We start from the raw sequence: 69,972 nt of genomic DNA, 5'->3' as shown, positions 1-69,972 counted from the left end.
TTATTTTATTTTTGATATTTTATTTTATTATTTTATTTACGAGGGTCTCGCTAAGTTACCATGCCTGGCATCAAACCCGCAATCCTCCTGCCTCAGCTTCACAAGCACAGGGATTACAGGCATGAGCCACCGTACCCAGCTGATCTCAGTTTTTTAAAAAGGCCTGCAACCTTCTTAGCTGGTGTTTGAGACCTGCTGGAGACAATCCCTGGGGCCTCTCCTGCCTCATTCCCACTCAAAACCCCCTAGTCACCCTAGAAAGCCCAGGAGGCCATGCCCTGGCCTCACCGGGCATCACAGTATCACCGGGCATCTCCTGGCACGAGGGTGGGTGGCCCCTGACTGCCTCTGGCTCTCCCACACCATCGTGAGCCCCATTAAGTCAGGAGCCAGACTGGCTACTCCTGAGTCCACCACCCACAAGGAACCCCATCGAGCAGACGTCGGAGAAGGATCGGGGAGGGACAAATGAGGAATGAAAGACGGATAGACAGATGAATGCACGGATGGATGTGTGGAGGATGGATGGGTGGATGCATGGGGATGGGTGGGTGGATGGTAGATGGGTGGAAGATAGATGGGTGGGTGGGTGGGTGGGTGATGGATGGAGGGACAGGTAAATGAGTGAGTGGATGGATGGATGGGTGGATGGATGGGCAAGTGGATATATGGGTGGGTGGGTGGGATGGATGAGTGGGTGGAGAGATGAATGGATGGGTGGGTGGATGTATAGGTGGATGAATTCATGGATAGATGTGATAGGTGAGTGGATGGGTAGATGGGTGGATGGATAGATGGGTGGATAGATGAATGGACAAGTGGATAGATGATGGATGGATGAATGGGGTGGATGGGTGGTGGTGGATGGATGGATGGATGGATGGATGAATAGATGAGTGGATGGATGGATGAGTGGATAGGTAAATTGATAAGTAGATAGATAGGTTGATGAGTGGATGGATGGATGGATGGATGGATGGATGGATGGATGGATAGATGGATGGATGGATGGATTTTATACCCAGAAAGTCATCCAGTGCCCTCCTGGGGCTGGGGAATGATCGCCATTCTCTCCCGTGTCTTCCCTTTGCCTACTGACTCCACGCTGACCGAAACTGTGGCAGTGATCAGGCCCAATGTGCCGAGTTGGAGGCCGAGTCAGGGCGGCTCTTTGCCCCGGATTTCACGGGCCAGCCTCCCCTGTTGCAGGCCCTGGCAGTGAGGGCACGGCCCAGGGGACGCTTCAGAACGCACAGGCCAACCCTGCCCTAAGCCAAGTGGCGCCAAGGTCCCCAGCAGAGAAGGATGGAGGAGGGCAGACCAGGCCTCTGCTACGCCACAGCAGACAGGGACTCAGAGAAGTGCGGGCAGCAAGAGAGAAGACGGACACAGCCCACACGCTGGCTGAGGCCAACAGTACGCCACACCCCTCTGCGTGTGCACACATGCACCTACACGCACGCACACACGCACTGGGACAGGCTGCCTTGTTCTGCAGCCATCACCCTGCTCTCACAGTAGACCCACCGCCACCGTGAGAGGCAGGTGAGAAGGGCTCACTGTGCCCATTTCACAAACAGGCACACTGAGGGGCTCTTGGTGGAGCCCGAGTCCCTGGACCAGGAGTCCCGCTCACTCCTACAAGCACCCAGGGTCCCTTCCAAGGGAGCTCTGCCGGTGTCGCCATCCCTCCCTCCTGGGTGCACCTTACACCCCTTGAGGGGTCAAGGCCACTGCTTCAGTTGCTCCCACGCTCATCCCACAGGGGTACCTGAGCACGGGAGCACGATGGGGAGTACAATGGGGATCATAATAGGGAGCACGGGAGCACAATGGGAGCTCTATGGGGAGCAGAGGAGCATGGGAGCATGACAGGGAGCACGAGAGCTCAATGGGGAGCATGGGAACACAGTGGGGAACATGGGAGCACAATGGGGAGCACAGGAGCATGGAAGCACGACGGGGAGCATGAGAGCTCAATGGGGAGCACGGAGACACAATGGGGAGCACGGGAGCATGACAGGGAGCCAGAGCCAGGGAATGAGACAGATACCACACAGCCAATGTGGCAAAATTCACCCCTTCCCCTAAGTTCCCAGTAAATTACCACCACCTGAGTTGACTAAAAGGGCCTTAGGCGATCACGCAGTGAGATCTCAGAGGCCAGTTCTAAGGCCTTGCCCTTCTTTCCCGACCCAAGATCCAAAAGCTTAGCAGGGGGGTGGGGTGTCTTAACAGGCCAGCCCAGAGCCATCTCTTTACTCAAGATTCAGCCTGCTGCATCCAAGGTGACCTTCCCATTCTCCCATTCCTAGCCATACCAGAGATGTCAGCTCTTCTCCTAATAAGTTTTTTTTTTCCTTTTGCTGGCTGCACTAAAATTATTGCTCAAAGATTATTTTGATCTCAATCAGCCTTAGTTAACCTGATAACTTCAGAAAAATTGTCCAATTAGACTCCTGTGATATGTGGTTAAATAAAGTTATTTTCTTTAACAAAATCAATGTTTTAAGACACTAGAGATGTTTTTATGATGTCAGCAATCTAGAGACACGTGTCCAGGTGAAGACTGGCAGCTTGGTTTCACTCATGCCAAGGGAAGCTTTTAGGTCTTTTCTGACTGGGACATAGTCCTAGATACCAATGTCACCCTATTGTCAGCTACCAGCAAGTCTTAAGTAAACTTCAAACAGTGCCAGAGGAAAAGGGTAAATTCTGTTTTGTCCAGGTGACCTGGCACTCATCAAATCATCTAAAATCTTTATTCCAAAGCCTATTTCAGGTTTCCATAGCACTAATTTCTGGATTCTCGTGGTGCAAAATAAACTTAATACCTCCCACTTTTTTGTGTTTCAGTCTAAGTCAACAAACCAGTTTTAATTTCTCATTTAAGTGCTATGTTTAGGTTTTCATGGTTAACCTGTATTGTGAGTATTGTCTCATAGGGTCAAAGCTTTCTGACAGACAGAACCTGACAGACATCTATCGAGGCCTTTGGATCGTCATAGACGCACACGACACGGACCCATCTGATCTCCCCATGCCAATTACATACATATGTACCCTAAGCCGGGGCCCCCTTACGTCGCCCCTGTTCAGCTTCGAAGCAGCTTGATGAGTCGTCGCCCTGATTCCTTTGCTAGGGGTACATGTATGTATGTAATAGTAATGGGATGACATTGATGTAAAATTGGCTCGTGTTAAATGTTTGTAAAATTGTAAATGTCAAAATGTATTTTCTATATCTACCTTTGGCCTGACAGGTGTCAGGAAGTTACTAGACAAAGGGGGGAATGTGCCAGTATTGAGAATGGCCTAGGAAGATTTGAGAAAGCTGTGATTATTAATATATTTCAAAAATTGGATGAAGGGCAAATCTGCAAGGACTTGGTTTCTGCCTAAAAGCAGGCAACTATTCCAATGTAAATTAACCTAGCTAAAAGCAATTAACCAGTCAATAGGAGAAGAGAACTAGGCCTGTCTCTATCTAAAGACATCTTAGTTGAGGAGAACTAGGCCTTTATCTAAAGACAGATCTACATGATTGGATAAGCTAGCTGAGATGGTAGGAGAGGTCGACCTTCATGAAAGGAGACACCTTGCCACACCTTACTGGGGGAGGTACCTTACAGGGTAAGGGGAGGTACCTTACAGGGACGTTTACTACTTCAGAATTACGTAAACAAGATGGAGGTCATGGGTATAAAAGTCCGGTCCACGTGCGATCCCTTTGGTGTATTCATTTCGAGTCGTCCCCCCATGCCATTTTGACATGGGGCTGTATTTCTATTTTCTGTATTTCTATCTTTCTAATAAACTTCTTTAAATCTTCAACAACAAAATCCACCCCTTCCCACTGAGGAGGCAGGGAGGGCCTGGGGAGGACTTCCTGGAAGAGGTGGTTTTGAACCCAGAACCAGAAAGACAAGGAGGCATCTGGGTAAGGAGAGAGAGAGATGTGACCAGAAGAAAGGGGAAAGACTGCACTCGCATGTCCAGAAGCTTAGAGTACATGAGCAAAAGAAAGAGGACAGCTGGGACCAAGTCCACAGTCGGGCGAGGAAGCTGTGGCCAGCTGGGCGGGGCTATGCGTCTAAAAATGAGACGAAATCTCTATGCAACTTTGGGAGGGCACTGGGGATTGTACCCCTGAGCTACGGCTTCAGCGCTTTTAGTTGCTGAGGCTGTCTTGGCCATGCAATCGTCCTGTCTCAGCCTCCCAAGTAATGGGACTATGGGAAGGTGCCCCGTGCCCTGCTCTGCACACCCAGTAGAACAGCCCAAACCCAGAACACCGACACCATCAAGTGCTGGCCAGGGCTTGGAGCAACAGGAACGCTGCTTATCTGCTGCTGGTGAAGGCGCCACGGCGCGGCCACCTTGGGAGAGGCTCTGCCAGCTTCTTGCAAAGCCCAACACTCTCACCATAAGAACCAGCAATCACCAACCTTGATATCTACCCAAAGGAGTCAAAAACGAGTCCACACAGAAGCAACTAAGATGTCCCTGAGTAGACAAACATCCAGACCATGGGCTATTATTCAGGACAGAAAAGAAATGAACCACCGGGCTGTAGAACGCGAGCAGGAAGCTTAAGGGGATATTACAGAGAAAGCCGATTTGAAAAGGCCTCATACTTAAGGCTCCGGCCACATGTCATTCTGGAAGAGAGGAAATAGGGGCCATGGTTGGAGGGTGCTGGGGAGCATGACGGCGCAGCTGGAGCCCGAAGACCTTCAGAGCAGCGGGGCTGTCCTGGTTGATAGCACGGTGGTGGGCACAGCCCCTCACACATCTGTCCATGGACTTGGGGTGGCAGCAACGTATCAGCAGGAGTCCGTCTGCCTGTGACGATGCAACTCTGGCAGGCTGTGGATGATGGGCGGGGCCAGGCAGCGGGGCAGGCGTCCATGGGTAATCTCCGTACCTTTCATTCAGTTATGCTGTGAAACACTAAAAATGCTCTAAAAAGCCAGGCGTGGTGGCACACGCTTGTAATCCCCGCGCTTGGGAGGCTGAGACAGGAGGATCGTACGGGATCGAAGCCAGCCTCAGCTACTTAGTGAGGCTCTCAGCAACTTAGTGAAACCCCGTTTCCAAATAAAATATAAAAAAGGTCTGGGAATATAGCTCGGAGGTAGAAAGCCTCTGGGTTCCACCTCCAGTACCACCAAAAAATAATAATAATAAAAATAAAAATAAAAATGCTCTAAAAAATAACAAAAGTCCTAGCCCACCGTGGTGGTGCATGCTCATAATTCCAGCATTCAGGAGGCTGAGACCAGAGGATCACGGGTCATGGACAGTCTCAGCTGCTTATAGAGGCCCTTCACAACTCAGGAAGACCCTGTTTCAAAAATAAAAAAGACTAAAAGATAGGGTTGGGGTGTGGCTTGGAGGTAGAATGCCCCTGGGTTCCGTCCCCAGTACAGCAAAAAAATAATAATAAAAATAAATAAAAAATAATAATGTCTTTTTTATAAGTTTTTATTGGTGCATTGTACTCATACATCTCAATGGGATAAAAACTTGTGGAGATACACATGCACACATCACCCAATCAGCCCCTACCCAATCCCTCCCCCCTTCCCTCCCCCCTCCCTCCTACCCAGGCTTGGCTTCTGATTGACTTTGATGTGTTTACGTTCATCATGTGCTTTACAGAGTTTCCCTTATCCTCCCTCTTATCCCCTCAGATATGTCACCTTCATTGCTCCTCCGTAGGGTCCCTTCTTCATCTAGAGTTCCTCCTGTAACCCATTTCTCCCTAATATTTTGCACATTAAGAAAAGCATCTGATTTCTTATTTTTTGAGACAGTTCACTGTAAATGCCATAATTTTGTTCTCCCTTATGGCTGGGCAAATTCCATTGTGTACATATCCCAGAGCTTTGTAATCCACTCATCCGTTGAAGGGCATCTTGGCTGGTTCCACGGTTTGGCGATGGTGAACTGTGCAGGTGTGAACATGGTTGCTCACGCATTCGTTTGGTGTTTTGGTTTTCATTCTTTCTGGTAGACACCCAGAGGTGGTATGGCCGGGTCATGTAAGTTCGTTTTCCTTCTTCTGAGGATCTTCTATACTGTTCTCCAAGTGGTTGCACCAACTTGCAATCCCACCAACAATGTATGAGAGCTTCTATTTCTCCACACTTATTCCCACTTACTGAAATCCTGAAAGCCAGAAGGTGAGTAACTTTGACAGGATGATCCACTCACAACCAATTTTTTTTCTAATAGAGCTCACTTGGATCTTGGAATCTGCTGAGAGATTAGGTGAGGCAGCGGCAGCTTCTAGTGTTTCCTGACCACACAGCTGAAGAAACCTGCTGGTTGGCCGGGCGTGGTGGCGCACGCTTGTAATCCCTGCGCTTGGGAGGCGGAGACAGGAGGATCGTGCAGGTTCGAAGCCAGCCCTGCTGGCGTAAGAGACCCTGTTTCAAAAATATAAAATAGGTCTGGGAGTGTAGCCCGGAGGAAGAGGGGCTTCCAGGAACCCCAGTACCACCAAAAAAAAAAAAAAAGAAAGAAAGAAAGAAACCTGCTGGTCCTTTGCTGCACAGCAGGCCCCAGTTCCAGGCCTGCCGTGCAACAGGCTCCGGGCCCGGCCTCGCTGGCTCCAGACCCGGCCTCGCTGGCTCCAGACCCAGCCTCGCCGCATGGCAGGCTCCGATTCCCATCACTGTGGGCAGAACGTTTACAGAGGTTCCTATTTTTCCCTCCATATATATTTTTTTAAGTAGGAGAAAACAGCATGTGTCTTTTGCAGAAGCTGGGAGTCCAACTCCCTAGCAGCAATGGATTTTTATCTCCTCTCTTAAAGCGAAGGCTCACAACCTCACCATGGAGAGCGGGATCTGTTGCTCCAAGCACACCCTGGCCCCCAGCACAGTGCAGAGGAGTGTGGCGGCCATGAGCTGAGACCTTCTGGGACACCCGGCGCAGCGAGCCAGCCCAGCAATATGAGCGGGGCTCCCTCCGACTTGTCCCAGACGTTTTTCTTACATAATATGTTGTCCAGAATTCCTGCACAGGTGCGGCAGAAGCAGTCTCCTTTGGGGGAGATTTCTTCAAAAATTCAAGGTGGATTGGATTGGATCTGTCTGCCTCTCCCGAATATTGGCCGCCACCACTGCCTCCATCTTGGTCTGTCTCCACGAAACTTTTTCTTACGTAGTCTGTTGTCCAGAGTTCCTGAGCCTGTGGGGCAGGAACAGTCTACTTTTGGGGAGATTTCTTCATAAATTCAAGGTGGATTTGGTTGGATATGTCTGCCTCTCATGAATACTGGCCACAGCGCCTTCGTGGTCTCTCGTAGAGAATGTTAAGTATTCCTGTGCATGTGTGGCAGGAGCTGTCTGCTTTCTGATCTCTTCTGGGATATCCCTCCAAAAGTCACTTTTCTTGCAGTGGCGGGCGCCACGCTGCAGTCTTGCCTCTAATTCCACCATTTTCCACTCTCTCCTATATTTCTGTGTGTTGTCCCAATCAGCTATCAAATCAAAATCTGTTGTCCAGGGTTTCTTAGGGGGATGCATGTCCTATTCGGCCATTGCTAACCATCACCGCTGTGGCTGTGGTCACCGCTGTAGAGGGCTATTTATTTATTTATTTATTTATTTATTTGGAGGTACTGGGGGTAGAACCCAGAGGCTTTCTACCTCCGGGCTATACTCCCAGGCCTTTTTTTATATTTTATTTGGAAACAGGGTCTCACTAAGTTGCTGAGAGTCTAAGTAGCTGAGGCTGGCTTCGAACCCGTGTGATTCTCCTGTCTCCGCCTCCCAAGCGCGGGGATTACAAGCCACCACGCCCGGCTCTAGGCAAGGCTTGAAGGGTGTTGTTTTTAAGATTCAGTGAGACCAGGACTTAAAAGAAAAATAGAAACAACGATTGCAATATAATTATTAGCGACTGGCACATCGTTCCCGTCCCAGACGCCCGAGGCAGCTTCTCCACGTCCTTCTTGGCCAGAGTCTGTGAACTGAGATCACAGAGAGACGGAGAGAAGCTGGGGGAGACTGGGGGAGTCCTGGCGGAGCCGAGCAGATGGGGGACCCCAGGGACCAGACGGGTGGGTGGGGTGTTCAGGAGCTGAACAAGGGGACGGAAGAGTCCCAGGGCTCCAGCCTGGGGCAGACACGAACCCTGCGCAGGAGGAATTCATTTTCTAGGCTCAGCTGTGGTTTGGAGTGTCCATCCACACCAGGAGCCCTGCACAAGAGCCCGCAGCAGGGCCTGGACTCGGCTCCCGGTTGTTTGGGGTCTGGCACAGAGGATCCTCTTTATGGTTCTTTGACTGGAGGGTCATTTTGTTTGATGTGCGGCGGCTCTTGGTCCATGAGGCAAATGTACTTATACCGTGTTCTTCCACGGCTAAATAGAACGCATTTGTTCCTGGAGATCTGGAAAATGCTAACTTAGAAAACTCAAAAGACCAGAAAACTTTCCACTTGCAGCGATCCCAAGCTGGTCACTGAGGGGCTGAGCACACAGCTTTGTGATTGTAGCCTCCGTGTTGTGCGGCATTCTGACCGTGTGCCATATGATATTTTGAATCTCAGTTGAGATCTTTTATGTTATTGTTGTTGTTTGGGGTTTTTTTGTATTGGGGATTGAACCTGGGGCATTCTACCTCTGATATATAACCCCAACCCTCTTGGTTGTAACTTTGAAACAGGGTCTAAGTTACTGAGGCTGACCTCAAACCTGCACTTTTCTTGTCCCAGCCTCCTGAGTACTGGGATTACAGGTATGCATCCCCACGCCCGGCAATGTTTGCTTTTCTTTTGCTATTTAACATGATTGCAGAGGCAGTTTTTCACATTTCTCACACCAGTTGTAAGGCTCCTCCTAATGTATATATCACACCCCAGAGCGCTAATGTCGAGAAGTCTGCTACCGCCACGATCCACTCTTTTTAGACACGTTCTATGTCACTGTCGCCAATACTTGGCAAGCAATGTGGACCTTTTCCTAAATTGCAGAAAACTCCTTTAGTCTGGGTTTCCAGAAGCCAAATCGAGTCATCTCAGTTCCTGGAAAGTTTAGCCAAGTCAGCCTCCAGAATGTGTAGGAGTCACGTTCGAAGCCCCGGGTCCCACCTGGGCCCGCGGGTACTGCACAGAAACAGGTTCATGAACTTCTCCACCTGCGACATCACTGACCTGAAATGGGAGGCATCTCTCTGAGGCCGCAGGATGAGCGGCGTTCCCGGCGTCTGGGGGCCAGCGCTCCTGCCGCCTCTGGGAATGCCCACCTCTGCACAGGCCTCCGTGGCGTGGACTCTGATTTGAGGAAGCCACAGACGCAGCTCCTGGCCTTTGGCCAGCAGCTTCCGGGTCTATAAATGGGGACACAGGAATAATCACGAGATCTGACCGTGGACAGCGGGCACCGTGTGTGGCTGACCGCTGCAGCCTGTGTGCCTGGCCGGCTGTGGCAGGACACGCCAGGAGGACATGCCATCCCCTGGGCCCAAACACCCCTGCCTCTTCCCAGAAACGCAGACGATCAAAGGCTCCGAGCTTCTGGACTACATTAACAGCTCATTTCTTCCTCTTTGCCCAGCAGAAGTTTCCATTTAAGCAGGAAAACCTTTTTCAAATTAAACAGCCCTTCTAACAGTCTTGCGGTTGGGAAGCCGAGCTGCGATGGGGCCTGGGTTACGTCGAGGTCCGCGTGTCTTGGACTCTCTCCCCACTCTGGAGGCCCAGGGCCTCATCAGGACACAGCTCTGCTTCCAGATGGACCTAGACACTGCTTGGGAGGAGGGCAAGGGCCAGCGGGGACTCCGGGCCTCCGGAAAGCTCTGGGGCCAAGAACTCCCGCCAGCCTGGCCAGGGAGCAGGGCCGGCCTGCGGGAACGCATTTGTTCATTCCCTGACTCACTGCTTGCTCCCATCCCTACATGTTGAGGACCAGGCTGGGCCCGAGGACAGAGAAATCAATAACACGGCTCCCCCTCGCCAAGTTCCTGTCAAGCTCCAGGGAGAGAGACAGCACCGGAACATGTCAGCACACTCCCACTGCCGGGAAACAGATTCTCTGAGCTTTCGTTATGGGTCACAAACTGTGCTGCGAAATTCATATTAAGAAAGTTTTAACAGGTACAGTGGTACTTGGGAGGCTGAGACCAGAGAATAGCAGGTTCAAGGCCAGCCTCAGCCACATAGCAAGACTTTTAACAACTTAGTGAGACCCTATTTCAAACTAAGAAATAATGCCAGATGTGGTGGCGCACACTTGTAATCCTATCATTTGCGAGGCTGAGACGGGAGGATCGTGGTTCAAGGACAGCCTCAGCTACTTAGTGAGGCCCTTTGCAACTCAGTGAGACCCTGTTTCAAAATAAAGAATAAAAAAAATAGGGCTGGGGGTGTCGCTCGGAGGTAGAATGGCCCTGGGTTCCATCCCCAGTACCGCAAAAAAAAAAAGAAATAAAAATATAAATAATAAATAATAAAGAACTGGGAGGATGTAGCTAAGTGGTAGAATGCCCCTGGGTTCAATTCCTAGTACCACAAAATAAATAAATAAATAAATTTGGGCCCAGTGCCAGAGGCGTGTAACCGCAGTACTTGGGAAGCTGAGACAGGAGGACCATAGGTTTGAGGCCAGGGCACAGTAACAGTGCAATCCTGCTTCAACCTAAAAAATAATAAAGGCCTGGGGAGTATAGCTCAGTGGTGGAGTGCCCACTGGTTCAATCCCCAGTGCCACAAAATATATAAAATAACAGTTCTCTGAGCAGGGAAAGAATCTGGCCCGGGCCATTGCTAGCCAAGGCAAACAAAACCTCAGCAAGGGCCGGGGCCACCCAGCGTCACACTGGAGCCCCCAGCAGGGGCAGAGCCGGGCCTGTGCCCAGCCCAGCTGGCTCTCCCAGCACCTCATGAAGCCTGGATGAGGCCCCTTGTCCCTGAACTGGGTGCAACTGGGGATGCTGGGGAAAGGGGCAGGGGGTCAATTTCCTCCACACCATCTCCTTGTAAAAGCCAGAGCAGGGTCCTGGCCTCTCTGTGGAGTGGCCACATGGACTCTGCTCCAGAGACTCAAGATTGGAGAACAGTGCTCCCGGCCAGCAAAACAAGGGCCCGGGGGATGTCTCCCCGGAAACCGGGCAACTCTACCACCTGCCCCCCCAGGGGCCTGGGGTCAACACCGGTGATGGCCAGCAGGTGAACGGTCAGGAGCGAGGCCCAGGCCACGCCTGTGGGTTATGGTTACGCCTTGCATAACTGTTCCAACCCCAGGGCGGTGACGTGGCGGCACATAGACCCAGACTATGCTCATGGCCCCAGAGGGCGGGAGGGAGACTTCTAGACAGAAGGGGGCGCTGTGCAATGCCACCCTGCCTGGAAATACTGCGGCCAGCTGTCAGAGAAAATGGGGTCCACTACCAGGGTTTCTTCTCTAACCAAGGCCTGTGCTGGGGCCGGGACCTGCTGCTCCGTGCAGCCGACTCGACCCTCAGTCCACATTAAGGCATCGAGTGCCCACTGGTACCAGCCACTACAGCCACTGCTCCATGACAAATGTTCAGAGCAGATAACAATAGCTTATTTTATGTAGAAGAAGCTCAGAGAGGCAGGTCTACAGCCAGGGGGTAGCCATGCAGATAAAATGGGGAAAGAAGGAAGGAAGGATGGACCTACCTGACACGCTCTCAAAAGAATACTAGGCATTTGACCACATCAGCTGAGTCTATGGGTGTTGATGCTTTGGGGGGGGGGGAGACTGGGTATTGAACCCTGGGGCATTCTACCTCTGAGCTATAGCTTCAGCCTCCCCACCCCTTTTATTTTGAAACAGGGTCTAAGTTGCTGCGGCTGGCCTCAAACCTGCAATCCTCTTGTCTCAGCCTCCCAAGTGTTGGGATTACAGACGTGTGTCTCTGTGTCTGGCTGTTTATGATTTTTATTACCTTTGAGCAGCTTTACAACTCTGTAAATTACGGAAAACTTGCTACCTGGCAAAGGTGCTTCTCAAGGTGCAAACCGACCTTCTGAGGCCGAGGTGTGCGGCTCCTGCTCCCCAGCCTGTGAAGTCTAACAAGGCCCCAGGTGAGGCAGCCGCTCCCCAGAGCCATCTCCGGCCTGGGGTCCCACCGGCCTTGTCCTCCCCTCCCCTCTGTGGGACACTCCCCTCACCACCCCAAGAGGTCTTCAGAGGAGACTGTGACTCCCCTACACCCAGGGGCCCTCTGGTGGGTTTGTCCAAGCCCGTCCACGCCCACTGCCCAGCCCCATTCAAGGATTCACTCAGCCTCAGAACTGGAGGCTGGAGCTGGGCGTGGTGGTGCACGCTTGTAATCCCAGCATTCAGGAGGCTGAGACAGGAGGATCCCGGTTCGCGGACAGCCTCAGCTACTTAGTGAGGCCTTTCCAACTCAGTGAGACCCTGTTTCAAAATCAAGAATAAAAAGTAGGACTGGGGGTGTCGCTCAGAGTCTTTCGCCTGGCCCAGCCTCAGCTGCGGGAGGGAAGTAGGGAGGAGCCATTCTCGAGGGGGCAGGCGGACAGGGCCTGGCTGGGACACAGCGTGTCCTGGGAGGACAGTCGCAGCTTAGAGGCCGGTCAGTGCCTCCTGGCACACCGTGGCAATCAGCCCAGCCTCCTGCTGCACGCCCGCCCCAAACTCTCCTGAATGGAGACCCTCCTGCTGGTCAAGAGGAGACCCACCTGAGCCGCTTCCCGCTGACACTGCGGCTGCTGCTCTGAACACAGGGGTCCCGACATCCAGACATCCAGCCTCAGGAGGCAGCCTCGGGGCGAGGCTGGGTGGCTCGGTGGGCATCTCAGGCCACCTTCTGGGTCTCCACTCCCTCACCCAGTCTTCCTTGTATTCTGGGAAGGAAATCACGCCCTCCACTGGGCCCACAGAGAACAGCTGGTCCACAAGAAATGGAGCGCAGGTGTCCTGGCTTCTTCTGGGCTTGACACAGCTGCTGGCCTTTGGAGTAAGCAGTGGGCCCCGCTTGAGAGCAGGAATGTCAGGTGAGTCCTCGGCTCATGAGCTCAGGATCTGCAGGGCCTCAGCTCACGTGGAGGAAAAGCACCTGCCAGTCAGAGACAGGGATAGAGCGCCAGGCGTGGTGGGCACGCTTGTCATCCCCGCGCTTGGGAGGCGGAGACAGGAGGATCGCACGAGTTCGAAGCCAGCCTCAGCTACTTAGTGAGGCTCTCAGCAACTTAATGAGACCCTGTTTCCAAATAAAATATAAAATAGGTCTGGGAGTATAGCCCAGAGGTAGAAGGGCTTCCAGGAACCCCAGTACCACCAAAAATAAAATAAAATAAATAAAAAATAGGTCTGGGAGTATAGCCCAGAGGTAGAAAAGACCCTGGGTTCCACCCCCAGTACCACAAAAAAAAAAAAAAAAAGAGACAGGGACAGAGGTTTGTTTGGGGAAAAGGGAAGAAATATACATTCAAGAGAGAATCCAGGCCACCTTAAGAAGGGGAAGGCATTTTGGGGCGGGTAGGGCTCTCTTCTTAGAGCAGACCGTCATGAGGGGTGGGCTAGAGGAGGTGTGTGGGGAGGATCTTAGTTGTCGTGGCAGTTTATGGTGGTCTGGTGGTCTGTCAGCTTCAGGGTGGACGTTCCCAGTCCTGTAGCCCTGAGGCGCTTCCTGATGGTCTGGTGGTCTTTAGGTCCTCAGGCTGATTGGGGTCCTCATTAGCTGGTTGACAGATAAGCTGGCGTGTCCTAAATTATAGGTTTATCAAAATATTGTATCTCAGGCGGGCACAGTAGCACACACTTGTAATCCCAGCATTTGGGAGGCTGAGACAGGAGGATCGAGCAGGTTTGAAGCCGGCCTCAGCTACTTAGAGAGGCCCTTTGCAACTCAGTGAGACCCTGTTTCAAAATAAAGAATAAAAAAATAGGGCAGGGGGTGTAGTTCAGGGGTAGAATGCCCCTGGGTTTCATCCCCAATATTGCAAAAAAAAAAAACCTTCTGCCTTTATCTCTGACTGGCAAATGTTGAAATTATTTTCGTCACAGAAGTGAAACCCACAGAAGTTATTGTTTTCCCATAACAATAGGAAAAATAAAAATACTAGGTAAAAAGGAGGCAAACTAGAAAGAAAGGGGAAAATATAGTTTTAAAATCTAGAAGCCGGGCATGGTGGCGCACGCTTGTAATCCCAGTACTTGGGAGGCTGAGACAGGAGGATCCCAGGTTTAAAGACAGCCTCTGAGGGTGTATTCATTTCGAGTCACCCCCTCATGCCATTTTGGCATGGGGCTGTATTTCTATTTCTAATAAACTTCTTTAAATCTTCAAAAAAATAAAAAATAAAGACAGCCTCTGAAAGTAGTGAGATTCTCATCAACCTAGTGAGACCCTGTTTAGAAATAAAAATAAAATGGGGCCGGGGTATGGTTTGGAAGTAGAATGCCCCTGGGTTCAATTTCCAGGGCCAAAATAAAATAAAATAAAATCTAGAAACTCCATTATTTTCACTTTCCGGGGTCTGCTGATGCTTAGGCAGAGCCCTTGACAGCCGCGCTCTTCCTCAGAGTGGCCTGTCCGGCCTGTCCTCTCTCAGGTCCCCTGCTGGCCCGTACTTTTTAATCATAATGGCCAAACTTCCCACGTAAAATTCCTGGATGCTTGGTAAACAAAGGATCCCCAAAACCAGTCTGACCATAGATCAAACCCAGGCATCACCCAGCACCCACCAATGGAATGGTGGACACCTGAAGATTAAAAAAAAGGGGGGGCCTGGCCCCCATCCCTGCTGTGCACCCCCTACCCACCCCTCACAGGTTCTCCTATAAGCAGGACCCCAAAGCGGCCCCTCCCCTGGAGATGGCCACGGCCTCCCTTGGCCCCGCCCACTGCTCCTAAAGGAACCTCTGTCTTGGCCTCTGACTGGCCTGTGCTGAAATGCTTTTCTGGCCTGGAGCCAAGGACCGATCCTGAGTTCCCAAGGTGAGGAAGGGACCCGTTACCCCCGCCAGGACCACCCAGAAGGAAGGAAGGAGAGAAGGAAGAAAGGAAGGGATGGGACCAAAGATAAAGTCTTGAAATCACCAAGGAGAAATGGCTTATATTAAACTGGAGGGTAGTAACAAAATCCCACTACTCTGTCCATCAGAAGTGAGAGGATCCCGAAGACAGTGGCCTGTTGTCTTTAAGGTGCTGGAGGCGGGGGCAGGGAGGCCGAGGACTGAGATTCGAGGCCCAGAGGCGGCTCCAGACTCCCCACGTCCACTCAGCCTTGCCCAGGAGTCCTGACCAGTCCCAGTGCCAACAACCCAATTGTCCCTGTAGAAGACCCAAGAGAACCCAGAGGCTCCACCAGGCCTAGCCCCAGGGGGCCCTCGAGGTGGTGGGGTGGGGTCCCAGGGATGCGGCGTGGGGGAGGGGCGCCCAGGACTTCTGCCCAATGGCCTCGGAGGATGCCCAGTTATTTGAAGGCAAATTGGGCCTGGGTTTTCCAGGCCAGCTTGTTCTGGTTGGGAAACCCAAAAGCAGCGATTGAAGACAGATTGCTGGTTGGTGACACCCCCCCACCCCCCCACCCCCCACCCCCCACTGCCATCCATCCCTTGGCTGGGGATCTGGGCCGAGCGGGAGCTGCCTGCCAGGTTCTAAGAGCGACATGGCGGGGTGCTGGCTGCCAGCGAAAGGCTTCATGTCCTTTTGTCCCCAAGTCATGCCCGGGCTGGGGGAGGGCCCGCTGCACAAGGAGCTGTTCCCACGGGGAGGGGTGGTGGCTGCACCCCCCCCCCCAGGCAAGGGCCTAGGGAGCTCAAGGACGGGTCCTGCTAGCTTGCCTGTCAAGCCCCATACCTTGGCTCAGGCCTGGACCTGAGACCAAGGTCCTCCCAGGCCCTCAGCACTTGGCCGTGGACGGAGGCTCTGGCGTGGAGGGCTTGGAGCTGGGGACGAGCACTGCTGGGGGAGTCCATGCCTGGGGTCTGCTGAACCCCCAGGACGATGTGGGCAGGGACCCTCGCTGGTCTTCTATGCCACAGTCTTTATCACACCAATGGCAGAGCCGGCTCCCAGGCCGGGTTCTCTGGCCCCCATCCGTAGCCCAGCCCTGAACTCAGATTCGTGGAGCAGATGAGGCCTGCAGTCAATGCTCCCCAGGTTGCACCAAAACAACTCAGTCCCCATGAGCAGCAGGACATGGCCTGGGCCGGCTCTGAAGAGTGGAGGATGGAGGGGCCTCCGCCGGGGTGTGTGCTATGAGCAGATGTGTCGGTACTGGAGCCAGAGCAGGACTGGGGTGGGAGCAGGCGGCTCTCTGCCACAGCCCCTAACTCTCCAGCCGGCCTGGCAAAGCTGCCCACGGGGGCCGCCCTGCCCCCAATGCCAACTGGCAGCTGGCTGGCACCACGATCAGCCAGGCCAAGCCTTCACCCTTCTCTCTCCCTCTCAGTCTGAGTCTGATGGAGAAGGCTGCTGCCCATGGCTGGGGCATCCCTGGGGACCCGGGGCAGCTGGGCTCATTGTTGGCTGCAGAGAGCGGTGGTGAGGGGGAGCCGGGGGCGTCAGTGTGGGTAGGACCTGCCTTAGGGCTGGGCATTGGGGAAGGCTCAAAGTCGGGGCTATGCTCTGGCGTGGGTGCCATGGAGGCAGGACGATGCCCCGATGGGCTCCTAACACCCTTGTCAGCTGGGCATTGCGACCCACACCTGTAATCCCAGGTGGGGGGCTGAGACAGGAAGATCACAGGTTAGAGGTCAGCCTCAACAATAGAGCAAAATTCTCAGCAACCTAGTGAGACCCTGCTTCAGAAAAAAAAAAAATTTAAAGGGAGTCTGGGAGTGTGGCTCAGCGGTAGAATGCCCCTGGATTCCCTCCCTGTATCACCATCATCCTCACCATCATCATCACCTGAGCCGGCATGGCGCACGCTTGTAATCCCTGCGCTTGGGAGGCTGAGACAGGAGGACCGCGGTTTGTGGCCAGCCTCAGCTACTTAGGGAGGCCCTCTGCAATTTAATGAGACCCTGTTTCAAAATAAAGAAAAAAAATAGGGCTGGGGTGTAGCTTGAAGGTCAAATGCCCCTGGGTTCCATCCCCAGACCCACACACAAAAAATTTTTAATTAAAAATAATAGTAATAAGCCGTGCGTGGTGGCGCACGCTTGTAATCCCTGCGCTTGGGAGGCTGAGAGAGGAGGATCGCACGGGTTCGAAGCCAGCCTCAGCTACTTAGTGAGGCTCTCAGCAACTTAGTGAGACCCTGTTTCCAAATAAAATATTAAAAAAAGGTTTGGGAGTATAGCCCGGAGGTAGAAAGCCCCTGGGTTCTACCCCCAGTACCACAAAATAATAATAATGATAATAATAATAATAATAATAATAATAAAATTTGCCTGTGGGGCAGAAGCCCAGGGCGAGGCTGGAGCTGTGACTGCTGGGGTAGCTGTGGTCCCTCCTGTTGGCCCAGCTGCAGGAGAGGCGGGACGATGCCCGTCGTGCCCGCGCCGTTGTCGGTGGGCACACAGGACTTTGGAGGGCTCTGGTCTGGTCCTGACCCATCGAGGTAGGAGCCTTTCTGAGGTTGGGCAAGAGGAGGACAGGCTGCTTTGGGGGAGCCCCCGAGGCAGAGGGCTGTGTGGGGCATAGTGAGGTCCTCTCGGTTACAGTTTGAAATGGTGGGGTTCTTTTTCTTATTCAACTAAGGTTGGTTGAATAGAAAAACTAACAGGCAGCTCAGTGCAGCTTTAACAGATCTTTATTACAACATCAGTAGGAAATAGAGAAGAGAAGGAGAAAGCAGCGTGCTGGCCGCGTGCGGGGAGCCCGACAGTGGAGCTCCGGCCCCTTTTGGGAACCCCAGCCCTTAAATAGATTTTGTATTGGTATCCTTCTCATCAGCGTTACCAGGGCAAGGGGCTAGTTACTTATTCCTTAGCCGGGCGGTGCCTCTTTGTCTCCGGACAGCGCACTTACTAAGTGCCGGGTCAGGAATCCACCCGGCCCTCGGCTCTGTTGTACTGGGCAGTACTGGTTGCTCATCAGCTAGGGCGCTTTGAAGCCGCACACAAAGTTTACCTTCCCTATGCCCGGGCCGGATCCAGAGGAGGTAAACAGGGGCACCGGCTGCCTCTGTTGTAGTTTTAGGGCTAAAGGCTTCAGTGGACCCTACGGCTTTTACTATAGGTTACTGATTAGAATGAAGGCAAAGACAGCGAGGACCTCTGCGCCGTCATCGCGGCAGCCCCTCCCTGCCTGAGCGCCTGCGCGGCCCTAGGCTCTCACTAGATTTTACACTTTGGAAATTAGCAAAGCATTTTCCAATACCGGCACAGTAATACATTCTGATGCCTCTTCCCAATACTGGCACACTCCCCACGACGGCCCCTCAAAGGTTTAGGAAAATCACCTGTCACGCCACGTGCCTGAGCGGTGTGGGGCAGGGCCCGGCTCTGCACTGAGGTCCCAGAAGTCTGGTATCCCATGGACACAGCACAGGGGGATTCACGCTACACAAGACAGTGTCCTCCTTTCCAGGACTCCCCACTTCAGACGAGAGGGGGAGATGAGGGCGGCAGCCCAGCTCCTCCTGTTCACCGCCCCATCACAAGTGTGGTGCCAGCCAGGGTGAGGGGGCCTCCCACCCCAGCCTCCCACCCCAGCCTCCGCAGTGGTGCCGGCAAACCAAGTGCTGGCAACAGGGGTCAAATCTGAGAAGCCAAAATGCAGGACTTGAGTGTGGGGCTGCACACCTGTAATTCCAGTACTTGGGAGGCGCACACACACACACACTTTTATACTATATGTACACATCATAGTGAGGTTCATTGTATACAAATGTGCACACAGCACTCGGTGTACTTCCCTTTCTATCCTACTCCATTCTCCCCACATCACCCCGGCTATCTGATGGCACCAGGCCAACCGTGACATGCGTGCTGGCCATGCCTGCTCATCCAGAAAGGGAGGGAAGAGACTGGAAGTTCCACCATCGCCATGGCAGGACAGGGGCCTGAGGCCTCCCCACGGCCTCCCGCAGCCAGGGCGACGGGGAGCAGCTCTGAGTGACAGCTGGACCTGACGCACACGCTGCTTTCTCCTATGGTAGAGAGAAAGAGGCAGAGGGGTAAGCCGGGTGTGGAAGCACACGCTTGTAATCCCAGGTGAGACAGGAGGATCGCAGGTTCATGGCCAGCCTCAGCAATTTAGTGAGGCCCTCTGCAACTCAGTGAGACCCTGTTTCAAAATAAAGAATAAAAAATAGGGATGGGGGTGTAGCTTAGAGGTAGAATGCCTCTGTGCTCAATCCCCAATACTGCAAAATCATAATAATGAATCCAATTAAAATGATTTCACAGCCAGGCGTGGTGGCTCACACTTGTAATCCCAGTACTTGGGAGGCTGAAACAGGAGGATCACAGTTCACAGCCAGCCTCAGCTACTTGGTGAGGCCCCTTGCAACTCAGTGAGACCCTGTTTCAAAATAAAGAATAAAATATAGGGCTAGGGTTGTAGCTCGAAGGTAGAATGCTCTGGGTTCAATCCCCAGCGCGCGCGCACACGCGCGTGCACACACACACACACACACACACACACACACACACACACACGAATGAATTGGCCAGGCACAGTAGCACACACCTGTAATCCCAGCTACTCAAAAGGCTTGGGCAGGAGGATTGAAAGTTCAAGGATAGCTTGAACAACCCGGTGAGATTCTGTCCCTTATAAAAAGCCCTCTGAGCCGGGCGTGGTGGCACACACTTGTAATCCCCGCTCTTGGGAGGCTGAGACAGGAGGATCGCACAGGTTCAAAGCCAGTCTCAGCTACTTAGTGAGGCGCTCAGCAACTTAGTGAGACCCTGTTTCCAAATAAAATATAAAAAAGGTCTGGGAGTATAGCCCAGAGGTAGAAAGCCTCTGGGTTCCACCCCCGGTACCACCAAAAATAAATAAATAAATAAATAGCCCTCTGAGTAGGGGTGCAGCTCAAAGGTAGAATGTTCCTGGGTTCAGTCCTCTGTAACAACAATAACAAAAGACTGTGCTCTGCCCAGGACCCATTTGCAGGATGAGAAGACAAGCCGTAGACATAAGAAAACATTTGCAAGCCCCGTATCCAGCAGAGGACTGGCATTTAGAATTATATAAAGGGCCCTTGAGAGTCAACATACTTAAAAAAACAATCCAATTAGAAAATGGGCAAAATACATGAACAGACATTTCAGGGAAAGACATTTAAAGTCTGCTCCCGAGACCTCTTCAGATCTCTGACGTCGCGGGCCACAGACTCGTGGCGTTACTGCGCTCCATCGGAACGGCAGAAATAAACCAGGGTGACAGGGACCGGGGTTGGTGAGGACACAGGAACAGGGTCGCTCCTACTTCCTGAAGGGGATGGAGACAGGCAACACCTCTCTGGAAACCAACATGGCAGTTTCTTTTTTTTTTATTTTTTTTGGTGGTACTGGGGTTCCTGGAAGCCCTTCTACCTCCGGGCTACACTCCCAGACCTATTTTTACATTTTTATTTGGAAACAGGGTCTCCTAAGCCAGCGCGCGTGGCTGGCTCCTAACCTGTGCGATCCTCCTGTCTCTGCCTCCCAAGCCCAGGGATTACAAGCGTGCTCACCACGCCCGGCAACATGGCAGTTTCTTAAAAATCTAAACAAACGACTACCAGGCGACCCAGCAATTACGCTTCTGGGCATCTTTCCCAGACAAACAAAAACTTATGTTCACACACAAACCTATACACAAATGTTTATAGCAGCTAACTGAAAACAACCCAGATGTCCTTCAACAAGAGAATGGCTGAACAAACTGACACATCCATACCATGGGCAGACCCTGCAAAGAAATGACTGGAGCCGGCCTGTGGCCTGCACAGGCAGTCCCAGTTCTTGGCAGGCTGAGACTGGAGGACTGCAGTCTTAGCAACTATTTAGCCCCTGTTTCCAAATAAAAAGTAAAATAAGACTGGGGGTATAGCTCAAAGGTAGAATGCCCCTAGATTCAATCCCTAGCACCACAAAGAAAGAGAAAAAGAAAAACAAGGACCAAGCTAAGGCAGGCAGGGTGGCACACACCTGGCATCCCAGTACTTGGAAGGCTGAGTCAGGTAGATCACAGGCTGGTGACCAGCCTGAGAAGTTTAGTGAGGCCCTCCACAACTTAGTGAGACCCTGTTTCAAAATAAAAATGACAAAAAAAATAGGGCCGGGTGTGTAGCTCGGAGGTACAATGCCCCTGGGTTTCATCCCCAGTATGACAATAATAATAATAATAATAATAATAATAATAATAATAATAATATAAAAAATAAGCCAGGGATGGTGGTGCATACTTGTAATCCCAGTACTTGGGAGGCTGAGATAGGAGGATCATGCAGGTTTGAGTCCAGACTCAGCAGCTTAGTGAGGCTCTCAGTAACTTAATAAGACCTTGTTTTATTTTATTTTTTTTATTTTTATTTTATTTTATTTCTTTATTTTTATTTTTATTTTTATTTATTTTTTTTTTTTGCAGGTCTGGGGATGGAACCCAGAGGTATTTGACTTCCGAGCTACACCCCCTGCCCAAATTTTTTTTTTTTTTTTTTTTTTTTTTTGCGGGTCTGGGGATGGAACCCAGGGGCATTTGACCTCCGGGCTACACCCCCTGCCCTATTTTTTATTCTTTATTTTGAAACCGGGTCTCACTGAGTTGCAGAGGACCTCACTAAGTAGCTGAGGCTGTCCGCGAACCGCGATCCTCCAGGTCTCAGCCTCCCGAATGCTGGGATTACAAGCGTGCGCCACCACGCCCGGCTAAGACCTTGTTTTAAAACAAAATATAAAATAGGCTGGGTGTGGTGGTACACACTTGTAATCCCAGCACTTGGGAGGCTGAGACAGGAGGATCGCACAGGTTCAAAACCAGCCTCAGCTACTTAGTGAGGCTCTCAGCAACTTAGTGAGACCCTGTTTCCAAATAAAGTATAAAATAGGTCAGGGAGTATAGCCCAGAGGTAGAAAGCCCCTGGGTTCCGTCCCTAAGTAACACACACACACACACACACACACACACACACACACACACACATATAATAGGTCTGGGAGTGTAGCCTGGAGGTAGAAAGCGCCTGGGTTTCCAGTACCACTAAATAAATAAATAGATAAATAAAATTTAAACATAAAAAAGAATAGAGTAGAGGACCCCGGGCCCCCGACCCTGGGCGGGTGGGCAGGTGCCGGCGGGGCGCCCCTAGGCTACCCCCCTCTCTACCTGGTAGGACCCTGTAAAAAGGGAAAAGAAAAAGAAAAAAGGAAAATATCAGAGAGGGGTCAAGGAGGTGGCGGATGCCAGGACATTGGAGATGCAGACAAAACTTATCCAAATGCACTGGAATTATTGGAAAAATTCCCTGCTAAGGAGGACTGCTTCTTCTCTACAGTGTTAAGAATCTTGGACATCACCTGTAAGGAGAGAGACTTTAGCGGAGACCAAGGAGAAAGGTGGTGCTGAAAGCTGTCTCCGCATTGGCGGTGGAGACTTGTATTCAGGAGAAGCAGAAATCGGAGCCTACCAACCTTATTATTATTTATTTATTTATTTATTTATTTATTTATTTTGGAGAAATTACACCAAAGGTTGAATGCTACCATCGTGCATGCTTAGGAAGACTGGACAACATTCAGAGTGGAAAAAGAGCTTGGGAAAGATTGGAAATGGTGGAGGCAGTGGCAGTGGCAGTGGCCAGTACTCAGGGGAGGCAGAGATCTGATACATTACACCTGGAACTTTTGAAGTAATGACCCCAGAGGCAGAATGCTACTTACCACCACACACCCTCAAGAACGTGGGACAAATAGTTGGGCGAAGAGGGTGCTCAGATTAGAGCCTGCCGAGAGGTGAGGCCGGTGACGGACACAGCAAAGCTGAGATTGGAGCCTGCCGTGAGGCAAGGCCAGTGCCGGGGCCTCCGAGACTGGGATCGGAGCCTGCCAAGGTGTTAGGCCAGTGCTGGGGCCAGCAAGGCCAGGATCAGAGCCTGCTGAGGGGTTAGGCCGGTGCCAGGGCCACTGGCCGGCATCGGAGCCTTCCGATGAGGCAAAGCCGCTATTGAGGCCTCTGAGGCCGGGATCGGAGCCTGCCAAGGGGTTAGGCCAGTGCCGGGACCAACGAGGCCGGGATCGGAGCCTGCCGTAAGGCATGGCCGGTGCTGGGGCCTCCGAGGCCGGGATCAGAGCCTGCCTAGGGGTCAGGCCGGTGCCAGGGCCAGTGTGGCCCGGGATTGGAGCCTGCCGTGAGGCAAGGACGGTGCTGGGGCCTCCAAGGCCGGGATCGGAGCCTGCTGAGAGGTTAGGCCGGAGCTGGGGCCAATGGCCGGCATCAGAGCCTTTCGAGAGGCAAGGCCATTATTGAGGCCTCCAAGGCTGGGATCGGAGCCTGCCGTGAGGCATGGCCATTATTGAGGCCTCCGAGGCCGGGATCGGAGCCTGCTGCAAGGCAAGGCCGGTGTTGGGGCCTCCGAGGCCGGGATTGGAGCTTGCCGAGGGGTCAGGCCGGAGCCGGGCCAGCGTGGCCGGGATCAGAGCCTGCCGTGAGGCAAGGCCGGTGCTGGGGCCTCCGAGGCCGGGATCGGAGCCTGCCGCAAGGAAAGCCGATGCTGGGGCCTCCGAGGCCAGGATCAGAGCCTGCTGAGGAGTTAGGCCGATGCCGGGGCCACTGGCCGGCATTGGAGCCTGCCGTGAGGCAAGACCAGTGCTGGGGCCTCCAAGGCCAGGATCGGAGCCAGCTGAGGGGTTAGGCCAGTGTCGGGGCCAGCGAGGCCAGAACCGGGGCCTCCCATGAGGCAAGGCTGCTGCTTGAGCCAGCGAGGTCTGATCAGTCCACTGGGTAGCCAGGCCACAACTGGGGCCATCAAGAGTGGGATCGGTATTTGCAACGCGGCATGCACTGAGAAATATCACAGAAAATTAAAACCAGATGCTTCCCCTAATCAGCAATAACTAGGAGGAAAGGGGCAACAGGAAGTGGTCAAGCTATAGAAAGGGCCCTATAGTGAAGCAATTAAGGTGACCAATCAGAGGGTATGGAATAGGGGAGGATGGAGCCTCTTTAAAAAGCAGGAGGTACATAAACACATGTATCAAAGTTAATCACCAAACAAGCATGGGATGAGGGAGGGGGAGGGAATGGGATGGAGACTGGATGAGGGCTAATTGGATGATGTGTGCTTGTATATCCTCTCAAGTCTTGTATTCCAATGTGATATATGATTACAATGCACCAATAAAAATAAATAAAAAAAAGAATAGAGTACCTCAGAGGCAGAGTGCCCCTGGGTTCAATCTCACCAGTAAATAAATAAATAGGGCTGGGGATGTAGTTCAGGAGAATGCCTCTGGGTTCAATCCCTATTATCACAAGGAGAAGGAAGAAAGGGAGAAAGACCAAACTTTTTTTTTTTTTTTTTTTGGTACTAGGGATGGAACCCAGGGCCATTCTACCTCTGAGCTACACCCCCAGCCCTATTTTTATTATTTATTTTGAGACAGGGTCTTACTGAGTTGCAAAGGGCCTCACTAAGTAGTTGAGGCTGGCTGTGAACCGCGATCCTCCTTTCTCAGCCTCCCAAATGCTGGGATTACAAGCATGTGCCACCATGCCCAGCAAGCCAAACTTTTGATACACCAAATTACTTGGAAGTATTTGCAGGAAAAATGATGCTTAGTGAAAGAAAAGCAACCTCAAAAGATAACGCGCTGAGCCGGGCGTGGTGGCGCACATCTGCCTGTAATCCCAGTACGTGGGAAGCCGAGACAGGAGGACTGAGGTTCCCAGCCAGTCTCAGCAATTTAGCAAAACCCTGTTTCAAGATAAAAATAAAAGGGCTAGGAGTTATAAGTTGGGGGTAGAATGCCTCTGGGTTCAATCTTCAACACCAACACACACACACACACACACACACACACACACACACACACACACACGACTGCATGGTTACATTTATATAACATTATCAAAATGACAAGATTATAGAAATGAAAGATAGAAGAGTGGGTACTAGGAGGTGGCAGACAGTACCAGGAGGCGGTGATAGAATCTCTACATCATAGCTGGGCACAGTGGCATATGCCTGTCATCCCAGTTCTTGAGAGGCTCAGACAGGAGGATCACAGGTTCAAAGACAGCCTCAGCAACATAGTGAGACCCTTAGCAATTTAGCAAGACTCTATTTTTTTTTTTTTTTTGGTGGTACTGAGGTCCCTGGAAGCCCTTCTACCTCCGGGCTACACTCCCAGACCTATTTTTTATTTGGAAACAGGGTCTCCTAAGCCAGCGCGCGGCTGGCTTCAAACCTGCGCGATCCTCCTGTCTCTGCCTCCCAAGCGCGGGGATTACAAGCGTGCGCCACCACGCCCGGCTGCAAGACTCTATTTCAAAAGCAAGACTCTATTTCAAAACAACAATAAAAAGGCTGGGAGCGAGCCAGGCATGGTGACGCAAACTTGAAATCCCAGCATTTCAGAGGCTGAGGCAGGAGGATTGTGGTTTGCAGACAGCCTCAGCTACTTAATGAGGCCATTTGCAACTCAGTGAGACCCTGTTTCAAAATAAAGAATAAAAAATAGGGCAGGGAGTGTAGCTCGGAGGTCGAATGCCCTGGGTTCCATCCCCAGACCCGCAAAAATAAATAAATAAATAAATAAATAAATAAATAAATAAATAAATAAATAATAGAGCTGGGGATGTAGCTCGGAGGTAGAATGCCCCCGGGGTTACATTCCCAGTACTGCATAAAAAAAAAATTTTAAGTCTGGGAGTGTAGCTCAAAGGTAGAATGCCCTGTGTTCAATCCCAGTGACACACGCACGCACGCACGCACACACACACGCATGCACACACACACACACACACACACACACACAGAAGAAATATTCTACATCTTGAAAATACCCTGGTTGTGATATTAAACCATAGTTTTGCAAGACATTACCACCGGGGGTAACTGGTCTGTGAGAGCTCTCTCTCCATGTATTTCTCATGGCTTATGCAAGCCTGCAATGATCTCAAAGCAGGAAAGATTAATTCAAGAAAGAATGAACCTCAGCGGTGTGGTCACAGGCTGAGGCTGGGTGGGTGGCCTCGGGGGTCCCTGGAAGGCAGGACACCCCTTTGTAGCACACAGCCTGGAAGAGCACCCACATGCCTCCACTCAGGAGCCCCAGGCCCGCCCCAGCACCTCCCCAGGCTCCATCAGCCCCCACTGGCCCCCCAGTACTGTACACCCCAGCGTTTGCCCAGCCAGCCCTCTGTCCAGATGGCCTCTCCTCTCTCAGGGACACCCTGGCCTGCAGGCCAGGTGGACTGCTCACTCCCGGGCCCCGGGGCCTCACCAGGGCACCTCTACCTTCAAATAAACACAATAATGGGGTAGAACTGAATACAAACAAAGAATTGCACACTTGCTTTCTAAAACTAAAACAATCCCTACACTTGAAAACGGTAACCATCACCGCTGAATGTCCCCGCCGGGTCGGTGCTTCCAGGGATTCCTGGCCCAGGGGCAGCACCTGCTCCTGCCCCAGCCCAGAACATGGGAGAGGGAGCCTGAATGAATGAGGAGCGGAGAGACCCTTTCTGAGACCCCAGGGGTGGGTAGGGCGTGGGGTGCTGGGTAAGAGGAGCACCTTGAGTGGTGTCTATGTTTCCACCCGGCACTTCTCAAACCCCAGAATTTCCTAGACCCCAAGCCCTGGGCCACTGATCCTGGGGGTTTGATTCAGCGGTCCAGGCCGGGGTGGAGCCCGAGGTAGCCTCACTGAGAACCACTGCCCTGGGCTATTTTCAGGTGGGGATCCCTTCGTGGACCCCATTCCCGGACCCGGGGACCCAGGACCGGACGCAGTTCAATTGCCTCATTCCCCCCACGACTGCAGCTCCTGGCGCCCCTCTAAGGCCCGGCTTGGGGAGCGGCGCTGGGGGGCCTCTGAAGACCAGTTGTGCCCTCCCTGGGCCTAGGGCAGCTCCCTGCAGCCAGCTGACCCCGACGCCCCCTGTCCGCCAGGCGCGGCACAGGGCGGGGGCCGCTGAGAGTGCGGGTGGGTGGGCGTGCCCAAGGCCCCAGCTGGTCTCCGGAGCGCGGTGGGGGGGGCACCCTGCCTTGGGGCGGCGCGGGGCCTGGGGCGGGGCCTGGTCTGGGCGTGGCCCTGGGGCGTGGCCTCGGCCGCATCGGGGGCGTGGCCTCCGCGGGATTGCTGGGCGGCGCTTGCTGGGGGCGTGGCCTCTGCGGCGGGGCGGGGCCGCGGCGGCCCTCTCGGCCCGGCTCCGGCTCCGGCTCCGGCTCCGGCTCTGCGCGGCGGCGGCGGCGGCGTGGGGACCGAGGTGAGCGGCGGGGGGCTGCGGCCGGCGCGGGAGGGACCCGGGGGGGCAGCGCGCCCTGCGGAAGGCGAGGCCCGGCGGAGCGCGTGCGTGCGCGCGTGCGTGTGTGTGTCGCGCCGGGCCGGCCGTGGGGTGGGGCGGGGGTCGGAGGGATCTGCGGGCGGCGCGGCCCCTGGAGGGGTCCGGCCCCTCCCCGCGAGTCCGCTGGGACCTGCGCGCTCCTCTCCCCAGAGGCCCCGCCCCGCCCCTCCGCCGCCTCGGAGTTTCTCCGGGTCTCTGTGGGTGGGTCCCTGGGGCCGGTCCAGACCTCTGTCCAGCAGCCTTGTCATCCCGTCCCCCTGCCCACACCGCCCCCTCCCACCGCGGCTTTCTGCGCCCTCTCCATTGCCCCTAACAGAGCAAACAAAGAGGGTCGAGAATGGGGGTCCCTTCCTTTAGCGCTTTAGCCTGGCACAGGCTGCAGCCCCCACCCCTCTGACCTCTGGCCTGGGCCCCCAGCCACCTTGCTGGCGGGGAGGGGAGCTGGCCCTGCAGAGGGGGTGGGGGCAGGTCTGAGGCAGCAGGCAGATCCCAGGACTCAAGCACTTAGGGATCCGTGTGGTCAGAACCTGGGGAGACCCCTCCCATCCCTGACAGGTGGGGCACTGGGCAGATCTGCCTGGCTCCTGGCCACAGACTGTCGGTCAGTCACTAGATTCTGTTCCCAAGAGCAGGCCTGACGCTTTCTAAGATTTTTCCCCACTAGAGAGGCAAGGTGAGAGAGGGACTGGGCAGGGGGAGGGTCTCTTGGTCCGAGGCCTGGCTATTGGGCCAAGTCCTAAAGGAGGCCTCAGCTCCCCATCTGTGGCGAAGCTGGGAGCGATGTCTGAGGACAGCCTCGTGGGTCTGGCGGTGCTCCCAACCAGAGCGAAGCTATGCCCCAGGGCCCAGGATGGATCTGGAGGGGCAGACGCCTCCCTGTGGTCCCCTGCACGGGGCCCAGCCTAGACAGTCCTTCCTGCCGGTGCACTAGGGACTCTCCAAGACCATCCAGTTATCCGCCTTAATGACATTGCTTGGAGAAATGTGGATTCCTGGGCCGTGCCCCAGGAATCTGCGTCTTGTGAGCCCCTCCCCCACTCTGATGTGCGTTCAGGTGAGCACCACTGGGCGTAGCATTGAATGAGAGGGACAAGGTCATCTACGTCCCCGTGGCCGGCAGGCCCCAGGAGGACCCATGCTAGGGGCCGAGGTACTGCTGTGTACCTGGTTAAGCGCTGCCCCCTCTGAGCCTGGCCCCACCAGGCAGAGGAGGTCAAGACCTCCCAAGAGGCCATCCCTGCCAACTGGCCTGGCTTCCCAAGCCCTTTGTTTTAACTGTGGGCACTGGGGGTTCTGTGGAGCCGGGCCAGCTGGAGTCCGCATCCTGGGTCCACCCCAGGTTGGCTGGTGGCCCTGGGCAAGCCACTTTGTTGGTCCTCCATCCCATCTGAGACCCAGGCACCAGGAATTAGCCCCGCACTGGGGAGTTGGGCGGGTCCAGTGGTGGACCACGCCTGGCACATCGGGGGCACGTATGGTGTGGATGTGAGGGCCATTAGACAGAGGGCACCTGGTGTGGGCGACTATTTAACGGTCTGGTGATGGGGACAGCCGGGGACTTAATTCCTCCTAGCAGGGGAGTGTGTATGCAGCAGCGCTCTCAGGCTAATGGCTTTTCTTGTTTCTAATGGATGGCTTAAAAGGCCCCGGGACTGGACCAGCGGGCAGCGGGAGGCAGAGCGGTGGCATGTCGTGGTGCCAGCCTTCCTGCGGGACCCAGGGACCCAGAAAGGCGCTCGGCGGCCCCTCCCTCACAGAGACCTCCAGGCCTGGAGGGTGGCAAGGAGGTCCCTGGAGACAGGCCTCTCGAGAGGGAGCCAGCGCCGGACACCCAGGGGTGCAGAGCAGTACGGGTCAGATGGTGGTGACAGAGGTCAGGGGTGCTGACCTGAGGCCGGGTGGCCCGCGGGCTGTGGGCTGAGCGAGGCCCGCCGAGTCCTTCCCTAGTGGGTGGAAGATGGGGCACAGAGCTTGGGGAGCAGAGGGCTTCCTGGAGACAATACAGAACTCCTTCCCCCCCCTTCCTTTCTTTCTCCCCGCTCCCAGCACTGGGGATTGAACCCAGAGACATTTCACCTCCAGCGTCAACCCCCAGCCTTTTGTATTTTGTATTTCAAAACAGGCTCCCACTAAGTAGCTGAGGGTCCCACTAAGTAGCTGAGGCTGGCCTCCTGTCTCGGCCTCTCAAGTGCTGGGATTGCAGGCCTGTGCCATCCTACCCAGCTCCTTGTTTCCTTCTTCTTTACTCACATCTCTCTTTTACGGCTTAAAATTGAATCTTGGTGGGGAAGCACTTAGCACCTAGTAGGAGCGGAAGGGAAATTTTTTATTTTTTTGCAGTGGGGTCTTGCTGTGTGGTCCTGTCTGGCCGCTCACTCCTGGGCTCAGTGAGGCTGAAGGGAACCTCCCACCTCGGCCTCCCAGGCAGCTCAGTGTATAGAAGCACCACTTCACTGCCATCTGGGGGGTGTGGGGGGGCTTTGGACCTCCGGGAGGCGTATTTCTCTATGACTTCCAAAGTCCTAAGGATGGTGCTGCTCTCCGTCCATAGGTGGCCTGGGGGAGGAGCTGCAGGAGCCAGGCAGAGCAGGGTGCTGCCCCAGAGCCAGGCCCTGTGCTGGGGGGAGCTGCCGGCCCCTCTGAGCCCTGGGTCTCCCGTGCAGAGCTTGGGTTCGGGTTGGGACAGAGCTCTGGCAATTCAGGGCACAGGTCCCACACCCAGCTGCCCAGCGCCAGGCCCCCCGCCTCTCACCACTGGGCTCCTCAGCTTCTGCCTGCCAAGCTCCGTCACCTCTAAAATGACAATAGTGAAGCCGGGTGTGGTGGTACACGCTTGTAATCCTCGCGCTTGGGAGGCAGAGACAGGAGGATCCCACAGGTTCAAAGCCAGCCTCAGCTACTTAGTGAGGCTCTCAGCAACTTAGGGAGACCCTGTTTCCAAACAAAATATAAAACAGGTCAGGGAGTATAGCCCGGAGGTAGAAAGTCCCTGGGTTCCACCCCCAGTACCAATTAATAAATAAACAAACAAAACGACAATAGTGGCCTACCTCCTTAAGAGGGCCGTCATGACAACTAACCAACTATGTTGGTGCCGGGATGGCCGGGCCAGCACCAGGAGCGCGCTGTCGGTAAACAGTGAGCCACACTGTGGGCGTGTGATCTGGTGGCCACAGCCTGGGTGACACTGTTGGCAATAGTGACATCTTTTGTGGGGCGCAGTGGCGCATTCTTGTCATCCCAGCTACTCAGGGGGCTGAGGCAGGAAGATTGCAATTTTGAGACCAGCCTGGGCAACTCAGCTAGACCTTGTCTCTAAAAGGCTGGGGGTAGAGCCGGGCATGGTGGCACATGCTTGTAATCCCCGCGCTTGGGAGGTGGAGACAGGAGGATCGCGCAGGTTCGAAGCCAGCCGCGGGTGCTGGCTTAGGAGACCCTGTTTCCAAATAAAAATGTAAAAATAGGTCTGGGAGTGTAGCCCGGAGGTAAAAGGGCTTCCAGGAACCCCAGTACCACCAAAAAAATAAAATAAAATAAAATAAAAGGCTGGGGGTAGCCGGGCGTGGTGGGCACGCTTGTCATCCCAGCATTCCAGAGGCTGAGACAGGAGGATCGCGGTTCACAGACAGCCTCAGCTACTTAGTGAGGCCCTTTGCAACTCAGTGAGACCCTATTTCAAAATAAAGAATAAAAAATAGGGCTGGAGGTGTAGCTCGAAGGTAGAATGCCTCTGGGTTCCATCCCCAGGACCGCAAAAACAAGTAAATAAATAAATAAATAAATAAGCCGGGTGTAGTGGTGCACGCGTGTAATCCCAGCATTTGGGAGGCTGAGACAGGAGGATCCAGGTTTGCGGCCAGCCTCCGCTACAGAGTGAGTCCCTCCACAACTTAGTGAGACCCAGTTTTCAAATAAATAATTTAAAAATAGGGCTGGGGGTGTAGCTTGAAGGAAGAATGCTGCTGGGTTCCATCCCCAGTACTGCCAATAAATAAATAAATAAATAAATAAATAAATAAATAAATAAATGGCTGGGGGTGTAGCCCAGAGGCGGAGCCCCTGCGTGTGACCCCGTACGGGGTTGGGGAGGATGACATTTGCAGGGGCATGCTCTCGCAGTCCTGTGGTCTCACAGTGGCCGCTGTGGTCTTGTTCCACAGTGCCCAGTGCGTGGTGTTGCTCTGAGTGACAGCGTCAAGGTCTAGGGGGTGAGGGACGCGGGCCTCACGTGAGCGGTGCGCCCACCCAGGCCCCCAGGGAGCCTTCCACTGCCTGGGCTCTGCCTGCCCCGTGGAGTGGGGACAGAGCTGGGGTTTGCCTGTGTCCGTGCTGATCTCTACGTGCTGGGCTAGATGCGGAGGGGGCAGGGCCAGGCCCTTTTATAAAAGGCTGTAAGAAGCCCGTGCAAGCTTGAAATCCCAGTACTGGGAGGCGGAGACAGGGGAACCACAGATTCAAGGACAGCCTCAGCAAGTAGTGAGACTCAGTGAGACCCTGTTTCAAAAACAAAAAATAAGCTGGGCGTCATGGTGCACACTTGTAATCCTAGTACTTGTGAGGCTAAGAAAGGAGGATCGCAGGTTCTCAGCCATCCTCGACTACTTAGAGAGGCCCTTTACAACTTAGTGAGGCCCTTTGCAACTCAGTGAGACCCTGTTTCAAAATAAAGGCTAAAAAATAGGGCTGGGCGTGTAGCTCAGAGGTAGAATGCCCCTGAGTTCCATCCCCAGTGCAGTAAAAAATAAATAAATAAATAAGAAAAGGCTGGGAGTGTAACTCAGAAGTTGAATGCTCTTGGATTCAATCCCCAGTACAGCAAATAATAATAATAATAATAATAATAATAATAATAATAATTTAATAAATAAATAATAAAAGGCTGTCAGTAAAGGTCACACATTCCTTTAGTGCAGAGGGTCCCTGGGCCTGACCAAGCCCCCTGTGTCCTGAGCCCCACCCCACGCGGGCCCTGCAGGAGCCCCCAGCCCATTCCAGTCCTACCAGGGGCACGAGGTGCACAGACAGCCACTTTCTACCTGTGGAGGCGAGAATACCTCTCCAAAGAGCCTCCACCCGGGCACTGCAGTCGGCCGCCCAGACCCCAGCGGAAGTCCTGCTCGTTTTCTGGAAGGTTCTTAAGGCTGGGCCTGTAGCGTCCTCAGCTGAGCTGGCTAAAGGCCGTCTTTAGGTCGCAGAATCATTTCTGTAGCAAAACCAGTGCACCCGCTCTGTGCACAGTAGAGAAGCCAGGCAGGCCGTGAGCCCATCGTACAGGTGGAGAAGGTGAGGCACAGAGATGTCAGGGCTTTGTGCGGAGTCCCACAGCCTTCGGGTGGACTGATAGCTGCCCACTGTGGCTTCTTCTTGGTAGATAGATGTGTGGCCCCCTCCTTGATTACTCCTAGTGACGGGGAGCTCACTGCCTTCTGAGCCCCTGAGATCGGTAGCCTAGGGCTTGAGTTAGTGTTGGTGATGGTCCTTGGTGTGGGCCGGGCTGTGGCCCTGCAGGGCGTCCCTCACATCAGCCCGGTCGTCTCATTTCTCCCAGAGGCCGGACCTGCGGCTGAGTGAGGAGAAAGCTCTTGACAAGGAGGGCACATCGTAGGTGCTCGATAAATCCTCAAGATGGATCGATCCTGTTCTTAAGGAACAATGTAAATCATAAAGCCAAACAGACATAGGAAGTCTGGAAAACAGACTTCAGCTTTACCACGGCCTCTCCCCTGATCGTCACTTTCGTGAGCCACTTACAGTCTTTTTGTATTTTTGTTTGTTTCTCGGAGTACTGGGGATCGAATCAGGGGCATCTACCTCCAAGCTACACCCCAGCCCTGTTTATTTTTTTATTCTTTATTCTGAAACAGGGTCTCACTAAGTTGCGGAGGGCCTCACTAAGTAGCCGAGGCTGCCTGTCAACCTGCGATCCTTTCTCAGCCTCCCAACTACTGGGATTATAAGCGTGCGCCACCACGCCGGCTCGGTCTTTTGGTAATGATTGTACTCTGAGGCAGGACCTTCCCTACCTCTTGTTACTGCCCCACAAGTGGACTTTGTGCCCCGCTTTGCCCACTGGTATGCCAGCATCAGCATCTTCCCCGCCCCGGACAGCCTGGGACTCCTAAGTCCCGTGACAGCTCAGCCGCTGCGCCGTACCTGTCCTGTGCGTGCTCTCTCCTTTACAAGGATCCCTGGGACAGGCGTCTTTGCGGGGCCTCCCTTGAACCGTGCGAAGCCCGTCTGCAGGTCCCGCTCTCACAGGGCCCTGGGGGGCGAGCAAGCGGCCGCACGCCAAGTATCTGGCACATGGCAGGGCCCGAAGCAGCGCAGCTGCTGCTGCGGCAGCTGCAGTCGTTGTTACTGGTGTTGTGCTGTTGTTGCTGGGGTCTTATCTCCCAGGTAAAGCTTGGACTGATGCTGACGGACCTGACCCCTGCTCGGCCATTTCTCCCAGCTGGAATGAGCCAGGGACTTGTCCCCCTGGGTAGTATATAAGGTCCACTACAGAGCCCGCCTCTGAAGGGCATGGGCTTGCCCAAGGTCACACAGCTGGAGGACTTGCTGGAGGAGGTGGTGACAGCACTGGGCAGCCGCCTGGGCTTGGAGTGGAAGGTAGGTAAGGACAGGAGTCCTGGATAGAGGAGCAGGGCTGTCCCCGGGATTGTCCCGGGGGCACGGCCACACCAGCACCCAGCTCAGGGCAGAATGAGTGGGGGTCGGGGCTGTTTGCAGAGCAGGACAGGAGTGACCTGCATTGACTACTCCCCCACCCCCAGTGGCCACATCCTTCTCTCCAGGCAGGAAGGGGTGCTCTGGATTTCCAGGCGGCAGGCCTGCCTGGGACTTCTCTATGAGCAGAGATGAAATATTTATCATGGACGCAGCAGCCGGGCTTCCCCGTGCAGGGTTGCGGGGCGCAGCCCCCACCCCGGGCCTGTGGCCTCTCCCCGTTCTGCTGAGTCACGGGGGCAGCCCGGGAGCCACCGGCCATCAGGGTCCACAGCCCCTCTGCCCTTTGGCCACGCAGATGCCTCCTCATACGTAAGCCATTGGGCTGTCCGCAGCCAGGCACCCAGCACGGTCAGTGCTGAGCAGGGTCCAGACGTCGCCGGGGACCAGTGCGGGCCAGCGAGCCAGGGTCCCACCCCGCGCCCGCCTGCAGCTCCCAGCGCGCGCCTCCTCGGGGCCCCAGCACGGTGAGCTGGGGGGCACCGCGGGCACGGGGGAGGAAGTCGCGGTCGCAGATTCCTAGCTTGTCTGTCTGGCCCAGGCTGCGTCCCCAAGGAGCCCGACTCCGCTTACCCAGAGTCGGGGCCAGGATGTGCCTCCGTGCCACGACTCCGGGGTTGTGCTTTTGATTTTTAGAGTAGCAGCAAGCAACAAAAAAACACTAGCAGATGGCTCTGCCCCGCCACACGCAGTGTGGGATGAGCGGCAGGCCGTCCGGGGCTTTTGTTTGTTCATTCATAAACACGTTCTGGGGGCCCTGGCCGGGGCCCAGCGGCCTAGGAGCTGGGCACACGGGGGCGAGCCCCGGAACCAGAGGGGCCCTGGTGTGCGCTGTGTGACCTCTGTTCCTCCTCCCTGAGCCTCGTTCCTGAATTTTGGACTCCATCTCCATCATGTCTCCACATCCTGACGGTCAGGCACCGGCCTTGGGACCGACTCCCGCTAGCAGATAGGCCCCCGGCAGGCCTTGTGGTCGGCTCGCCCGGGGAGCAGCCGAGAGCGGGCACCAGGGCCTGCGGGCCGGTGTGCTGGGGTGGGGTGGGATGGGGTGTGTGCCCCCAACCCCACCCACCCCACCCAGCCCCCGGCACCATAGCTGTGGGCACGAGGTGGAGCCGGCTGCAAGGCCGCTGAGTGGAACCAGTGGACGTCTCCAGCCACACGACGGGGCCAGGCTCGAGGCTTGCCCCTGGCTGCCTGGCCACCTCGGGCCTGCCCCGCGTCTGGCCTTCCTCCTGCACCAGTCAACTTCCCGGTGCTGTGACGGAGTACCTGAAACAAGTCAGCTTCAAGGAGGGAAGGGTCATTTGGGCTCAGGGTTTCGGGTTTCAGTCTGCGGAGCCCAAGGTAAGGCAGAATATCATGGCGGCAGTTAGCAGAGGAGACTGTCCCCCTCCTGGACACCAGCGCTGCTGGGGTGGGGGCAGGGACAAATAGCCCCTTCCAGGGCTCACCCTGGTGACACACTTCCTCCAGCTGGGACCCACCGCCGAGATTCCACCGCCAGCATAGGCTAGGAAGCTCAGGCTCATCTGCCCCATCCTGTCCTCCTCCTCATAGTGCTCGTCCTCCTCCTCATCGTCCTCCTCCTCCTTCTCCTCTTTTTCCTCCTCCTCTTCCTTTTTTTTTCTCCTCCTCTTCCTCCCCTGGGAAGCTTTCCTGGGCCACATGTCCACCAGCCGGGCCGGCTGGCAGCTCTCTTGACATCCAGTCCCGGACTCTGTCTTTACAAAGTGTTTGCAGCTCTGTGCCACGTCCCTGGCAGCTGGTGCCAGCTCTGTGTGACCGTCTCCGGCCCGGGGGCTCAGTGAGGGGCTGGGACAGTAGGGGCCAGAGAAGGAAGGCAGGAGGAGTGGGTGACGGCGCTCGGGCAGGCGCTGGGCTGCAGAGATCCCGGGTGCCCCGGGAGCTGTTCCCCCTCCCTGAGCCTCGTTCCTGGATTTTGGACTCCATCTCCATCCTGTCTCCACATCCTGCCGGTCAGGCAGGAGCGGGGCCCGAGGCGGGCAGAACACGGCCTTCCTGGCAGCCGGTTTCTTCATCTTCTGGCATTTTTCACGTTCTTCTCAGTGACTGAATGTGTCGGGGGCCCCGTCCTGGACCCTGAGGACAGCTGCTGCACAGACGCAGCCCTCCCTCCAGGGAACTCGGCTGCTAGGGAGGCCAGCTGGGCAGTCATGGGGGAGGCCAACAGACAGTGAAGGGAGGGCACTGGACACAGTCTAACGGGGGGAGGCCGGCTGGGCATGGTCTAATGGAAGAGGCCAGCTAGACAGTTTGATGGGGGAGGCTGACCGGACAGTCTGAGTCAGTCAACAAACACCACTTGGGACAGACAGTGCTAGGTCTGGGGGCACAGAGGCATGTTGACCCTGTGGATCCCCGAGGCCAGGGGTCAAGTCCCAGGTCCCCTCTTGTCCAGCTGTGGCTTCGGGCAGGTCGCTCTGCCTCTGCGTGTCGGAGGCCTTGTTTTGGCATGCCGAATGGGCCCTGCCCCGGCTTCCTGTGCTCAGTGCAGACGTCCCCCCCACCCCCATGCACTCAGCAGAGGGACAGGAAGCAGGGGATGGGGCAGAGAGGGGAAGGGTCTGAAACCAGGCGGCTCCACTGGCCCAGCCCATAGAGCAGTGCCCTGCAGCGGTGGCGCCACAGGGCCCTGGGTTTAACCCGCCACCCTGGTGCCGCCTGCGCCGGCCTGAGTCGGTCAGGGACAGGGAGACAGACACCTTAGGCCCCTCCACACTGAGCCTGGCTGGCGGCCCAGCACTCAGGGGTCATGGCAGAGACACCAGGTAACAGAAGGAACCGGATGGGATTCGAGAGCCAGGCCAAGCAGGATGGGGCACTGGTGCCACCAGTGGCTAAAAGCTTGAGAATCAGAGGTGCACACGTGGGGGTCACACCCCACCCAGCTCCTAGGCTGCGTGCAATAGTCCTCTCCCAGCGCTGATGCCAGGCTGATGCCAGGGCTCAGCACATGCCCAGCACGTCTTCTACGTGTGCAAGATGGCAGCTGCTCGGCCTGAGGCCAATCCTCCTCAAACTGGGGTCCTAGGGACTCTGGGAGGGGTTTTGCAAATTGTAAGTAAAATAAGCCAGACGTGGTGGCAGGCACCTGTAATCCCGGTACTTGGGAGGCTGGGACAGAAGGAGCTCAAGTTTGAAGCCAGCCAAAACTATTTCCAAGAACTTCAGCAACCGAGACCCTGTTTTCAAATTTCAAAGTATAGCAGGTCTGTGGGGGTGTAGCTCAGTGGTAGAACACCCGTGGGTTAGATCCCGAGCACACACACACACACACACACACACACACACACACACACACTAATAAAATCAATCTGGGAGGCCTCATCCCTTTGTGCGCAGGCCTGGCTCCAGGAAAGCTGTTTGCCAGCCCCATGGGACGGGGCCCTGGAGGGAGAGCAGCTGCTGAGCCCCAGGAGCACAGCTGCACAGAACCAGGGGGGACCGGTCAAAGGGCCCTTCCTAGCAGCCCCTGCCGCCCAGCCTGGGGGTCAGCCAGGAGGTCAGGAGCCGGTATAGAGGGGACTGGTGACCACCAGAGGGCGGGCCCGCACCAAGGGGACCTGATGGCCTGGCCACTGACCCCTGGCCCTGGGATCCGACCTGCCCCCAGCCAGGTGTCCTCTGCCCGCTGAGTCACAGGCACAGGGGCCGTGGCCAGCAGCCCAGAGGCGCCTTCAGTCCCCCGAGCCAGTCATCGCCACCCCACAGAGGTGTCCCAGTTTTTGCTCGGGAGCGGGAGCTGCCTGTGGAAGGCGGTGGGGTGGGAGGGCTCCCTGTCCACCCCACTGGCTCTCCCTGTGCCGGCCCAGCTCATTGCCCCCTCTCATGGCGTTAATTACCTCTGCAAATCAATCTGACAGTCCTTCCTGTGGTTTCTCGGCCGAAGTTCTTGGGCACCCATCCTGATGTTGCCAGCCTTTGCTCCTCCCTCATGGTGGCCTGCTTCCTTGTGCGCTGTGTGATTCCAGATCAGGAGTTTACCTGCAGCAGGGCTCTGTCCACGGCATGCTGCCCGGAGTGCTGCGTCTCATTGATACTTACTGGTGTTGGGGCTCACACCGGGGTCTTGTGCTGAGCTTTGCAGCAGGGCCACGCCTCCACCTAGAGCACGGTTATGATTGCTCTGCCGCAGCTGGGTACAGTCAGCAGCCTGGGGCTATCATCCAGTCAGTTGGCTTGGGCGCCACTGACTGCCAGGGCACCCTGCAGCCTGGCATGGCAGACCCGGTCTGTAGCTTCCCTGACTCTGCCACCTTTCCCTACCCCCAGCTCAGCCAGGTTTGAGGCCAGCATACGGCAATTTAGCGAGTCTGTCTGTCTGTCTGTCTGTCTGTCTGTCTGTCTCTCTCTCTCTCTCTCTCTCTCTCTCTCTGCCTGTGTGTGGGGGGTGTACTGTGACTTGAGCCCAGGGGCATTCTACCTCCGCACTTCATGGGAAGGGGTTTCAGGTTATCAGGCTCTCTTGTGATTCTCTTCCGACCTCCTCAATCCCAGGTCGCCTTTGGAGTGCTGGGAATCCAGCTCCCACCTGACAGTTGGGTGATTCATCCCCATCAGCGAACGGTCCCTTCCTTATCAGACACCCAGACGCTGCTCTGGAATTTCTCTGGGATATGTGAGCCATACTGCTAGGACTCAGCCCCCTGCGGCAGCTGGGCCCCTCATGCCTGGAAAGTTTCTGCACGGAGAGTTATTGTGGAGGGGGAGGGAGAGGGGAAACGAAGCCCCTGGAGGGCCTGCTCGGCCTGGGAGTATGTGTGCTCAGGCTGAGCCCTGTGGGGGTCTGCTGGCCTGGGTAGTGGGGAGGGTGGGGACAGGAGCTTTTCCTGGAGTGCTGGCCCCACGCAGCTGGGGACCCGGAGCAGAGCATGACCCACCGGAGGTTTGGAGGATGGGAAAGGAGCAGGTGCAGGCAGGGGAAGGAAGCCAGGTAACCAGCGGTGGAGAGGAGGCCATGCGTGTGGGTGGAGGGGAGCTCAGGAGTGGAGAAGTCCTGTGGGCCTCTGGGTATATATCTGCCTCCCCGTGCATGGCTGGCTGGAATCTGGCACCTGAGCCTGCTGGAGCCCGAGGCCAGCCTGGAGCGGTGGGCGGCTGGTGTGTCAGAGTGGTGTTGATAGAGAAAGTCACAACAAGCCTAAAGATCTTAGTTGCCTTTTCTTTCAGTTTTAGAATCCAGCATGTAAAATAGAGGGTGTGAGCTGGGCCTTGGTGGCTCACGCTTGTAATCCCAGCATTCGAGAGGCTGAGACAGGAGGATCGCAGTTCATGGACAGCCTCAGCTACTTAGCAAGGGCCTTCGCAACTCAGTGAGACCATGTTTCAAAAATAAAAAGACTAAAATATAGGGCTGGAGGTGTAGCTCAGAGGTACGGTGCCCTGGGTTCCATCCCCAATACCTCAAAAAAACATGAGCCAAGCAGTTCTGCTACGATTATTTCAAACCCCTCTCCCACCAGGGGGCAGAGCCTGCTCCCCAGCCCCCGGACCAGCGTGTGGACAGCGTGGGGGCTCCGGTAGGGACAGTCTGGAGATTGGCAGAATCCGACAGCAACCCCAAGATGGCTCATGTGTGTGTATGCGTTGCTAAGGACTGAACCCAGAGACATTCTACCTCCCAGTTACACCCCCAGCCCTTTTTTTTTTAAACTTGCCTAGGGTCTTGCTACACATTGTTGAGTCTGGCCTTGAACCTGCAGCCTGCACTCACTTACAACAGACCTTTTACATGGCTGTCTCGGCCCCAGAGTTGGATCTGAATTCAGTTCCCAGCTCGCACAAGGCTAATGAGACCAGGATTGAAAAAGCCCAAGGCCCCAGATTCCAGGCCCAGGAGCGCATGGGCGCCGCTGCGCTGAATGCCGATTTCCTAACCAGCGTTCATTCTCTCCAAGGATTCTTCTAAGAAAATGCTGCTGGCAGAGGACGCTGCCTGAGCTGAACGCAGAGCAGGCCGTGGGCTGGGCGGCCCGTCCTGCTCTGTCTCCTGCCCAGGGCGGCGCCAGGCACCTGCGCAGTGCCGTGAGAACCAGCCAGGCTGGCCTGCTGGTGCACACCTGTGATCCCAGCTACCTGGGAGGCCGAGGCAGAAGGATTGCAAGTTCAAGGCCCAAACTGGGCAACTTAGCAAGACCCTGTCCCAAAGTAAAAACTAAACAGGGAGCCGGGCGTGGTGGCACACACTTGTAATCCCAGCATTTGGGAGGCTGAGACAGGAGGATGGTGGTTTGAGGACAGCCTCAGCTACTTAGCGAGGCCCTTTGCAACTCAGTGAGACCTTGTTTCAAAATAAAGAATAAAAGATAGGGTAGGCGGTGTAGCTTGGAAGCCAAATGCACCTGGGTTCCGTCCCCAGACCCACAAAAAAAAGAAAGAAAAAAGAAACAGAAGCTAGGAAATGCACGTGTGTCGGGTCACCTTTTGGTAGAGATGAGCTCACTTCCCAGGTCACCTGGCGTTGTTTCCTGCTGGAGCAAGCAGCAGTGGGGCCTGAGTGTTGGGGTGCCCACGGCTTTCCTAGAGCTCACAGCCAGAGCCTGGAGCCCTGTTGGAAGAAAGCCATGTTTGTGGCCTGGGACCGCCCTAGCAGGTGATCCCAGCCTGTGCAGCCTGTAACAGGAAGCCGAGGCCAAGGTGCTGGCCGGCCAGGGGCTCCTCCTCCTCCAGCTCCTCGGGCGCAGCCACCCTGGGAGTCCCTGGCTTGTAGCGTTTCTCTACTGCTTCCCCGGTCACCCAGCCTGACCCTCCCGGGCTCTGTGTCTGTCTCTCTCTCTCTCTCTCTCTCTCTCTTTCTTTCTTTCCTTATTTCTTTCTTTTTTGTGCATTGTAGTTTGTACGTGTGTGTGTGTGTGTGTGTGTGTGTGTGTGTGTGTGTGTGTACTGGGCATGGAACCCAGGGGCATCCTACGTCCGAGCTACATCCCCCAGCCCTATTTCCTATTTTTTATTCTTTTATTTATTTATTTATTTATTTATTTATTTATTTATTTATTTTTTGGTGGTACTGGGGTTCCTGGAAGCCCTTCTATCTCCGGGCTACACTCCCAGACCTATTTTTACATTTTTATTTGGAAACAGGGTCTCCTAAGTCAGCACGCGCGGCTAGCTTCGAACCTGCGCGATCCTCCTGTCTCTGCCTCCCAAGCGCGGGGATTACAAGCGTGCGCCACCACGCCCGGCTATTCTTTTATTTTGAAACAGGGTCTTACTTAGTTGCAAAGGTCCTCACTAAGTAGCTGAGGCTGTCCGTGAACTGCAATCGCCTCCCAAATGCTGGGATTACAAGCGTGCCCACCACGCCCAGCTGTAGTCATACGTCTTAATGGAATACAAGATGGTAGAGGCGTACACGCACACATCACCAAGCGGCCCTTACCCAGCTGTGCAAGGTCGTCAGTCTCTGTGCCGGGGCCCACCTTGTCTGGTATGTCCTCGTCTCAGCCTGGTGACTTCTGCAAAGACCTGTGTCCCAGGGAAGCCGCATCCACAGGAGAGGGACCTCAACGTGTTTTTTTTTTTTTTGGGGGGGGGCGGGGGGGTCACAATTCAGCCTCCAGCATGTGAACAGCTTCAGCCAGGCAGGCAGACCGTTTTGTTTGTATTCATCTAGAACGTGTGGCTCTGGATGGGCAGCAGGGTGGTTCTGGGGACTGGAGGCTGCTGGGACAGGCACCGTGTAGCGTTTCCGTGGTTCTCGCCCACCGCAGTCTCCACGGTTATCACCTCTGTCCAGGACGCCGATTAAGAAATAGAAAGCGTGGCCGGGCGCGGTGGCGCACACGTGTAATCCCAGCATGTAGGAGGCTGAGACAGGAGGATCAGCGTTCAGACAGCCTCAGCTACTCCTTAGGCCCTCTGCAACGCAGTGAGACCTGTTTCAAAATAAAGAATAAAAAACAGGGCTGGGGGAGTAGGTTGGAGGTAGAATGCCCCCTGGGTTCTATCCCCAGACCCGCAAAAAAAAAAAAAAAAAAAGGGCTGGGGATGTAGCTCAGAGGTAGAATGCCCCTGGGTACTATTCCCAGTATGGGGGGGGGGGATTGTGGTGCACACTTGTAATCCCAGTACTGGGGAGGCTGAGACGGGATGATTATGGGTTCATGGCCAGTTTCAGCTACATAATGAGACTCTCTGCAACTTAGACCGTATTTCAAAATAAAGAATAAAAAATAGGGCTGGGGGTGTAGCTCAAAGGTAGAATGCCCCTGGGTTCCATCCCCAGTACTGCAAAAAAAAGAAGTGGTGACCACGCTCCGGCCTGAGCTCTGCTGGGCAAGGGGAGGCCAGAGCAGAGGCTGTCCGTCCTCCAGCCACAAGCCTTGGGGGCTGAGGACAGGAATGAGGCAGCGACGGCAGAGATGTGATGGCAACCTCACCCATGGGCTGACCCTGCCTTTCTTGTCCCTTCTGTATCCCCAACTGGTATACAGTCAGCGCTCAATCATTGATGCTGTTGTTTTTAGAGTGCCAGGGAGGGCTGGGGTTGGAGCTCAGTGGCAGAACACTTTTTTTTTTTTTGGTACCAGGGATTGAACTGAGGGGCATTCTACTTCTGAGCTACACCCCCAGCCCTATTTTATTTTTGTTTTTGAAGCAGGGTCTGGCTAGGTTGATGAGAGTCTCCCTACGTGCTGAGGCTGGCTTCAACCCTGCGATCCTCCTGTCTCAGCTTCCCAAGTACTGGGATTACAAGCGTGCGCCACCACACCCAGCCAGAGCACTTTCTTAACATCCCAGCCCTGCGTGACACACCCACGTGCTAGGGAGGTGCCCTCTGTTCACCAAAGGACCAACTCCCAGCTCTAGCACTTTCTAACCAGTTGCCCCCAGCAGGCAGCCTAACCCCACCCAGCCTCAGTCTCCCGGCCCGCCCATGGAAAGGGGCTGCTGTGGCTGGCTCCAAGTGCCCGGGAGGGAAAGTTCCCCGCAGAGCACCCTGAGGGTGGAGCCCTCCAGCCCTGTGGCTGGCACCCCCCAGGCCGGGCACGGGGGCCTCAACACCCCTGCTCATAGATCGCAGTATCTGTTGCTTCCACAGGCCTGACTGGTGCCCATCCTGCCCTGGATGCCGACCGGCTGGCCTTAGGACACGTGTGCGCTGAGGCGCCGTATGCCAGAAAGGCCCCTGGAGACCCTTGTGGCCCCTGCTGGGGTCCCGCAGGTGACAAGGCGCACGGCGGCGTCAGCCAGGCTCAGCCGTCCCTTTCCACTGTGACAGTGGCGGCAACTGAGCCCTTAGGGAGCCCCGCAACCAGGGTGATCCCCCGGCCCCAGCTGTCCAGGACCCCAGGGCACGGAGCACACACACCCCTGTGCCACAGGGTGCAGGAGGACCCTGGCAGTCGGCCATGGGGAGCACGAGTCTGCCACCAGGGGGCAGAGGCACCCCTCAGAGCGGGCAGTGCCTGAGCGTGTGCCCGGGTGAGCTACAAGACAGAGCCGGGCCTGCCTCCTGCCCAGCTAGCCATGGTTACATGTGCCCCTCGGCCCAGATCTCAGCTCCTCGGTGTGTGAAGTGAGACCCCCCCCTCAGCCAGGCGGCGCACACCTGTAATCCCAGTACTGGGAGGCTGAGACAGGAGGATCGCAGAAACTTAGACCCTGGCCAGGCGTGGTGGCGCACGCTTGTAATCCCCGCGCTTGGGAGGCAGAGACAGGAGGATCGCGCAGGTTCGTTATGAGACCCTGTTTCCAAATAAAAAAGTATAAAAAATAGGTCTGGGAGTGTAGCCCGGAGGTAGAAGGGCTTCCAGGAACCCCAGTACCACCAAAAAAAAAAAAAAAAGAAACTTAGACCCTGTTTCTATATAAGAAATAAGCCAGGCGTGGTGGCACACACTTGTAATCCCAGCATTCAGGAGACAGGAGGATCGTGGTTTGCGGACAGCCTCAGCTACTTAGTGAGGCCTTCCACAATTTAATGAGACCCTGTTTCAAAATAAAGAATAAAAAAAATAGGACAGGGGGTGTAGCTTGGAGGTAGAATGCCCCTGGTACCACACACACACAAAAAAAAGCTGACATCTGTCATCCAGCACTTGGGAGGCTGAGACAGGAGGATCACAGGTTTGGGGCCAGTCTCAGCAATCAGTGAGACTTCCTTGAGGGAAAAAAACAAGCCTGGCAGCTTTGTAACCCCAGTATTTAGTAGGCTGAGACAGGATGGCAGAAGTTTTGCAACCAGTCTCAGCAATTTAGTGAGACTTTGTTTCAAAATAAAATATAAACAGGCTGGGTGGTCCGTGATTGTAATCCCAGTACTTGGGAGGCTGAGACAAGAGGATCACAGGTTCAAATTCAGCCTCAGAAACTTAATAAGGCTTTTAGCAACTTAATGAGACCGGTTCCAAATAAGAAATAAATTTTAAAAATAGGTCTGGAGGTGTAGCCTAGAGGTAGAAGACCCCTGAGTTCCATCCCCAGTACCACAACAAAATAAAAGGGCTGGGAGTATAGCTCAGAGGTAGAATGTCCCAGGGTTTCCTGGGTTTGGCCTTGCAAAGCCTGCTCCCGAACTAGCCCTTCGGGTGGGCCCTGTCCCTGCTGAGGCTGACCACAGAGGCTGGTGACGAGAGGTCGTAGACCTGTCCCGGTGACCACAAGTCCAGGTCCAGGTTTCAGAGCTGCCGCTGTCTTTCTGTACTCCCTTCCTGTGCCTGGGCCAGGCTGCTCAGGCTCAGGGGTGCAGGCCCCCCGAGAGCCACCAGAGCCCCTTGGCACTTGCCAGAACTGCCCAGGGTGGGGGCATTTTGAACCAGACCTGGGAGGGCTTTTATTTATTTATTTATTTATTTATCTAATATGTGATACCAGAAACTTTCTACCTCCAAGCTATACCCCCAGGCCTATTTTTTTTTTTTTTATTCTTTACTTTGAAACAGGGTCTCACTGAGCTGCAGAGGGCCTCACTAAGTAGCTGAGGCTGGCTGCGAACCAAACCGTGATCCTCCTGTCTCAGCCTCCTGAATGCTGGGATCAGAGCATGTGCCACCACGCCCCGCTCTTTATTTTGAAACTTGGACCTTGCTAAGTTGCTGAGGCTGGCCTTGAACCTGTGGCCTTGACCTCCCAAGTACTGGGATGAGCATTGCACGCTGACGAGTTGCAGGGCCCTTTGGCGGTCTATGTGGGGCCCTCCAGCTGCTGGAGCCCAGCCTGCCACCCCTGCCCTGTGGCGCAGGCTGTGAGCCTTTTGGTATGCAGAGGGATCTGTGCCAGCGCCTGCACTCTCGGGAGGCCTGGGCTAGGCTCAACTTTTCTGCTGATTGATGGCAGGACATTGGGCAAGGTTTCACCCGGCCAGCCTCAGCTTCCTGCACTGGGAGGAGGAGGATAATCCTTATCTCGCGCAGGGAGCTCTGAGACTGAACATCCTCAGAAGTGCCCCCTGAAACTACAGGAGGCGCCGAGGCCGTGCCCTTCCTTGGCTGGGGTCGCTCTGCCCGGCCACAGGGACTCAGGAGACCCCGCTGGCTGCAGCCACCGCTCGCTCGGCTGGCCTCTGCCCTGGGGTGGCCGCCCTCCAGACCTCCAGACAGACCCCCGCCCGGCCACTACTCCAGGCCGCAGTCAGCGCAGTAGGGTGTGAGCGCGCCCGGGCCCACGACGGGGCGGACAGCCTTTAGCCGGAGCCTGCGGAGAGCCTTGGCCTGGAGAGGGGATCCTGCCGGATCTCTGAGCACACCCCCTCTTCCGAGGAGGGAGGAGGAGAAAAAGACTCTGCGTGCGGCGGAGGCGGGGGAGTCTCCGGTCGGGGGTCCGCGTGCGAGGTGTTACGTGGCCGCAGAGGTGGGCGCCTGGGGCTGGGCTGTGCGTCCTGCGCGCGGCGGCTTCCAGGGGGCACGAGCGCCCCGGAGGAGGGGAGGGGCCGAGCGCGACCCCCGGGAGGCCGGACGAGGGCGCGCCGGCCCCGCCCCGCCGGAGGCCCCGCCCCCGACACGCCCCGCCCACTCGGCCCCGCCCCCGGCGCTGGAGCCCGGGCGGGTGCCCGCGTAGACGCGAGCGCGGCCGCCGCCCACCATGAGGACTCTCCGCAGGTTGAAGTTCATGAGTTCGCCCAGCCTCAGTGACCTGGGCAAGAGAGAGCCGGCCGCCGACGAGCGGGGCTCGCAGCAGCGCCGGGCCTGCGCCAACGCCACCTGGAACAGGTAGGCGGGCGGGGGGCGGCGGGGGGGCCGGACGGCGGCGGGGGCGGCCCGCGGCCGGGGAGGGGGCCGGACGGCGGCGGGGGGCGGCCCGGGCCCGAGGGAGTGGGGGGCCCTGCGCAGAGGTCCGCCCCCGCGGGGCCGGCGGGCGGAGGGTGCGAGGTGGGCGCGCACCCCACCCGGGGCGAACCCGGGCCCCCCGCGCCGCCCGGACGCGCGGCCCCGCTCAGCCCTCGGACTTCCGGGCCAGCCGGACCCTGGCCGCACCGGGCAGGGCTGGCCACGCGCGGACGTGGCGCCCGGTGCCCGCCCCGTGGCCGGGCCGGTGAGGCCGGCGAGGCTGCCCTGGGGCCTCCCTGGCCCGCCTCCCGCCGGCCGGACGGGCTCGGGCTCCTGGTTTTTTGACACAGTTTAGTGGAAAGTGGCAGATGGACTGAGTTCAAGTCCCGGCTCTGCGCACTCCGCGCTGTGTGTCTGAGAAGTCACATTTCTTAGTTTCTTTCTTTCCTCTTTCTTCAGGTCAAGGAATTGAGCCCAGGGACATTCTGCCCTAGCTCTTATTATTTTATTATTTATTTATTTATTTATTTATTGGTAGTACTGGGGATGGAACCCAGGAGCTTTTCTACCTCCGGGCTATACTCCCAGACCTATTTTATACTTTATGTGGAAACAGGGTCTCACTAAGTTGCTGAGAGCCTCACTAAGTAGCAGAGGCTGGCTTCGAACTTGTGCCATCCTCCTGTCTCAGCCTCCCAAGTGCTGGGATTACAAGCGTGTGCCAGCATGCCCGGCCCTTTCTTTTTTTTTTAATTTTGAAACAAGACCTTGCTAAATTGCCAAGGCTCTCACTAAGTTGCAGTCTGGCCTCAGACGTGATCCTCCAGTCTCGGCCTCCCAAGCACCTGGATTGCTTCACCATGTGCACCAGTGCACCTGGCTGGCTGGCTGGCTGGCTTTCTTTTTGGTACAGGGGATTGAACCCAGGGGCAGTCTGCTTGTGAGCTACACTTCCAACTTTTTTTTTTTTTTTTTTTTTTTTTGCAGTACTGGGGATGGAACCCAGGGACACTGTACCTCTGAGCTACACCCCCAGCCCTAATTTTTAGTCTTTTTATTTTTGAAACAGGGTCTCACTGAGTTGCGAAGGGCCTCCGTAAGTAGCTGAGGCTGTCTGTGAACCGCGATCCTCCGGTCTCCGCCTCCTGAATGCTACACTCCCAACCCTTTTTATGTATGCTTTTAGTTTGAAACATTGTCTGGCCAAATTGCTGAGGCAGGCCTTGAACCTGGGATTCTCCAGTCTGGGCCTATTGGGATTATAGCTGTGTGCTGCCAGATGGCTCCTTAATTTCCTTAGCCCTAAAATAGGCAGTTAACAAACAGAGCCCACCTTGTGGGACTGTGTTTAGGATTGGATGTAAAAGTACTCAAAGTCTAGGCCAGACTCCCCCGGAGATGGGCAGCTTGCCTGTGGAGACAGCAGCTGGGTCGCCCCTGGAAGTCAGCTCCCTCCCGCCCTCTGCCGAGTCTCCTACCAGGGTCTGCAGACAGGAGGCGCCCTCATCTCTGGTTCTCCCACGGGCTCAGGGAGGCCTTGCAGGGAGAGGCGCCCGCGTCACCCCTGGCACTTCCCTCAGTGGCCTGGGCATTGCAGAGGAAGGCAGCCTTGCTCGCCAAGCACCTGCTGGCACCTGGCTCGTCTCCCCGCCAGACCCCGGCCAGCCGTCTAGACGACCGGGGACGGGACCCCTGGCCCCTGCTGATCTGCCTGCCCCCTCTCCTGCGTGGGGCACAGCCTGTGCTGGGGGGCAGCCCTGTTAGCCTGTAGGTCCTGCTGGCTGAGCTGTGGCGTCCACATTTTGAGTCCAAAGTGCACCTCTTTTTATCTGCCTGCCGTAGTTTCCTGGGGCTTCTGGAACAAGTGACTACAAGGCGGGTGGCTTCAAAGACAGAAAGGCATCCTTCGGGGCTCTGGAGGCCGAAAGTCCGCGTGTGGTTGTGGCTGGGCGGGGCGCTCCAGCGTGTCTGGGGTGCTGCGCTTGGCCCTGCCCGCGCCCGGTTCTCTGTGGCTTGTGGCAGCACTGCTCCAGGCTCTGCCTGTCCTCCAGAGTGGCCTTCTCTGTTCAAATCTCCTTCCTAGCTGGGCGTGGTGGGGCACGCTTGTAATCCTAGCGCTTGGGAGGCAGAGACAGGAGAATCGCGCAGTTTCAAAGCCAGCCTCAGCTGGCCGAAAAGACCCTGTTTCCAAATAAAGTAGGTCTGGGAGTATAGTCCGGAGGTAGAAGGCCCCTGGGTTCTACCTCCAGTACCACCAAAAAAAAAAATAAAACTCCTTCCGTGTCTCCCTTTTTTTGGGAGGAGGGGTCGGTACTAGGGCTTGAACCCAGGAGTGTTCCACCTCTGAGCTATAACCCCAGCCCTAATTTTGGTTTTCACTTTGAAATGAGGGCTTTTAAGTTGCTGAGGCTGGCCTCAAACCTGTGACCCTCCTGTTTCAGTTTCCCAAGTACTAGGATTCCAGGTTTGCCGCCCCTCTCTCTCTGATTTTTGTTTTTGGGTTTTTTGATTTTTCGGTGGTACTGGGGATTGAACCCAGGGGCACTCAACCTCTGAGCTACACCCCAGCCCTATTTTATTTTTTTATTTTCAAACAAGGTCTCACAAGGTTGATGAGAGTCTCACTACTTGCTGAGGCCGGCCTCCAACCTGTGACCCTCCTGTCTCAGCCTCCCAAGGACTGGGATTCCAGGTACACCCTTCCTTCTCTTATCAGACACCATTTTCTGGATTTAGGGCCCACTGTAAATACCGCTGACTTCACCTCAAGATCTTCACCCATCACATTAGCAGAGACCCTATTTCCTGGTCAGGTCTGAGATTTCAGGGCATGTGAATATCTTGGGGGCATGTTCACCCCAGTGCAGTGACCCTGGGCACAGCCCCTACGTTCCCCACACCTCTGGCTCCTCATCTGGACACAGGTCAAAGATATACTGCTGGCTCTGTCATGAGAATGGAATTCACACACTCAGCCAGTCCGTCCATCTGTCCATCCGCCCGTCCTTCACTCATTCAAGGGGCTGGCATGGGCTGCGGGGATGTAGGTTCGGCCGAGGGCAGCCTTCTGGAGCCCAGAGTCCACGAGGGGAGTCAGGAAATGAGGTGCAGGGCCACAGAGGTAACTGCAGGCCGTCCTTGGGCCTGGGAGGACTGGCGGCTGTGCTGGGCTCCGAGCTAGCACTGCTGGCCACTCACTCCTTCCGCAGGCGCCGGGTCTGCAGGCTGTGGGGAGCGTCCATGGGGCTGCAGCTGGCCAGGCGGCTGCGGCTGGACCTCCCTTGCAGACCCAGCGTCTCCTGGGGGGATTCCCGAGCACCTGCTGCCACTTTACCCAGCAGCTGTGGCTCATCCGGCCGGTGCCAGGCCTGGGGCTGAGAAGCGCACCATGGGGCGCCCCCAGGGCAGTGGGTGGCAGAGCCCCTAAAAGACACGACTGTTTTCCCATCTGGAGCCCAAGGGCCTGACAAGCTTCGTCCCCCCCTCCGCACCCCCCCCCATCCCCCGGGCTCCAGGGACACTTCAGAAGGTGTGGGGGATCCACGGTCATCCCAAGGGGCTTGGGGTACTCAGGCATCCCAGCCCGTACTGCCACCTCTCTGGGGGTCCCCAGCAGGGCTGACCTTGCAGAAGACCCCAGCTGGGGTGCAAGGGAGCTCCCCAAGCCCTTCACACACAAACCCCTCTGCGAGTGCTTGGACCGAGGGCGCTCCCTGTGTGGAGGTGCTCCGCCAGGCCTTGGTCCACCGGAGGCTGGGGCAGCAGTGCCCACCACTCTCAGGGGAGGCCTTGACCGGCATGTGCCCACTCCTTCCCCTCTGGTCCACCTCCAAGGCTGGGCCCAGACCCCAGCTTTCATGTAGGGACACAAGGTCAGGGGGAGAGGGGCCTGGTCAGGATCCCCAGATGGACACAAGGCTGTGGTTCAGGAACACGTGTGGCTTGTCCCAGCTGGGCCAGGACGAGGTGGGGGAGAGCTGTATTCTGTAGCGAGTGGCTGAAGGGCCTGGTCCTCACTCCCCTGGTGCGGGCGGGAGCAGCTGGGGCCCTGGCTGTCCAGCCGCTGGTCCTGCTCCCTGCTTCACACTGGCCCGTGCTGGGCCCCATCTCCACCCCGGCCCAGGTGGCCTCCTCTCACCCCACAGCCCTCCAGATATCACTCAGTGCCCCCGCTTTGTGAGTGAGGCCCAGAGAGACACAGGCGCTGCCCAGATCCGTGCAGCAAATTGGGACAGAGCCTGGATCCCGCGCTGGCCCAGCGCCACGGCTCCACCACCAGCCCGGGAGCCACGAGGCCAGGGTTGTGGGCGAGCCTCAGAGCCGGGCTGGAGGCAGGAGGGACTGCAGGGCTCTCCACCTCCCTCTCTGGGTTCCCAGCGCCCTCTGAAGCCATCTGGGTGTGGTGGCGCACACCTGTAATCCCCACACTTAGGAGGCTAAGACTGGAGGGTCCCAGGTTCAAGGCCAGTCTCTTCCAGGTAGCAAGGTTTGATCAACTTAGCAAGAACCTGTTTCAAGATAAAACAGGGGTGTAGCTCAGTGCTAGAACGTTCCTGAGTCCAGTAAATACAAAAAGATGCATGCATGGTGGTTCTCAGGATCTGCAAACATGGCAGATGTCATCAGGCGGTCTTCGGAGGGGGAGATTGCCCGGGACTAGGGGGCCCTGTGTAATCACAGGGTCTCCATGGGGGAGGGGGAGCAGAGGAAGATGTGAAGATGACCCCCAGCTGTCCTGGCCTGCGGAGCCAGGAGGCCTCTATTCCCCGGGAGGGAAGGCCAGGCGGGTCCTCCCTCCCCAAGCCTCCAGAGGGGCCCAGTCCCTGCCACTCCACTTGAGTGGGAGGGGCCAACGTGCAGTTGTTGAGGGTAAGAGCAGAGCTGGTGTCTTTAGGCCCCTGGGGTCGCGGCACTTGGTGGCAGAGGCAGGGGCCCCGGACCTCCCCACACCAGCTTCTCTCCCTCCCAGCACAGCCAGTCAGAACCCTGGGGGGCTAGAGGTGGGGGCAGCCGGGAAGACCGTCCTCACGTTCTCACATTCACTGTGTGTTTCAGGAAGGGCTCCAGGCCCCCAGGAGGCCCCGCTCCCTGCCCCAGGGGTCCTGTGGGGGGCTGGGGTGCAGCTCCGGGTGTGGCGTGTTCCATCTCCAGCATCAGAATCCCCATGGTGGACCCATGGGTCCCAAGAGGAGCCGGGCTGGGTGCCGGTGAGGGGACCAGCCCAGCAGGAACCCTGGTCAGCTTCCAGGGGTGCAGAGTGAGGAGGGGTCCCCAGCAGAGGCCCTTTTCTCTGGGGCTCCCAGAGGCCATGTCTAGAGTGGAGTAGGGGCCTGGGAAAGATGGAGATGGAGGTCCCTGGATAGACCCTTCGCCTTGCCAGGCTTCCTCTCCAGCGCAGCCCTGGGCTGCCGTCCCGCCCGCAGTCACGGCCCATGGCCCAGTCACCTGGACCATGCCCAGCTCAGGCCTGGCTTCTCCCTAGCTGCGCCCTCCAGTGTGCGTGCTGGCGGGGCGTCTCCGCGTGGGCCTCGCAGACGTCCCGGGGCCTCTGTGGTTTTCACGCACCGGCTGCAGATGCCGGGGCTGGCCGCGGCTCTGGTCTGGGAGGCCCCGCCGGCACGGCTGGGGTTTCACTTCTGTCTTGGGGGTTGACAGTCACATGAGGGCCCAGGCTCTCCCCACCCTTCCTCTCCCTCCAGTGCTACACAGGGTTTTTTGTTTGCCAAGCTCAGGCTTTGGAAAGAGCGGGGAACCTCTCAGAGCCAGAGAGACGAAGGATTGGGGTCGAGCCCGGGCACCCCAGGGTCTGGGTGGGGCCACCAGGGCTCAGCGCTCCGTCTCAGTTCTGCCTCTGTGGGTACCAAGCTGTGAGACTCTGGGCAAGTCTCCTGGCCTCTCTGAGCCTCAGAGCTTTCTCCAGCAACCTAGAGCCAAGCAGTCCCTGCCCCCAAGTGCTAGTGGTTAGAAGGAGGGGCGCGGCCAGGTGTGGTAGCTAGCACCCCTCCCTGCACCCCTCCCTGCAGCCTAGGCCTGGGCAGCACCCTGGAGGTCCTGGAGACCTGCCCCGCCCAGCAGCCTGGGTGGGGGTGGGGACGCTGAGGGAGGCTGGGGGGAGGGGCGGCAGAGCATCATGGGAGCAGGCTGGAGATGGTTTGCCAGGGGTGAGGGAAGGGGGGAGGCTTCCGGGCAGGAGGGCGGTGGGCCTCCTGGGGTCGGTGCTCGTGCTCCATGCTTCTCCCTTGAGCCACAGAGATGTGTAGGAACAGCACAGGCCTGCGTCCCCGAGGTTTGATCAAGGGATGGCACTAAAGCCCCGGTGCGGCTGCTCGCTGACTGATGCCTAGAAAGCCAGGGTGGGTTGTGTTGGGTAGTGAGGGACCACGGCGATGCAGGAGCGGCAGAGGGCCAAATGGAAGGAAGGCCTGTGCAAAGGCCCTGTGGCTGGGTGCCGCCGGCCAGGATGTGCAGTGTTCAGCAAGGCTGGGGGTCTGCAGGCTCAGTTCAGGGACCCTCGAAGCCCTGCTGGGAACGCCTTCACCGCGGGAGCCCACACACTGGCGGCCTGTTTTTATCAGTGAGGTTTTCTTGGGGCACCGAGACCTCTGTTCTTTTATGTGCTGTCTGCGTCTTCACACCACGGCAGCAGAAAGCTGAGCAGCTGCAAGAGACCGGATGGCCAGGAAGGCTCAGAGCTTGACCTCTGGCCCTTTCTGGAAAACGCTTGCAGATTCTCACATAAAGGTTTCAGTAAGCAGGGCCAGCGGACACCCGCCCCACTGAGCTGTCTACAGGCCACAGCCTGAATGTGGGGGCCCCGAGGGGTTCCCCGGGAGCCAAGGCCAGCCTGGATTAGGGCTGGCCATGGTGGGGCGGGGCCAGAGGCAGCAGGTGCCAAGAAGACAGGTCGGCCTTCATACGCTGGGAGCCTGGGGGCGGAGCGGCAAGTGGAGGGTGGCGCTGGCTTCGGCTCCGCAGGGAAGGGGGTTAAGAGCAGGGGAGGAGAGTGGGCTGAGGCTTGCACAAGAGCGCTGTGTGGGTCCCAGGATGCTCTGGACCGCAGGCCTTGGCCCCAGGGCGCAGGGCTGGGTTGCGGGATCTTGGGTGGAACTAGGTGTGTAGACAGGGTGGGAACCGGCTCAGCTCGTGGAGAGGAGGCAGGACGTCCCTCTGGGTGCTAACGCGCCTCTCTCCCCATCCTCAGCATCCACAACGGTGTGGTGGCCGTCTTCCAGCGCAAGGGGCTGCCCGACCAGGAGCTCTTCAGCCTCAACGAGGCCGTCCGGTGAGTGCTCCCGCCGGGCCTGGGGGCGGCGAGGGAGGCCCAGGTCTCCAGCAGCCAGTCAGGCCAGCCTCAGCGGCCCTGTGCCCTCGAGGGGCGCCAGGCCCACCCGTCCTGGGATGTCCTTCAAGGCGGAGCAGGCTAGAGCTTGGACAGAGGCTGAGACAAGTCCCAGGTCCCCCCCGAGCGGAGGCCAAGGGTATTCGTTCTGTCAAAGAAGGACCCATCTGTTTATTGACCAGAGCGTTACCCGAGATAAAGCAGTAACAGCTCCCCGACTCCCACATTTCCTACCACTGGCTGGAAATCCAGGGTCGTGGGAGCCTGCGCTTGCTTGTGGTGGAGGAGGCTGCAGCTCGGAGTGGTCGAGCTTCTCGCCCGGGGTCACACAGCTGGTCCAAGGAGCTGTTTCTGGACTCTGTGCTGATCCCCTCCAGCCCCGACCCGCGCTGTCCATGTGTCAAAAGCATGTCTGGAAAAATAGGCGACAGGCCTTCCCCTTGGGACCCAAGGAAGCATGAGAGGGTGAGGAGGGCAGGCTGCCACAGTCACGCCCGAGCGGAGGGCCTGACCTCCTGGGGAGGCCGCCCCGGCCTCTCTAGGGCCCCGTGGCTTAGCCGACCACACAGGCTGGGGCCCAGGAACCCCCTTTTGTTGATACGCTGCTGCTCAGGGTGAGGAGATTGTAACTAGGTTGAAGAATCTGCTGGGGTTTGTTGTTGTATTTATTTTTTATTTTTTAATTTATTTTTTTGCGGTACTGGGGATGGAACCCAGGGGCATTCTACCTCCGAACTCTGCCCTATTTTTTATTCCTTATTTTTAAACAGGGTCTCACTGAGTGGCAAAGGGCCTCACTAAGTAGCTGAGGCTGTCCCTGAACTGCGATCCTCCTGTCTCAGCCTCCTGAATGCTGGGATTACAAGGGTGCCCCTCCACGCCCGGTTGGTTTTGTTGTTTATAATAAAATCTTTCTTTTTTCGGATCTAGGGATGGAACCCAGGGGCATTTGACTTCTGAGCTACACCCCTAGCCTATTTTTTATTCTTTATTTTGAAACAGGGTCTCACTAAATTGCGGAGGGCCTCGCCAAGTAGCTGAGGCTGGCCACGAACTGCCAATCTTGGTCTCCCAAATGCTGGGATTACAATGTGCGCCACCACACCTGGCTAAACAAATAATCTTTAAAGGCAGCAGTGGAGCCTCGGGCCCCCAGCGGGGAGATGCTGCCCTCTGTGCCTGCTCTGGCCACGGTGGCCACCCGGGGCATCTTCATGGACAGTTCAAAGCGAGACGCCAGGAGGCCTTGAATCACACGCCCAGGGATTTATAGTGGGGCCCTGGTCACGCCGGCCATGTGACAGATCTTTGTGCCTTCCTGCATCCTCTCTGTGGCCCCGAGGAGCCCCTGCCATGTGGATTCTCTTTTATACAGACTTGCTTGTTACAGGACTAATAAGCAAGGACTCAGGCCTCCAACCCCAGCCCCCGGGGGGGATATGAAGAACCATCGCGTAGCTGGCCGTGGCCACACTCCTATGATCCCAGGGCTAGGGAGGCTGAGACAGGAGGATCGCACGTTCAAGGCCAGCCTCAGCAAGTTGGTGAGACCCTGAGCAACTAGTGAGACCCTGTTTCAAAATAAAAGTAACCGGGCGTGGTGGCGCACACTTGTAATCCCCGCGCTTGGGAGGCTGAGACAGGAGGATCACGCAGGTTCGAAGCCAGCCTCGGCTACTTAGTGAGGCTCTCAGCAACTTAGTGAGACCCTGCTTCCAAATAAAATAGAAAATAGGTCTGGGAATGTAGCCCGGAGGTAGAAAGCCCCTGGGTTCCACCCCCAGATCCACTAAATAAATAATTAATTAATTAATTAATTTTGAGGTTGGGGTGGAGCCCAGAGGCAGAATGCTCCTGGGTTCGACCCCAGGACAGTAGAGAAGAACCGCCCCCCACACCAGCCTCCTTGATCTCGTGGTCACGTTGAACCAAGTGGATCTCATTGTGTATTAAATCCGTAATTGGTGCTTAGCTTTGACCCCAGGAGACTCTGTGCCCAGAGCCACCGACTGCAGCGTGCGAGCCTTCCCCTGTTCCCGGAGCTGGCCAGCAGGGAGGGCGAGCGGCACAGGGCCGGCGCCGTGGCCGGGGAGTGAGGGCGCTGAGGTCCTGTATGTGCTGGTCTCTGCACACACGGGCTCCTGTGTGCGGCAAGAGGACTGTGGCTGAGAAATGCATGCGCAGGCAGTTTGGTTGCCGTCAGAACATGGCCGAGTGCACCCACACTCGCCTGGACGCCCGGCCGGCTGCACCCGAGCCCCGTGCTCCAGCCTGCCGGGGGCACCGGGTGACAGGCCTCTCCAGCGTGCGGCCGCGCTGAGAGCTGTAGGCCCGTAGCTCTGTGGCATTTGCCTATCCAGATGTAGGAAAGGTTCGGGGAGAGTAGTAGATGAGGGGGGCCTGGTGGCACACATCTGTAATCCCGGTCTTGGGAGGCTGAGGCAGGACGATTGCAGGTTCGAGGCCAGCCTCAGCAACCTAGTGAGACCCTATTTCAAAATAAAAAGAGCTGGGTGTGTAGCTCGGAGTTGGAACACCCTGGGCTCAATCCCCAATACCAACAAAATAGAGATCACTGGGCAGTAGGAGTCTTTCCGCTCTGTGATAGTCTCGGGGACCACTGTTGTATTACAGTCTTTTGTTGAGAGAAATGCCCTTGTGCCATGTGTGGCTATATATAAGCTTCTATTGGGCAGGGCATGGTGGTGCACGCTTGTAATCCCAGTACTTGGGAGGCTTAGACAGGAGGATCGCAGGTTTGCTGTCAGCCTCAATTATTTTGTAAGACCCCGTTTAAAAATAAAGAGCAGGCCGGGCGTGGTGGCGCACGCTTGTGATCCCCCTGCTGGGGAGACAGAGACAGGAAGATCGCGCTGGTTCGAAGCCAGCCGCGCTGACTTAAGAGACCCTGTTTCCAAATAAAAAATACAAAATAGGTCTGGGAGTGTAGCCCGGAGGAAGAAGGGTTTCCAGGAACCCCAGTACCACCAAAAAAATAAAAAATAAATAAAGAACAGAGCCGGGTGTGATAGCAACATGTGTAATCCCAGCATTTGGGAGGCTGAGGCAGGAGGATCTCAGTTTGTGGACATCCTCAGCTACTTAGTGAGGCCCTTTGCAACTCAGTGAGACCCTGTTTCAAAATAGAGAATAAACAATCGGGCTGGGAGCCAGGCGTGGTGGTACATGCTTTAATCTCAGCATTTGGGAGGCTGAGACTGAGGATTGCGGTTAGTGGACAGCTTCAGCTACTTAGTGAGGCCCTCTGCAACTTAGTGAGACATTATTTAAAAATAAAGAATAAAAAAAAATAGGGCAAGAGGTATAGCTCGAATGCCCCTGGGTTCCATCCCCAGACCCACCACAAAAAAAAAAAAAAAATTGGGCTGGGGATATAGCTTTGGAGGTAAAATGCCCCTGGGTTCTAGCCTAGATATTGTTGCAAAAAAAAAAAAAAAAGTGGAAGAAAAGAAAAGAAAAAACAAACTTAAAAAAATCAAAACGGATGAGGGTGTAGCTCAGAAGTAGCATGCCCCTAGGTCCAGTCTCTAGTACCCTCTTTTGTGTGTGGGTCTGGGGGTGGGACCCAGGGGCATTTGCCTCCGAGCCACACCCTGTTTCTTTGGAAACAGGGATTTACAACCATGTGCCACCAGGCCTGGCATTTATCTTTTATTTTGAAACAGGGTCTCACTGAGTGGCCGAGGGCCTCAGTCAGTTGCCGAGGCTGACCTCGAGCCTGCGATCCTCCTATCTCAGCCTCTCGAGTCCTGGGTTGCAGGTGTGCGCCACCGCACGGGCTTGTAACAGGTGTTCTGAGCAGGTTGCAGTGGGCCGGGCTGAGCGGAGGTTCTTAGCAGGTACGTTGAGTGCATTTTCCATTCCAGATATTTTTGACTAGCCGGGCACAGTGGCACACACTTGTAATCCCAGCATTCGGGAGGCTGAGACAAGAGGATCGCCATTCAAGGACAGCCTCAGCTACTTAGTGAGGCCCTGTGCAACTCAGTGAGACCCTGTTTCCAAATAAAGACTGAAAAATAGGGCTGGGGTTGTAGCTTGGAAGTAGAATGCCCCTGGGTTCCATTCCTAGCACCGGAAAAATAAATAAATAAATAAATAAATAAATAAATAAATAAATAAATCTGAGCATAACATAAACCATTCTTTGTCTAAGTTGTGCTTGTCTGGAGTTTTGGTCCTAGCAGCCAGAAGGCTGACTGGTCACAGGTCACTGCCTGTTGTTTGTGTGTGTGGTTCGGCGGCCTGGAAGCCAGCAGTGGCGACTGTACTGTATGTGGTCGCCCAGTGAACGCTGTGGGAATTGAACGGCGTTGTCGGTGACCGGGGTTAACTCACCTGCTTACTGAAACCCGCTCGTGTCAGAGCCACGCACAGTGAAGACTGCTCGTAATTCAGGACTGCTAAGAAACTTGGAAATAGCACCCTTCCGAGATTAAGGTTTCCGGTCAGCTTGGCTCAGCACACGAGCCTGCTGGTGAGATGCGGCCCGGGCGGCATGTATCAGCCAGTGATTGGGACAGGGAGACCGTGGTCTCGTGGAGGTGTGCGGCCCCAGGAAGCATCAGCATCGCGTGACAGGTGAAGTTCAGGTCCTCCCTCTGGCGGAGGCAGTGCATCCTGGGGGCATCGTCTGGCACAAAGGCAGCCCCGGTCCGTGAGGGCTGCTGCTGGGTCTCTGGAGCCTGAAGGAGCGCCCTGCAGGGAAGGAGGGCCGCTGTGCAGACGTGGCAGGTGCAGGGCCAGGATGTGCTTGAGAAGGTGCGACCCGTGGCCCCCACTGTCCCCTGGGGGCCTCGCCAGGTGCCCCTGTGAAGCGGGCGGGGGCTCCCTGATCCCGGCACCCCGGCCTGCGTGCTGGGAGGGTGGGTCTCCAGCACCCCGTGGTTCCCACTCACCCTGGTCTCTCCCCGCAGGCAGCTGCTGAAGACGGAGCTGGGGCCCTTCTTCACCGAGTACCTGCAGGTGGGTACCTGGCCGGCCAGAAAGGACAGGGTCGCCGCTCTAGGGGGCACGGAGTGCCAGCCCACCCCGTCTGCATGGGGACCCGCTTGGCGGTGACTCAGTTCCCCCATCTAGCCAGTGTGGATTGTTGTGGAGTTTAATATGATGCCAGTCTTTTTATTTTTTGCGGGTCTGGGAATGGAACCCAGGGGCATTTGACCTCTAAGCTACACCCCCAGCCATATTTTTAATTCTTTTTTTTTCTTTTTGTGGTACTGGGGGTGGAACCCAGGGGCTTTTCTACCTCCGGACTACACTCTCAGACCTATTTTTTTTTTTTTAACTTGGAAACAGGGTCTCACTAAGTTCCTATGCGCCTCTCTAAGTAGCTGAGGCTGGCTTCGAACCGGCGCGATCCTCCTGTCTCCGCCTCCTAAGCGCGGGGATTACAAGCGTGCGGCACCACGCCCGGCTTGCCGATGAGCCTTAATGCTGAGCCTGGCGCACAAGGGGACACAGAGTGCTGATTTCACCACCACTGTTATTATCATACAGGGTCCCTGCCGTCTCGTCTGGGGTCGTGCGCACAGCCCTGGCGCCCCCAGCGCATGGTGCCTGCCGATGGTACCGTGCTCCCAGCATTCCCGAGGCCACTTTGCTAGTATCTGCAGCACACGCTTGCTGCACCCCCACTGGCGCACAGACCTGTGCAGTCGACACACACGAGAGCTTGAGGCTCAGGGAGGCAGAGCCGCCTGCCCGACATCACACAGCCGGGGAGGGCTGAGAGCCACGCCGGACCCGGTGCCCTGAGCTCGGCCAGGTGGCGCATGAGGCAGGCTCTCTCCTACAGACTCTGGGCACAGTCTGCCCTAGCCAGGGGATGGGATGGGGGCGGGCCTGTGGATCCTCACATCACAGGGTCTCAGGCTTCTTGAAAATTATTACTACTTACCAGGTGTGGAGGCGCACACTTGTCATCCCAGCATTTGGAAGGCTGAGACAAGAGGATCGTGGTTCATGGACAGCCTCAGCTACTTAGTGAGGCCCTCGGCCACTCAGTGAGACCCGGTTTCAAAATAAAGAGTAAAAAATAAAGCCGGGCGCGGTGGGCACGCTTGTCATCCCCGCGCTTGGGAGGCGGAGACAGGAGGACCGCGCGGGTTCGAAGCCGGCCGCTTTGTTGGGTGTGATTTGCACACCGCTCTACTCGGTGAAAGTGTGCCACCAAGTGGGTTGTGGCACATTTGCCGAGTTGTGCAACTGTTGCCACCGCTTGCAACATCCTTGCCACCTCCAAAAGGAGCCCCAGGCCCCTTTGGGCCCCTCCGCCCCCGGCCCCGCCCCGGCTAGGCCTCTGTGTCTCTGCGGACGCCCTGGACGCTGGACGTCGACGCAGCGCGTGGCCTTCCCCGTCGGGCAGCCCCACGTCTCATCTCTGTTTTTTTTGTTTTGTTTTGTTTTTGTTTTGGTGGTACTGGGGATGGAACCCTTCTACCTCCGGGCTGCACTCCCAGACCTATTTTATATTTTTATTTGGAAACAGGGTCTCTTAAGCCAGCGCGGCTGGCTTCGAACCTGCGCGATCCTCCTGTCTGCCTCCCAAGCGCGAGGACTACAAGCGTGCCCACCACGCCCGGCTTGTCCTCTTTGTAAAGTGTGTCCACATCACCGAGTGAGCGGCACATCATCCCCTCCTGTGGGTGAACACTGTCCTGTCGCGTGGACGTCCACACTGCTCCACGCACTCGCGTGAGGGTGGACACTCGGGTGGTCGCCACCTCCGGCTGTTGTGAGGGCGCAGGGAGAGTGCTTCCTCCGCACTGAGCCGCCCACCGCACACGCCAGCTCCCCGTTGTGGCTGACGGCCTCTCAAGGCCCCTCTCCACGGGGGGGGCATGCAGCAGCCCCTGCCTGGCTCAGCCCAGCGCGGAGGCCCGATGTCCCTGCGCCACCTCCTGTCTCGTGACAAGGCTGGGGCCTTCCTGGCTCACGGGCCGGGCTGAGATCTGCGCTGTGCGTGGATGGCAGGGCCCAGCAAGCTGCTGCCCCTCTCAGGGCCTCAGCTGCTTGCGGGCGGCCTCCTGGGGACCCTACGGGGCTTGCTGACACCTCTGTGTTTGTTTTCAGAACCAGCTGCTGACCAAAGGCATGGTGATCCTCCGGGACAAGATCCGCTTCTACGAGGGTGAGTGTGGCCCAGGCTGCGGGGTGTCTGCTGGGGCTGAGCTCGTTCCTAAGAGGAGAGAATGTGTCCCACACACACAGAGCCTAGGAGGCCCTGAGATGTTGGGGGACAGTCCTGCTCTACCTCGCTGCCTGGTGGATCCCATGCCGGGAGCTTGGGGGACTCTGGGTCGGGGTCTTTGTGAATCAGGTGGGAACTGGTTTGGATGCAGACCACCTCTGCTGCTCAGCGCAGTGCAGAGCTGCCGGCCTGAGCTGGGGACGATGGGCTCAGAGTGGGGTTTCTTAACATCCACACCCATCTGGGCCTCAGACATGTTTCCAGATGTGGGCGAGGTGGCAGTGCTAGGCCATCGGGACTGCCCTGCGGGCAGAGCAGAGGTGGGTTGGAACCCGGGCGCTCACCTGGCCCTTCCCCGAGTTGCAGCAGCCTTCCTGCCTGCCCCGGACCTCAGCAGGTGTACAGGGCCCGACCTCCTCCGGTGTTCAGCAGCCCAAGCGTGTGCCTGTTTCAGGAGGGGCTTGACTGCAGGGTGGCTGGCAACAGAACACGGCACACCCATCTGCCCTTTGCAGGGGTCTCCCCACCCAGGCTCCGGGAGCATTTGTGGAGTGCCTGCTGAGAGCCAGGCCCATCCAGAGCCGCTCGCTTGTCCTGACCTCCGTCCCAAGGTCACCTCTGCTAACTCAGTTGGGTGCCCCGGCCGCCCTGCCAAGGAGGCTTGGGGTGGCTCAGCCTCTCCCCCAGGCCTCACGCTGGACAGCTGGGTGCAAAGCAGGCAGCCGGCTCCCCAGCCCTCGCTTTGCGCCTGCCGCCCCAGGATCCTCCATCCAGGCAAAGGCGGTGGCTTGGAGGCCTGTGCTGTGTTTGTTGGGCCTCCACCGTGTACACCAGCCCGACAGGGCTGTGAGGACCTCAGGCACAGGCAGCAGGGCGTCTGGGGCAGCTTCCTGGAGGAGGCAGCCCCCGGGCCTACAGGACCCAGTGACAGGACTGGGTACCTGAGCAAGCACCCCCATACCCTCTTTTCGGCTGGCAGTGTCCAGGCGTCCAGTGGGGCAGAGGCCAGTCCTGGGAAGCTGCCTCCATCCTCACCAGGCCCCTGGGGACAGGCAACGAGTGCCAGGCTGGCAGGGATGGCCTCGGGCTCTCAGTTAGCCACAGGCAGGCCGAGCCCTCTCTGGCCTTCACATCCCCAACTCAGCCCTGGGGGGGTAGGGCGGGTTCTGTCCACACCACGTCCACTGCGTGCCAGGCCCCAGGCGACCTCTGGGGACTGGGGGATGGAGGAGACACAGGCCCTGCCCTGCAGGAACTCATGCTGGGACACAGGCGTGGACCCTACGGGGACTGGCCGGCGTGGGGTGTGAGGGCAAATGATCACCTGGGGCAGGAAGGGCGAGTCCTAGTTGGCAACAGAGGTCCTCAGAGCGTGGCCTGTTGAGGGCATCTGAGCCCTCAGCCCCTCTGAGTGGGGATGGCAGGGGACCCCCACCCTGACAGTGACCTCAGGACCCGCCCCACCCAGGACCTCCTTCCCCCAAGTCGGCCCCTGCAGCCCTGGCGGCCCCTCCCCACCCTGCCACGCTGAGGCCTTGTACATCAGCCCCTAACAGGGATGATTCCTGGAAGTGGAAAATCCCGGGAGCAGCCTGAGACAGAGGGCGCCCCCTGGGAACAGGGAGGAAGGCCTGGCAGCCTGCGGGTACTCCTCACGATCTCCCAGCAGCCCGGCCCCGCCGCCTGCCGGCCTGGGAAGCTGAGCCTCCTGTAGGCGTGTGTCCACACTGCACCAGCAGCCATCCCGTCCCTGACTCCGCGCCCACGCTGTGGCCTTCGTCAGCACCCTGTGGTCAACCCCATCCCAGGGTCTTCCCCGCGAGGCCAAGAGCCTCCAGCCAGCCAGCCTGGGTGGTTCTGTACCCAAGCCACACAGGGGATGCCCCACTCTCAGACTGAGGCAGAGCGCAACCGGCCTGGGCTGCTGCCACCTGCACCCCACAGCCCTCCACCCCAGAGGTGGCACAGAGATCCAGGCCTGTGCCCTGGCTGGAGCCCAGGCATGGCATACAGGCCCGCCCGCCAAGCGCTGCCTGGTGCTGGTTGGTGACTGCGCCCGTGGGGTGGTTACTGTGCCCATTTATTTCACAGAGGGCGCCGCTGAGACTCAGCTCACAGAAGTGCCCTGGGCTCCCACAGCGAGGCTCCAACCCCAGTGCCCTCTGTCCCCAGCAAAAGCCCAGCCAGGAGTGAAGCCATGCTTCCTGGCCGCCTGGTCGACGTGCGGCCCAGGCCGGGGGCCGGATTCTGGGTTTTACAACATCTGCTCTCCGCAGCGTTTCCGCCCTGTGGGCTGGAGAATGGTCTGTGCTCAGCGGAACGCGGGCCTGGCCGGCGCCCAGGGCCGCCCCACGCCAGGCCCGGGACTGAGCGGCCTTTCTTCCTGCGCGGCGGCAGGGAACTGAAGGGACTTTGTGTGTGGGCAGGGTTCCGCAGCGCCACAAGCATCCGCCCGGCCCTCGCCCTCGCAGCCAGGTGTGGGCTGCCCATCCCAGAGGGCCAGAGTGGCAGACGGGCCACACACAGAGGCCCTCACATCTACGCAGACCTGGGGCTCTCAGTGAGGGGCAGGCCTCCAGGAAAGGGCCAGCTTCTGCGTTCCCATGGCAACCTGGAGGCAGCTCAGCCTGGCTCCGGCCGGCTGGAATTTGGGGACTCCACCATCTTCATTCAGACCCCCAAGCAGCAGAAGTCTTGGGGACACAGGCCGGCCCTGCGCCTTCCCGGACTCAGCAGCCCCTCCCCCAGCTCCCCAGGCTTCTGCGAGTCACGTGTCCTGGCTTGGGGCCCCTCCGCTGCCCCATCCCCAAGGCCACCCACCTTGTTAGAGGCCAGCAGAATGCCCTCAGAGCTTGTCCAAACGCCCACTTTCCGCATACCTGCCTTGAGGGTTCCTGTACCGAGACATGCCCCTCATGCAGCCTGTCCAGCAAGCGTGTCCCCTAAACCCGGCTTGGCAGCGCCTCCTGCAAGAGGCCTCCGCTCACCATCCGCCTCTGTGTGGGGCCGCAGCAGCAGAGCGGGCTGTGGCAGCCTGGGCCCCCACCCTCACCCTCCAGGCCGCTGTTCTGTGCCCTGCCTGTCTGTCACATAATGGATCCATGGAGTTGGCATCGGGTCTGCCTGAGAGAGCAGACCCCTAAATGTGTGCCAGTGGCAGGGTCGGGGAGAGCAGGAGCCGGTTGCGAGGAGGACCTGAGGGCACACCGTAACCGCACGGTGCTGGCTGTGGCCCCAGGCCCTGTGCGGAGCCCGTGGGGTTCCGTCCTGTCTTGTCCCACTTGCTCCAGGAGGTGGGCCCCATCACAGCCTCCTTTCACAAACAGAGCAACTGAGGCACAGGAGACTAAGCTGCCGGGACGGTGCTGCCCCGTGCCAGTGGCGGACGTCACCCTGACACTCGCCTGCAGGGCCCGGCCCGCCCTCAGCCCCTCGTCCTGGGTGGGCAGAGGTCTGCCGGTGTCCCGTCAGGCCAGGTAACCGCTGCTCGCACCCACAGGTCAGAAGCTGCTGGACTCGCTGGCGGAGACCTGGGACTTCTTCTTCAGCGATGTGCTGCCCACGCTGCAAGCCATCTTCTACCCGGTGCAGGTGCGTGGGGGTGCGAGGAGGGTGGGCCAGGCACCTGATCTGGGGCCATAGGATCGCGGCGGCCTGCTGGCCTTGCACCAGGGAGAAGGCTCAGGCCCTGACCCCTCAATACCGGTGCCGACCTACAAAATTAAAATGAGCCCCCACCCCCAGGCCGTTAGAGCCTGGAGCCAGGAGGCCCTTCCCTTGCCTGAGGAAGCACGCCCCTCAGGACGGGGCTCAGCTGGGGAGGAAGACGGGCTGGAGAGGGTCAGCAGGCTGTCCCCTGCGTCCAGCCACAAAACCCCGGCTGACGTGGCAGGCGCTGTGTGGTGTCCGCAGGGCAAGGAGCCGTCCGTGCGCCAGCTGGCCCTACTGCACTTCCGGAACACCATCACCCTCAGCGTGAAGCTGGAGGAGGCGCTGGCCCGCGCCCATGCCCGCGTGCCCCCCGCCATTGTGCAGATGCTGCTGGTGCTGCAGGTGGGTGGTGGGCCGGGCTGCGGGGACCTCGCTGGGTGGGGGTAGAGCCCGAGGTGAGAAGTTGGGGACCTGTGATTTAGAGATGAGGAAGTCTGTGTGCAGAGGAGGGGCGGGAAGAACCTGGGTGCCCGCGGTGTGAGGGGACTGTCATCAGCAGGGCAGCCCTGGGGCAGGGGCTCCACCACCCACAGCCCCCCAGGCAGCCAGCAGAAGGTGCCTGCCACAGAGGGAGCTGACAGCCACCAGCGGGCCCTCCGCACACTGCCGTCTCCCACGCCTGCAGGCCTCTCCTTGGGTCTCACTCACACGGTGGTGGTGACCGTCAGCTGCCCATCCACAGGCAGGGGCCTTTAGTCCAGAGCCCACGAGCGCCGCAGCCCGGTGCGCCCAGGCCCTGTCCACTGATCAGACTCCCCCATGCAAGGCCTTCTAAAGAAAGTCAGGCTCCATGGGGCTGTCCTGGGGAGGGAGGGGCCAGGGCGAGCAGGGGCTGGGGCGTGGGTTGTGGGTAGAAGCCGAGGCTCGCTGAGCAGTTTTCTGCTCTGTCCAGTGGGACAAGGCCTGTACCTGGTGGGTGATGGAGAGAAATCAAAGGAAAAGCTTCCTGTCCTGGCAGGCATTTAGCGCACTCAAAGTTATGGGATGGAGCCGCCAAGGAGGCAGCCAAGCCTGGGTGTTGCTGCCCCCTGGTGGCTGCTCAGTCTCCTGCAACTTCCTGGACGCGGTTCCAGGTCCCCAGACTGGGCCCCTGCCTCCTGACCACAAACCTCTGCTAGCGCCCCACACACCACTTCTCCCCCGACTTTGACCTCATCCTGGTCACCTGACGATTGTCCTCGACCTCATCCTGGTCCCAGTCGAGTTCAGCCCAGCTGCTGTCATAATCTTGGAAGGATCTGAGGTTGCAGCTGCTGGTCAGCGTGTGTTGAGGGCCTACCGTGTGCCCCGACTCCCCCCAGGGCGACAGCTCCTTCTCAGGGCATCCCAGTGGCAGGGTTCTCATCACCTGATAGCTGTGCACCTGAGTTCATGCAGATGAGCCATCTGGGCCTTGCTTCCCCTCCTGAGCCACGGGCAGCAAGACCGAATTGTGCACTTAGAGAAACGGGATGAGCCGGGCGTGGTGGCGCACGCTTATCATCCCCACGCTTGGGAGGCTGAGACAGGAGGATCGCGCAGGTTCGAAGCCAGCCTCAGCTACTTAGTGAGGCTCTCAGCAACTTAGTGAGACCCTGTTTCCAAATAAAATATAAAATAGGGCTGGGAGTATAGCCCAGAGGTAGAAAGCCTCTGAGTTCCACTCCCAGTACCACAAAAGGAGAAAGAAAGAAAGAAAGAAAGAAAGAAAGAAAGAAAGAAAGAAAGAGGGAGATGCATGGTGGCATATGTCTGTAATCCCAGTACTTGGGAGGCAGAGACAGGAGGATCAAGGTTTGAGGGCAGCCTCGCAACTTAGATCTTATTTATGTTTTCATTTTTTTATTTTTTGCAGTACTAGGGATGGATCCTAGGGGCATTCTACCTTCAAACTACACCCCCAGCCCTATTTTCTATTCTTTATTTTGAAACAGGGTCTCACTGAGTTGCACAGGGCCTTACTAAGTAGCCGAGGCTGTCTGCAAATCCTGATCCTCCTGTCTCAGCCTCCTGAAGGCTGGGAGTATAAGCGTGCGCCACCACACCCGGCTAGATCTTAATTCAAAATAAAATAGGGCTGGAGTTCTAGCTCAGAGGTAGAACATCCTTAGGTTCAGCCGGGCGTGGTGGCGCACGCTTGTAATCCCCGCGCTTGGGAGGCGGAGACAGGAGGATCGCGCAGGTTCGAAGCCAGCCGCTCGCGCTGGCTTAGGAGACCCTGTTTCCAAAAATGAAAATGTAAAAATAGGTCTGGGAGTGTAGCCCGGAGGTAGAAGGGCTTCCAGGAACCCCAGTACCACCAAAAAAAAAAAACAAAAACAAAAACAAAAAAACATCCTTAGGTTCAGTCTCCAGTAAAAAAAACAAACCCACAAGCCGGGCGTGTGCTCTGCCGTGTGTGGACCACGCCGCTGGCAGCCCCGGACACCTGTCTTCCCTCATTGATTCCTCATCATCTTCAGCAAGCGCCACCGGGTCTGCGTCCCCCTGGGCCTGTCTGGGTGCTGGGCACGGCGCCTGCGCGGCCGGGCTCCGTCCAGCCATCGCCTCAGCCTTAAGTAAAACTGGAGCCGCTTGGTCCCTGCAAGGCCCCGTGTGTTGGGGAGACAAAGGCCGGGGCTAACCGGCAAGCCGCCGAGTGGGCCCGGAGGAGGTGGTTCTGTCGGGTGGGACAGCCCTCGCCTGCAGCTCTGAGGGGTGAGCAGCTACCTACCAGGCTTGGCCTCCCTGGCCAAGGTCCACAGATGGCTTGACTGCCTGGGACCCTCCAGGAGGACAGCAGGCCACCCCAGAGCCACAGGGCCTTTTCCTACATTTCGTCCCAAATACCATGGCCTCCTGTACAGCAGCAGCCATGTAGGGGCGCGGCCAGAGACCTGTGGGACGGGAGGAGGGCAGCAGGGCACCGGCTGCCCGGGCCAGGGCGCATCGTGACCCCTCCTCTCTCACAGGGCGTTCACGAGCCCCGGGGTGTGACCGAGGACTACCTGCGGCTGGAGGCGCTGGTCCAGAAGGTGGTGTCGCCCTACCTGGGCACCTGCGGCCTCTACTCCAGCGAGGGCCCCTCCGCCCACTCCTGCATCCTAGGTAGGGGTTGCCTGGGCCATGGGGCGGGGTGAGCTCTGGCTCCATCCACCCACAGCAGACCAGAAAGCCCAGATCCCAGCAGACCGGTCCCGAGCACGTGCTGGCCCCTGCCCTGTGCTGACCTGGACCCAGAGATGCAGGAATGAGGTTGGGCAGGCAGACATGAGGAATGGGGATGGATGGGCTCCCAAGACATCCCCCACCGGGGCTTGAAAGATGAATCCTGTCAGCACATGCAAATGCCCGGGGCCCAAGGAATCCCCACTGGGAGGAGGCTAGGCCTAGCCCTCAAGAGCTAGGCAGCGGGGCCTCCTGTGCACCAGTCCTGGAGGCCAGGCTCTGGTCCAGCAGGGAAGGCCAGTGAGGCCCCACAGCGCCCTCTGGGCTGAAGGACGGGAGCATCCCAGCCAGGGGTGGCATGGGGCTTCCTGGGACCCTCCTCCAGTCTGGAGTGACAGCCCAGTGCCCACTGACTGGTATGAAACCTGCCTACCAGGTGTGTCCTGGCTTACACAGGGCCCCAACAGCCAGCCAGAGAGCTTTGCACCTCCCAGGCCCCATGTGGTCCTGGACATTGGGCCCCTAGCCCTGATAAAGAGGGGTCCTCGCCTTCCCCGTCCAGGAACGGGCACTTGCTGCATTCAGCCTGGCCGCCTGGTGGTAACCACAGGGTCCTGGGCCTGAACTGCCCACCAGCGTCCTGGCCAGAGAGCCCAAGGGGCCCAACACTCCATTATTCTCCACACTGGCCTGGAAGGCCTGTGCACAGCAGCCTCGGCATGGCCGCCCGGGCGCTGACACTCCTTGCTGGCCAGCAGGGCCGCCTTCAGTCTGCCCCCACACTACAGCGCTCCCCTCGTGCCTCCCCCATGGGCCTTACCCCCACCCTGAAATATTAACCCTGGGGGGCAGGAATCCAGGTGGCCTCGGAAGGTGCTGGCACCTGCATCCCCCTCTGGGGAAACTGAGGCACGGGACGGTTATGTGACCAGCACAGGTCACTGGCGAGGTGCAGACTTGAACCCGGGCAGCCGACTTGAACTCCTGCTGACCGCCCAGGCTCAGGCTGGGTGAGGTGGCTGCCTGCAGCGGGCAGGTGCCCGGTGTGCTGCCGGCCCTGTGTGACTGCTTCTCTCCCTGCAGAGAAGCGCCTCCTGCGTCGCTCCCGCTCCGGGGACATCCTGGCCAAGAACCCGGTGGTGCGTTCCAAGAGCTACAACACACCTCTGCTGAACCCTGTGGCGGAGCACGAGGCGGAGGGCACGACGGCCGGGGGCGCCAGCATCCGCAGGCACTCTGTCTCAGAGATGACGTCCTGCCCCGAGCCACAGGGCTTCTCTGACTCTCCCAGCCAGGGCCCAGCGGGGGCCTTCAGGGGCTCCCCGACACCCTACTCAGGGCCCTGCCCCAGCAGACTGTACCCCCCGGACCAGCCCCCCGAGCAGGCCCCGGCCCACGACTCCCCGCCCACCTCCAGCCCCGAGACGCTGGTGGACCAGATCCTGGAGTCAGCGGACTCGGATTCCGAAGGGATTTTCATTGACTTTGGCCGGGGTGGCGGCTCCAGCATGTCCGACTTCGAGGGCCCCGGGGGCCGGCAGAGCGTCGTGTGAGAGCCCGAAGCCCGCCCTACCTTATTTCTAGCCCCCATCCCTGTGTGCGTGTGTCCGGGTGGTGCGTGCGTGTGAGACTTTTTTACTGTCCCCGACCTCGCCGGCCCCCTCCCCCGCTCACTGCCTGGGTCACTTTCTTCCTCAGTTTGTTGGAGAAGCGGTCCACGTCCCTGCCCGGCTCAGCCTTGATGGGGTGTCGGAGTCGGCATGGACGGCCAAGACTGGCCACCCCCTCCCTGCCCGCCCCGGCCCTCGCCAGCCTCGCCCACCCACAGAGAATGTGAATCGGTCGGGTCCCACCTGTGTGGCCCGTTCACGCCAGAATGAAGGCAGGTACCAGATCTGCCTTCCTCCTCACACAGCTGGGCCATGACCAGGCTCCTGGCTGCCTGTCCTCCCTCTGCCTGGGTGGCCAGGGGGCCAGGAAGGATGGAATAAAACTTGTTGATGCCTGCCCAGGTCGTCTGCCCCCAGCATTCCTTGGCGCCTCCCCTGGAGCCCCTCCCAGGCCTCCCTCCCCTGCAGAGGCGTCCCTGGGCCTGTGGCTGGGGCCACTGCTCACTGTCCAGGACTTGGCTTGCTTTCTGTCTTGGTTTCTCTGCCTGGTAGAAGCGGCCAGAGATCATGGGAGAAAGGACACGGGGACGGGGCCTGGGTGCAGGTCTCAGGCTCTG

General features: G+C 57.2%; 1 protein-coding gene across 2 annotated transcripts; it reads left to right on the top strand.

Annotated features, from left to right (window-relative positions):
* Positions 1-46,171: 46,171 nt before the first annotated feature.
* On the top strand, positions 46,172-69,298 carry PRR5 (proline rich 5; the record flags this gene model as incomplete). 2 transcript variants are annotated; one of them, XM_080706340.1, is made up of 8 exons in its annotated part: positions 46,172-46,299; positions 53,558-53,638; positions 58,633-58,681; positions 60,791-60,848; positions 64,408-64,499; positions 64,821-64,961; positions 67,550-67,685; positions 68,829-69,298. In XM_080706340.1, the coding sequence occupies 8 exons, from the start codon at positions 46,172-46,174 to the stop codon at positions 69,296-69,298; spliced, it is 1,155 nt and encodes a 384-aa protein (XP_080562466.1). The 2 variants fall into 2 exon arrangements, with proteins under 2 accessions (XP_080562466.1, XP_080562465.1); XM_080706339.1 differs by having other exon boundaries at positions 60,773-60,848.
* Positions 69,299-69,972: the final 674 nt, after the last annotated feature.

The sequence above is a fragment of the Muscardinus avellanarius genome (genome assembly GCF_963383645.1).
Source record: "Muscardinus avellanarius genome assembly, chromosome: 11".
NCBI classification, from domain to species: domain Eukaryota; kingdom Metazoa; phylum Chordata; class Mammalia; order Rodentia; family Gliridae; genus Muscardinus; species Muscardinus avellanarius.
This window is presented reverse-complemented; position numbering and strand designations above follow the sequence as displayed.